The 72,089-nt window shown below is 36.8% G+C and overlaps 2 long non-coding RNA genes across 3 annotated transcripts; both read right to left on the reverse strand.

The window, feature by feature from the left end:
- Nucleotides 1–1,311: 1,311 nt before the first annotated feature.
- On the reverse strand, nt 1,312–28,877 carry LOC147655964 (uncharacterized). The gene is made up of 2 exons (XR_015280652.1): nt 28,546–28,877; nt 1,312–3,285 (listed from the first exon to the last, which is right to left on the reverse strand). It is a non-coding gene; the product is annotated as an uncharacterized LOC147655964 (long non-coding RNA).
- Nucleotides 28,878–62,952: 34,075 nt separating this feature from the next.
- LOC147655965 (uncharacterized) lies at nt 62,953–70,547 on the reverse strand. Of its 2 annotated transcripts, XR_015279473.1 has the most exons (3): nt 70,503–70,547; nt 69,106–69,220; nt 62,953–66,958 (listed from the first exon to the last, which is right to left on the reverse strand). It is a non-coding gene; the product is annotated as an uncharacterized LOC147655965 (long non-coding RNA). The 2 variants fall into 2 exon arrangements; XR_015279472.1 differs by lacking the exon at nt 69,106–69,220.
- Between the last annotated feature and the right edge of the window lie 1,542 nt (nt 70,548–72,089).

Raw genomic sequence — 72,089 nt, forward strand, 5'->3', positions numbered from 1 at the left:
AAGTTCACTGGCTTTTGTTTTGCTCCATGGAGATTATATTCTTCATTTGAGGGGACGTCACAGGGTAACCCTGCTGATTAAAGAAATAAATGCCAATCTCATCCTCTTGACATACACCACAAGATGTACACAAATTAGAAGCCAGAGTAATGAGTTCAAGGTCCCCAGTGTCCTTCTGGTCTTTCTTTCCTCGTTCTCTGTCCTCTCCTACAGTTCAGACAGGTAGAGTCTAAGTTTTCACCCCTCTCTCATCCGCTTCTTTAAAACACAAAAACATTGTCCAAAATAGTGTGTGTTTGTTTCTTCCTAAAGCCAGTGATGGATGGCCTTAAATATATAGAAAGGTTGCCTGCCTCAAATATTTTTTTGGCTTTTCTAACCATTTTCTTGTACACAGAAAGGCACACATAATGCTTTCTGGATGACAGAGTGATCTTGAAGGACACACAGATTTTCAGGAAGAACTTGGTAGTTTCAGACAGACACAATCTACAGCTGTACTCCCTCTATCATCTTTTCTCTGCTTTGCTTGCTATGACTGTATTAGTGTCTTAGTAAATCTAGACAGCTGATGTAACCAATCATAAAAGGAAGCTGTTGTTTTTATTTTTTTCCTGATAAAAATGATTAAAGTCTATGCTTTTTCTGAATGATTTAAAGTCTGAGAGATCTTGTTGGTACGATTACTACAGTCTAAAGACTGTCCCTCCTAACAGACTGGTTTTTGCCTTAAATGTGCTATAATTTTGAAGGCATAAGTACTTGCCTGTTGTCTTGTAGACACATCCCTTTAAATCCAGAAGTGCTTTTCAGCGTCCCAGGAATACATTATTATAGACCTTTTTTTCTATGCATGTTTCAACAGTATATGGCCTGATTGAAACACGTGGAGTTGATATTTCATAGTGGTTGTGAAGGGGCATTTCATAGTGGTTGTGAACAGGCATGTAAACCTCCTGTGAAATACTGTATCATTAAATGCAGTGTGTCAAGATAACGCAATTGTGTATAGCTAGTTATTGGGGGTATGAAAACTGAAAGGTGCAACTGCTGAATTTCCTTCCCGGTTTACTCTGCAACTCTCACTTGCATGATTAATATTTGCTGATGTGAACTCCCTTTCCAGATCTATCAGGAATTTGACATGAAAGTTGTTGTAATGAGCTGTTAATGACAGGCTCAGCATAACAATATGAATTGAAGCTTATACTGAAGTAATTGGATCATCAGCATTTTTTTTATTATTATTGAAAAAGACTGATTAGGAACGTGATTTAAGTTATCCACATACACTATGTACAGAGACAAATATTTATTCTTTTTAATGTATATACTGGGTTGCCTGTCTACAGACACAAACAACAATTCCTTAGCTTTTCTTATAAGAGTAGAAAGGGGCTTTGAGGAAAGAAATATTGAGGGGCCAAAGATGTACCTCATGTTGTCACATATGGGGATTGGTGCTCAATCACTCAATGTTCAGGTGAACAAAAATGATGAGAGGTGTTCTTTGGGGAGTTGTTTTGGGACCAGTACTGTCTAATATGTTCATCAGTGACACAGAGAGTGGGATTGAGTGCACCCTCAACAAGTTTGCAGACACCAAGCTGAGTGGTGTGGCTGATTCACCTGAGGGATGCAAGGCCATCCACAGGGACCTGGGCAAGACCAAGAAGTGGGCACATGTGTACCTGAGGATCAACAAGGTAAAGTGCAAGGCCCTGAACACAGGTCAAGCAACCTCCAGTATGAATATAGGCTGAGGGATAAAGTGAATGAGAGCAGCCCTGCAGAGTAGGACTTGTAGGGACATGCAGATGAAAAACTGGACTTGGGCTGGCAATGTACATTTGCACCTCAGAAAACCAACTGTATCCTGAATGCACCAAAAGAAGTGTATCCATCAGGTTGAGGGAGATGATGTTCCTCCCCCTCCTTCTTCCCAGTGGTTAGTTCCTGGAGTACTGCATCCAGCTCTGGAGTCCTCAGTCCAAGAAAGACATAGACCTGTTGGAGCAGGTCTGGAGTAGGACCATGAGATGATCTCTTGTGATGAAATACTGAGCCGGCTGGGGCTGTCCTGCCTTGAGAAGGGTGGGTTCTGGGGAGAACTTGCAACAGCCTCCCAGTTCCTAAAGGGGATTTATAAGAAATGAGGGCAGACTTTTTAGCATGGCCTGAAGTGATAGGATGAGTTGTAATGGTTTACAAATAAAAGAGGGTATATCAGACTAGATAAAAGAAGGAATTTTTTTTATTAATGAGGATAGTGAAACATTGGAACAGATAGTCCAGAGAGCTGATGGATGCTCCCCCCTTGGAAACATTCAGGGTCAGGTTGGATGGGGCTCTGAGCAACATGATCTAGTTGAAGATGCCTCTGCTCATTGCAGGGGGCTCGGATAAATGACCTTTAAAAGTCCCTTCCAACCCAAACCATTCTATGATCCTAGTTCAAAAAGGTATTTCTGGCTTAGTCACTGCATGTTTACTTTTACCTCTAATGTGACCTTATTAGAAAATATCTGCCAAGGATCCATACCCTGACCATGGGTTTCGTGAATATTGATTTCAAACCAGTTTTAATCTGAACTCATTAATTGAATTTCGTTTAGGTGTTATTAGGTGTGATCTTTGGAACATATCTTCTCCTTTAGTTTTATATTCAAGGAATTCAGATTGCTCTGGCTAATAGGATATCTCACTGAAATTAACCAGTTTGGATAATTTTCAACTATTTGCTTCAGAATCAATCTATTCATCTGAAATAATAAAATTTTTGAACACACCTATGAAGAAATGTATATAATATAATGTAGCAATATATACACATATAATATGTATATATTATCTATGTATGTGTTGTCTATGTGGCAACACAGGGTGTTCACATTAGATATTTGTCATGTGCCTGACCTTGATTTTACATCCTAATGAGCCATTAACCATTAGCCCACAGTGTTTGCATTAGGACACTGTTTTTAACTTGCTGTCTTCTTGCTGAGACTGAATCTTTGTGGAGGACCTGTGCAACCACTGCACCAGTAGAGAAGAATGATATGTAACATATACATTTCAAACAAAGGTTGAAAGATAACTTATCCAACCAGACACCCATTTCTTCTGACAGGCAGCAATTAGCATTGAGTCCTCTTAACAATCAGCTGTTTGCAATTTTTGTGTGCTTCATTGTTGTGCTCCAGTTGGGAGAAAGATCAGGCTTCCTGGTGGGAACAGGTTGCCTTCTAGCTTTCCAGGGATGTCCAAGGAGAGTCAGAGGAGGCACTAGAATAAAACCAAAAGGATTAAGTCAATTACCCAGAAGTGGAGGCTATGCATGTAACCAAAATACAGAACAAATGTACCCAAAAAATAGAAGCTTCTTTGAGATTTCACCCCCCTTTCAAAACTTTTGTTGGCATTGGTTAACCAGTAAAAGTTGGGAAAATGTCAGTAACTAAAAAGAAAGGCATGCCAAATTTAGGATCTATTGGAAACCACTACCTTAGTTTTGATCCTTGACAAATAATCTTAGCTTACTCCTACTACTAGTAGTCTATCTATTAATTTATAATTATACCAAACTTTGCAACTGTCCAGCAGATAATGTTTATGATACTGTCCTGGGGTGACTTTATGATACTAGTATCCCCAATCGTCTGGTTTATGTTATATATTAAGTCCTGCACCTTTAAGACTGTCTTTGAAAGCAAGAGAGGAGAAAGAAGAAGCGCGCAGTGTGTTAAAGAAAACATCACTCCCACGCACCCCGCTCCTGGACTGTGGTGTCTGCAGCACGGACAGACAGCAGGACAGAGCTTCTCTCTGACTTTTAGTTAGTTTTAGCTAGCTGAGACAGAGGAGTTCCCTGGACCCTTGTTTTTTTTTCAATTTTCTTGGATCTGTGCAAGCCTGCTCTGGCCTGAACACCCAGCCAAACCCCGGGAGCTCACGCCTGTGGCCCACCGGGGCCTGAGCCTCGGCACTTTTCCAGCGCCAGAGGGACTGATAAGAACCTGAGCGAGCCGAGCTGCACCACATGAAAAAAGACCTTTCTTCCTAGACTTACCATCCCATCGAACAGCAAGAGGTTTTATTATTTAATAATTTTATTATTTAATATTACTCAATTTTCTGTTAAATAAACAGCTTTTTCCACTTCTCTCCACAGAATTTTTTTTTTTTTCCCTTTTCCCGGACCCGTTGGTAGAGAAGGGCATTTCCCTGTGGAGATCCCCATTTAGAGTTTTCCTTCCTGATTTGCCCTAAACTAAGACAAATACAGTTTTTGGCGCCCAACGTGGGGCAAGAGAAAGTGGAAAAACCTGTACTGATTGTTGGTTGTATTTATTCTGTATTGGGATAAAGCAGTCTGTAGTCATGTTGTTTGGATACATAATGTCTCTTGGGGTGGAGGCCTTCATGTAGACCTGGTCCCTAAAAGTTTTTGAGGTTTTAATACCTGTCTTTGCCCTCTTTCACAGTAGAGGGGAACGAATTAGAATGGTTATTGTGCTGGGCTCGGTGATACTGATTTATAGTAAGTTTATAGAACTACTGAAGTTTCTGTCAGGTATGTTTGGCTCATGGTTTCTTCGCCCGACCCTGCCTCCCAGTCCTAGTGGCACATTTTGAGAGTTTATTGGTAATTGCACCCAGTTTGTTAGAGGAAGACCAGGGGATGAGGCGTTTCAGCCTTTTCTTTCCTTCTTCTCCTTTGAATCTGTTATGTCCCTCTTTGAGAATACCCAGTTTCCCCTGAGTGTTAAGGATACCACTTTCCTGGTAGTACAGCTGGCTCAGCTGTTAAGCTTCCTCTATATAGTCTGCGGCTTCTATAGGATGAGGGCTGAGATATCCAGAAGAGCCAATGAGACCCCTGCCCCAGAAGTAGACTCAGGTGTGGGAAATCCTGAGTAGTGTAGAGAGTGGGAGAGAATTAGCCGAACTCTGAAAGAATTTTCTGATCCCCCAGCCTGGGAATTTTCACGTGAACAAATTCAGAACCCAGATAAAGTAGAGAAATATCTGGAAGAGAATTGCTGTGATAATTCTAAAAAGAAAAATATCATTGCAATAAGCTGGGCCCTAGCGTATGCTTATCGCACGGTGCTAGATACTGTAGGGCAGGCAGATAAATCAGCAGCTACCCCAGTAACTCAAGCTAAACCAGACAGTGAGCCTAAGCCAGCAGCCAAACCAGACAGTGAGCCTAAGCCAGCAGCCAAACCAGACAGTGAGCCTAAACCAGTGTCTGTTGCTCCTGCCACGAGAGGCATAAAATTCAAAACCAAAACCGATCGGCCAGTAGATGATGATAATGGTGATGCGGGGGAAGGACCCTCAAAACCAGCAACTGACACAAAATCAGAAAGCACTGGTGAACCTTTCTCCCTGAAAGACCTTCGTAGCCTGAGAAAAGATTACACTCGACGACCTGATGAATCTATAATTAGTTGGTTAGTCCGTCTGTGAGATGCTGCAAGAGAGGCTACAGTTCTGGATGGCACTGAAGCGAAGCATCTGAGATCCCTGTCACACGATCCGGTTATTGACCAGGAGATGATGAGGAGGGCTGACCCTTATAGTCTCTGAAAACGGGTCCTAAGAAGTGTGGCACAAAGATATCTGTGTGCAGACGATCTCTATATACAGCAAACTCGTTAGAAAACCATAAAACAAAAGATTCAGCGCTTGAGAGAAATAGCAATAGTAGAGATTGTCTTTGTGAGTGACTTAAGTACTAGAAATCCAGACTTGGTGCCATGCACATCTGTGATGTGGCGAAAACTTGTTCGACTTGGGCCACAAGAATACACTTCTGCTTTAACAACAATGAAGCGGGATGACCGAGAAGAGACTGTGCTGGATATGGCGAAGAAGCTTCGAGCATATGCAGATACCGTGCATGGCCCCATGCAGGCAACAATTGCAGCTATAGAAACACGTATGCAAAACTTCCACGACAAAATAGAGAAAACTCTCAAGAAACTCAGAAAAGACCTTCTTCCAGTCTCAGCAGTACAGACCAGGAGCCCTGGTACTCAACGCAGAAGTTCCCCAGATAGAGAGAAAAAGCTACGAGCTGAGCTGTAGTTTTTCCTACGTGACTGTGGAGAAAACATAAAAAGATAAGATAGTAAATCTACTGCTGCTCTGGCAAAACAGATGCTTGAACTGAAAGACAGCAAGACTCAGGGGGAATACTCCACCAAAAAGAAAACCGCTCCAATAGCCTGTAGTCAAACTGACAAGTGTGATGATAACCAAGTTTAGAGGGGCCCTGCCTCTAGCCAGGTAGAGGCTAGAGAAAACCGTGTCTTTTAAACTGTGTGAATTCGTTGGCCTGGCACATCAGAACCACGAAAATATGAAGCCTTGGTTGACACTAGTGCACAGTGTACCCTAATCCCATCAAGATATGTAAGAGCAGAATCTGTTTCTATTGCTGGTGTGACAGGGAGATCACAGGACTTTACTTTAGTGAAAGCTGATGTGAGCCTGACTAGAAATGAGTAGAAGAAGCACCCCATTGTGACTGGCCCAGAGGCCCCCTGCATTTTAGGCATAGACTACCTCCGAAGCGGGTATTTTAAAGACCCAAAGGGGCTTAAGTGGGCATTTGAGATAGCAGCTATAGAGACAGAGAGCATCAAGCAATTAAACACTTTGCTTGGACTGTCAGAGAACCCATCTGTAGTAAGACTCCTGAAAGTAGAAAAACAGCGAGTACCAATTGCCACCTCGACAGTGCACCGCCAGCAGTATAAGACAAATCGAAATGCTGTGATCCCCATCCACAAGATGATCCGAGAACTGGAGAGCCAAGAGGTAGTCAGCAAAACCCACTCACCCTTCAACAGCCCCATCTGGCCTGTGCGTAAATCTGCAAGAGAATGAAGATTGACTGTAGACTATCGTGCATTGAATGAAGTGACTCCACCTCTGAGCGCTGCTGTGCCAGATATGTTAGAGCTCCAGTACGAGCTGGAGTCCAAGGCAGCGAAGTGGTACGCCACTATTAACATTACCAATGCATTTTTCTCCATTCCCCTAGCAACAGAATGCAGGCCTCAGTTTGCCTTCACGTAAAGGGGAGTGCAGTACACCTAGAACCGACTGCCCCAGAAGTGGAAACACAGCCCCACCATTTGCCATAGACTGATCCAGGCTACCCTGGAAAAAGGTGAAGCTCCAGAACATCTGCAGTACATTAATAACATCATTGTTTAGAGAAAAACAGCTGAAAAAGTCTTTGAGAAAAGAAAGAAAATCATCCAGGTTCTCCTGAAAGCCGGTTTTGCCATCAAAAAGAGCAAAGTTAAAAGACCAGCTCGTGAGATTCAGTTCCTGGGGGTAAAGTGGCAAGATAAACGGCGTCAGATTCCCACTGAGGTCGTCAATAAGATCACAGCAATGTCTCCACCCACTAGCAAGAAAGAAACGCAAGCTTTCCTAAGTGCAATAAGTTTTTAGAAGATGCACATTCCTGAGTACAGCCAGATTGTGAACCCTCTTTACCTGGTCACCCGCAAAAAGAACACTTTCCAGTGGGGCCCTGAACAACAACAAGCCTTTACTCAGATCAAACAGGAGATCGCTCATGCAGTAACCCTTAGCCCAGTCAGAACAGAACCAAATGTGAAGAACGTGCTCTACTCTGCAGCCGGGAGCCACGGTCTGTCCTAGAGCCTTTGGCAGAAAGTGCCTGGGGAGACTCGAAGCCGACCACTGAGATTCTAGAGCCGAAGTTACAGAAGGTCTGAAGCCAACTACACTCCCACAGAGAAGGAAATTTTAGCAGCCTATGAAAAAGTTCAAGCCGCCTCAGAAGTGATTGGCACAGAAGCACAACTCCTCCTGGCACCCCGACTGCCAGTACTAGAGTAAATGTTTAAAAGAAAAGTTCCTGCTACCCACCACGCCACTGACGCTACATAAAACAAGTAGATCACCCTCATCACGCAGCGCGCCCGTATTAAAAACCCAAATCGCCCTAAGATTTTAGAGATAATTACAAACTGACCAGAAAGTGAAAACTTTGGTCTCACTGATAAAGAAAAGCAAGAACAAGTGACACGAGCTGAAGAAGCTCCACCGTACAACCAACTACCAGCAGAAGAAACACACTACGCTCTGTTTACTGATAGTTCCTGTCGAGTCGTAGAGATAAACCAAAAGTAAAAAGCAGCCGTATAGAGCCCCACACGACAGATCGCAGAAGCCACTGAAAGAAAAAGTAGATCAAGCCAACTTGCTGAACTCAAAGCTGTTCAACTGGCCCTAGACATTGCTAAAAGAAAGAAGTGACCAAAGCTCTACCTCTACACAAATTCATAGATAGTAGCCAATACTCTGTGAAGATAGCTAGAAAAGTAGAAAAAGGCCAACTAGCAACGTAAAAGAAAACCAATCTAGACTGCTGATGAATAGAAAGACATCGCCACCAGAGTAAAAAAACTGTCTGTGAGAGTCCGTCATGTAAATACCCATGTCCCCAAGAGCAGGGCTAATGAAAAGCACCTAAACAATGAGCAAGTAGATCAAGCTGCAAAGATAGAAGTGTCAAAGATAAACTTAGATTGGCAACACAAGAGAAAGTTGTTCCTAACTCGATGAGCCCATGACGCCTCAAGCCATCAGAGTAGAGATGCCACCTATAAGTGAACACGAGACCGAAGAGTAGATCTAACCATAGACAGTATTTCTCAAGTTATCCATGACTGTAAGACGTGTGCCACAATCAAACAAGCCAAACAGTTAAAACCGCTATAGTACAGTAAGCGTTAGTCCAAATATAAATATGAAGAAGCCTAGCAAATTGACTACATCACACTGCCCCAAACCCGCCAAGGCAAGCGCTACGTGCTCACAATAGTAAAAGCCACCACTGAATAGTTAAAAACCTACCCTGTGCCTCATGCTACAGCACATAACACCATCCTAAGACTTGAAAAGCAGGTCCTTTAAAAGCATAGTACCCCTGAAAAGATTAAGTCAGACAATGAGACTCATTTCAAGAACAGCCTTATAAACAGCTGGGCTAGAAAACATGGCATTGAGTGAGTGTACCATATCCCTTACCATGCACCTGCTGCGAAAAAAGTAGAGAAGTACAATAAACTGTTAAAAACTACCTTGAAAGCGTTAAATAAGAGATCTTTCAAAAATTGAGAGCAACATCTAGCAAAAGCCACCTAGATAGTTAACACCCGAAGTTCCACCAATCGAGCAAGCCCAACCCAATCCAAACCCCTGCATAAAATAAATAAAGACAAAGTCCCAGCAGTACATCTCAAAAGTTTGTTAAGAAAGACAGTTTAAATCAATTCTACTTCAAGTACAGACAAACCCATTCGTAGAGTTATTTTTGCTCAAAAACCGAGTTACACATGATAAATAATGAAGAAAGATAAAACAACACAATGTGTACCTCAAAGAAATCTAATAGTTAAGTAAAAATTATGAATAAATACCCTTGTCTGTATATAATGTATGTATTGTAAAGTTAAAATATATATATATATATATATATATTGATTTTAATAATAAGTTGACGATATGAAGATAAAGGGTGGAATGTCCTGGAGTGACTTTATGATACTAGTATCCCCAATCGTCTAGTTTATGTTATATATTAAGTCCTACACCTTTAAAACTGTCTTTAAAAACAAGAGAAGAGAAAGAAGAAGCGCGCAGTGTGTTAAAGAAAACATCACTCCCACGCACCCCGCTCCTAGACTGTAGTGTCTGCAGCACAGACAGACAGCAAGACAGAGCTTCTCTCTGACTTTTAGTTAGTTTTAGCTAGCTGAGACAGAAGAGTTCCCTGGACCCTTGTTTTTTTTTCAATTTTCTTAGATCTGTACAAACCTGCTCTAACCTGAACACCCAGCCAAACCCCGGGAGCTCACGCCTGTGGCCCACCGAGGCCTAAGCCTCAGCACTTTTCCAGCGCCAGAAGAACTAATAAAAACCTGAGCGAGCCGAGCTACACCACATAAAAAAAAACCTTTCTTCCTAGACTTACCATCCCATCAAACAGCAAAAAGTTTTATTATTTAATAATTTTATTATTTAATATTACTCAATTTTCTGTTAAATAAACAACTTTTTCCACTTCTCTCCACAGAATTTTTTTTTTTTCCCTTTTCCCAGACCCATTAATAAAGAAGAGCATTTCCCTGTAAAGATCCCCATTTAAAATTTTCCTTCCTGATTTACCCTAAACTAAAACAGATACAGACTGTATGATACTAGGTATCATATGCAGATCCAGATCTTTTTGTCTCCTATAGAATTTCCCTCTAAATGATCTGGAAAATGCTCTTCCCAAATACTAACTCTGTAACGGACACAAAAGTTAAACCACCAGTGTAAGTAATTAATTCAACATCCCACTAAACTTCTGAAGCTGTGTCTTATCACAAACATATTAAGAATTTCAATTATGGAAATATTTCTTATAGTAGATTTGTTAATTGTTACAGGAAGCTGTGAGAAAGTTTTGTGGCCTTCTAAATAAAATTACTCCTTTTCTTATTAACTGGGTGCAGTTAATCAATTGGACAAAACTTGGCTGAGTCTAAAAATGAAAGCTGGATTTGACAGAGTTTACATTAACTATGATGAGAGAACTACAGTTACTGATCATTTCTGTTTTAATGAATGATGATCAGCAATTTGGGAATCATCTGATTGATGAAACGGAGATGGAAAAAAACCCATGGACCTATGTCTACTATATGATTACCTTCAAAACTGTCAGTTGAAAACAAAACTTTTGTATAGGTTGTGTTCATTTAAGGTTCAAATTTTTTTGGTGAGGATGGATGATATTGTCAAAAATACTGAAGAATATTATCAAAAGACTGTATATAAACGCTAAGACTCATCCAGATAAGTTTTAATTTCTGCTTTACTTTTTTTTTTTTGCAGGTCTGAGACATTGTATTTTATGTCTTAATTTGATATCAATTTTCTAAGCTAACTGAAAAGTGTTTCTGTAAAAGGACATCTAGTAGAACACTGTTGCCTTCACAGAGACTTGTGCTTCAAAATTGCAACACCTGTAGGATGAAATGCACTCCTCCCATCATATATCTTGATTAACAAAGAATTTTATTTTAAGATCATCCCCAAAGACTGAAGCAATAGGATTTATGAACTTAAGTAGAAGACAAGTGTTATGTGGGGACCACTCCTTTGTGGGTGTTTGTACAAGGCTTGTTCTAGGGACGGTTTTGGTTTCCATAAAAAAAATAGTTGCCCTTTAGATTTGTAGATTTCTAATGGCTCTTTCACTGCTTTTGCAGCATCTTTGCATCACTGTGCTTAGATGTTGATTATGATCCATTATTGCACACATCCCATTAATTACCCCAACTCCAGTTAACTTGGCCAACTTTTTGGTGACAACACCAAGACTGTATCTGTAGTCAGAATATGGAATCAAACCACTGAAATGGGGCAGTGCTTTATTGCAGACTCTGTTTCAGGCTAAGAAACATCTCATTAGTACATTAATGTTAATTAGCAGGAGTGAAATAGAGAGTGTAAATCATGAGTGCTGAGTTAAGGGGCAGTCAATGGTTTATCTGATTGCATGTCAGGAAAGATAGGGTTCACTAAGTGCTGCTTCTGTATACCAAAAGTTTCCTGTAGGAAAAATACTTAGAGAAAAATCAAAATTAACTAGAAAACAATAACAGAAAGTTAATTTTTCTTATTTTCCTATTGGGGAAAATATAATAATTATTGTATAGAAGTCAAAAGCTCTCAAACCAGTAGCAAATGTTAAAATCAGTCCAAATATGGGAAGAAGCCAGTGGACAGATGTGAAAAAAAATTATTGTGTTTACTACAAAGAAAAAAGTAGTCTGGCTTTACCAGGTTCAACAACTGTAGTATATAGAACAAAACTAGTAAAGAAGAAACAGGGAGAATCAGGCCTTTCGCAACCTATATGAAATATTAACCTTACTCCTCTGGTTGCCATTCTGGAGAGTAATGTATTTCTTCAAGTTAAGAAGCAAAACTTTAAAAGTGGTGTAATAGCTCCACACAAAACACAATGTGCACTTTTTTACTTCACAGGAACAAATTATGGAACCTGTGGTGAGCCAGGAAAAGACTCTGAGTAATCAGGACCTTGCATCAATACAAAGCTGTTGTAGGGTTCAGTTAAATCAGAGTGAAAAAGGCAATTGTTTTTCACACACAATACAAAGTATCCAGATAAAGCTTTTCTGGCATCCTCAATTAACTGCATTTTGTGCTTTTAATATTTTGGTTTTCAATATTCCTTTTGTGATCTGAATCACCGACAGGCCTTGGGAAAAGCTAAATGGGACACAAGAACTTTTGGACAGATATTCTATAGTATAATTATATCCCATTTAATCCAAAAATTTCTTTCTCATACTGCAGACTTCCTTTGTAAAAGCAAAGATCTCACCTTGGCTCCTTCTGCCTTAGATTCCCTCCACTGCAACTGGAGGCCCTGTTGCCTTACCAGGCAATTAAATGCATTAGATTGGAAATGCTGAATGCTATAGCAAGGAGGACTTGAGACACAGAGAGTAAACCACACCAGCAAGCTGTTTTGTGCTAGAATGAATGAATTATGAAATCAAATTCATAGCTGCTACTACAAGACTAAATACCTCCCTTGCCTGCTAAGGAAAGACATGCCCTTTTATTGTTGGAGGATGTGACCTACTGTCCACAATGGGATCAGGGATGTATACAGGTCCCATGTGACAGGAAGGGTGAGCAGAAGACATATCCTGTGCAAAATATTTACATCATAGAGGAAGTCTGAGAGCACGTCAGCACTAAAAGCAGTATTGCCTCATGGGTAGAACTTCCACACATTGGCCAGCAATGAACATTTGGTTCCTGTCACCTACCTCAAGAGCCTGTAGTCTAATTGCTGAGCTACTGGGTAGGGGAATCTAGGGAGGAGGAAACCATTTTACATTGCTGATTGGGAAAATGCACTTAAAACCTCATTCTCAGTGAGCCTGGTTGGTATAATTTTGGCAGAAGATCTGACAGGTTCTCAGTGTCCAAGAGCATTACATTTAGTGGTGAACACATTCAGAAATGTTATATATAATGTTAAATAGAATGTCTTATATAATGTCATATATAAGGACATAAATATTTCTACATATAATGTGACTAATAAATAGCAAAAAGCCTTGAAACAGGAAAATGATTATTCTTCTAGTGAAGAAATGAGAGTTGACAATGGTCAATCTACTTTTATAGTCAGACATGGTGGATTATATTACAATAATACTAACATGAAAAAGACAGAAGAATTCTTCATTTCTCTTGCTTTCTTTACCAGAGAGGAAATTAACTATTTTCACAAACTAGCAAAGGGAATACTGGATACTTCATATTTTCATGGTAGAAATGGTAAAAAATTATAATAATAACAATTAAAAAAATAAAAAAAAAATAGGCTGAATCCTTCCTTTTAATCAAAGAGAGAGAAAGAACTGGGTCTAGGACAGGGTAACGTTACACATCAGTCTTGGCATAATGATCCTCCCTGGCCCTAGAAGTACTTGAATTTACCATCTACTGTGGGTTTTTTTTGTCTTGAATTCCCTAATAAGCTAGAACTTCTCATTCTTTAATGAAATGAGAGAAAGCTTGCAAAAAGTGTGGTCTTTTGACATGAAATTAACACACAGACTTATTCCTGCAGTTCCTGTAAGAGATAATTCTTTTATACCCAGAGTTTTGAGGAAAAATACTCTCTTGTCTAATTGCTAGAGCTTTCACCCTGGTTTCTGGTTCAGATTCTCTCATGCAAAATTGAAGATAACCTCAGTGGCACAATGCAAGCAAGTGTGCTGGCTGCTAAGCTAGAGAAATAAGAGAATTCACATTCCCAATTTTTACGAGGAGCACTGACCAGCTATATTAACTCTTGGTGAATCTAGGTGAAGTTGAAATCCTTTCAAATCCAGCCAATAACAATTCTTTTCAAAATATTACCCTTTTTAAAAATAATTAATCTAAGATGATTATTGAATTTTAAATCAACTTCTGTGAATCACATTTTTGGGGCAAATCTCCATGGCTGGGGAAGTACACCAGGTTTGGTGTACAGCTCCTTTCTCACATCCCAATTTGATCAGACATTTTCTAGCTCTAGTATAGGATATGAACAGTCAGAAAGAGACAGAAATGAGAGGCACAGCTGGTATGTCGTCCCTCCTCAGAGTGGCAGGAGGCTGGCTTTTCTCTATCTGTATTTACACATTCATTTGCTTAAATATCCAACAGACCTCATCCATCACATATGGAAAACTTGTGCTTATTTGGCAAATTCTATTCTATTTCTACTAAGGTGGTAGAACTTCTAAATGTTAAATGATCAATTGTTGCAATGTTTTTGCAGAAGGAGCACAGTTTCCTCTCAGAAGCAGGATTCTATGAGTGGTTGTGTTTGAGGTCAAAGGTGAATACTCTTCACAGAATAGTAATGGAAAGCTGTCTGCTACCTCATGAAAAGTTAGGTGTACAGCACAGACTGGAACCGGTTCAGTAAAATTCCAGCCTAGTATATGTCAGAAAAGAGGAAAGGACAGGTCTCAGCATGATTTCTGTAACTGAAGCTGATTTAATTAAATAATTTGTTTCATAATTTCTAAGTGATCAACTAAGTTTGCTAAAATAAATTGATTACCAGCAGATAGCCTATAATGTCAAAATTTTCTACAGAAAATTTAGGTGAAATTCTCTACAATTGTGGGTTCATGCATAAATCAATCTCCATGCAAAGCCCAAACTTGGTTTCAAGAGATGTGTGTGCCAACACAGGGTTTCCAGATGGACATTGAACAGATCATTTCCAGGTGGAGCACAGAAGGGAAAGTGAACAGGTTTGTTTTTTATAATTCTTATCAGGATTCACCTGGGGCTCTATGACTACATGTTATCCTGGGTTCCAGAGTAAGCTTAAAAATTTGTTCCATACACATGCCCTTTTTACTGGAATGCCCAGGCTAACCAGTGTTTTCAAAAGTCTCTCTGCTTTAAATCTTTTTTTTCTGAAATTAGGAACTCAGGAAAGGAAGGTGGTTATGATCAAATAGAATGTAGTTTGCTATTCTGTGGTATTTTTGAAGAAAGAACATAATTTTATAGCTTTGTTCTTGGACATATTGCTCCTCCAAAGGATGTGAATTAGATGAAGGTGTTTGAAAAAGGACTGCTTGTAATGTCCAGTCCTGAACATGTACATTCTCTGTCCTGGTTTCACAGCTGGACTAAAGGGCATTGGACACTTCTTGACTAAAAGGCTTCTAGGAACTGAAATTTGTCAGAGCACAGAAAACTGTTCTTATCACTTAGAACTCCTGAGCTTACCAAGCAAAGAAACCATTTTTTCTTGCCTTCTTTTTCCAGCTTTGAGTATGTATTCCTTCTTAATGTGGACTTGTTCTAGCAAGCAGTGCTTCTTGCCTGAAAGCAATCCTTACTCTGTTTCTAGGATTACCAGAGGAATATTATTAAAAAAAAAAAAAAAAAAAAAAAAGAAGAAGAAGAAATGTAGCAAACAGCAGAACAGACCAGTACTCAGAAGTTTCCAGGTCTGTTTTGCAATACAGAACCCAAGGGGTTTTAATAGGCTCTAAATTTGGCAAAATCAGCTTTCCCATCCCTCCCTAACATTATTTTTCTGGCCTCTAACTATTTTTACTCCAAGTTTTTCTCTGTCTCTGTGGATGTAGAGAAAAGATCTATGGATAGGAGTCTGGGAATAGGATAAGAAAAGTAAAGCTTCCTGGAAAATTTTAATGTTGGTATTCTGAAAGCAAAGCCAAGAATCTAACACTATACATTAATATATATCAGCATAAATATATGGGGACTATATAATCCACTAATTCATGTTAGTGAATAGGTCTACTATATTGTCTAATTCACAGACAAAACAAGAGCCCATCTGTCTTCCATTATCTTAAAGAAAAACTGAGGGTTTAAATCTTTTCACTAAGACGTCAAAATGACATTAGCAAGGATCAGTAGTCCACTTTTCAACTACATTAGTGTTTTGGAGATGTGTTTTTCACTTGGCACTTTGGCTTCCTACAGCACTGCAACATGCAAGCACATATGCAGTAACTCAATTTCTTTAAAAAGGTTTTTATTCATGAAAAAAATAATATTAGCACTTACATTTGACAAATCCATCAAGTCTCATGGGATAATAAAAAAAGGTGATGAAAATTAGAGTAGATGGCCACTTGCATATTTCCTTGTCCAGCTGGTCTATACTTTGACTTGATTGAATATAAATGCACAGAAAAATCCACAAGGCCTTAAACTGCTCAATGTGATTCTAAATGCAAATTAAAACCTTCTTTGTGCATTATGTTATTATTTTTTTAAGGGATACATTTTATATTCATAAAAAAAGAATGATTTTCAGACAAAGCTGGAGAAGTACTTTGTCTCCTCTTAGAAATATGCTGATGTTATATTTTTCACATTATTTCTACCAATGTTTGGAAACATGAATTAGAAGAAATACATGTATTTATTACATGATTTTGTTTTACTATGTGACAGCTTTTAGAGTTCAAAAAAGATGTTATCAACCAATTTTACCTTCAAACACATTTTAAATTAGTTTCAAGTTATGATGTAGACTTATTTTAGAAACTATATTGATCTTATGGCATCTTAAAAAAAATCTTAATTCTTTTCACTGAAAGATATACAGGAAATCCATCACTACTCGATATCTCTATAGGATTCTTGCTTGACTGGAGTCAAGTCTCCAGCTGCTGTGAGATTTAATAACACCCTGGTTATGATATCATCCAATAGCAAAACCTTCTGGACAGCTGGAACAATTTTTACACTAATGCTGTAATTAGATACATAGAATTGTCTTGGTACAGAAAATTACTTAAGGCTTAAACAAAATACAATGTATCACTTACTAGCCAAAGGTCATAGAACTTGTTTCCAAATCTACCAGCCTGTTCTTTAGAAGAATTGTCTGGGAAACCCTGGTCCTTTAGTCAAAACTATAGAAAGACAAAAATACAGTTTCCGACTGAAATTATTTTTCTTATTGTGCCACCATATTTTTCTTAAATCATTAGCTCAATATTTTTCTCCTAGATGTACATCATTAGTTTGAATTCCTTTCATAACAGATGCTTTAATATACATTTTTTTCTTTCTCTGGAAGCAAATATAAATATTTCACAGGAAAGTGCTTGTGATCAGAAAGACTGAAGGCACATCTGCATGTCTGGGCTGATTACACCCGTGTGATTTGCAAACTTGGTCAGTCCATAAGCTCCACAGCAAGTGAGAACTAGATGAGGCCCAGGCAAGTAAGTCATGCTTCTCAAAGATTACCATTTAGACAATTTAGTTGACTAATTGTTAAATTACTGATCTTCAAGTATCTTTCATTATCAATTTAGACTGATGGAAGGTGCTATTTGGAATGTGAATTCTTTTAAGACTGAAAGTTTTACATAGCATTATTATTGGCAAACCTGAATTTGTCCCGCAAGTAAAAGATTAAATGAGAAGTCCTTGAATGATTTGAAAAACTGAAACCTGTAAAACTTTTCAAAGCTGTAAATCTTTAGGAATTAAATCTATAAATGATAGAAAATGGGATCTAAATCTGTTCCTTTAAATTCAGAAGAACAGAGATGTCTATGATAGGATGAGTTTTTAACTGCTGCACTAATCAGAAAGGAAGCTATTCAAGCTTTTTAATGTACTGCAGTATTATTTTTACTTAGTCAATAGCTACTTGAATGAATGTGAAATGAGTTAAAATGATTTGGCTGGGATTCAGTAATGCATGGGAAATACTTAAGATGCAGTCAAGAAGGCTGCAAACAAAATTAATCCAAGTAAAACAAATACCCAACCCCATAGTGGCAGAAAATATAATAGTGAAAAAAAATGAGTGAAAAATATTAACAGGGGAGCCTTGCACCAGCCACCTGGTTTTTGTACAAGGTGGTATACTCATGCTGAGGAATGGAGACTAAAATCTAGCAGCATTTTAAAACTGACCTATGATTCTCTCCACACAGAATAAAAATAACTTCACTCCAGATTAAGAATCAGTTTTCTGGAGGAGAGAGAACAGGGTGATGGAAGTGAAAATGGTTGATTTCACAGAAGATAGTACCAAAATAGATGATTAATTAAATAAATAAGGTAGTTAAGCATATTTCTGAAATACGGCACTGAGGAGCAAAGGGTAACATCAATGTTAGGTGTGTAAAACATAAAGCTTTTGGCAGCAGATAGGCAGCATAACCTGGTGAATTTGTGACATTGTTCATAATATAATGTGAAACTATTGGGGGTCAAGAAGATTCATCAAGATTTTATTAATTTTTCATGGACTTCTTAAATCCACTGTATCTCTCACCTTGTGTCCTATCATTAATATCACGACAGATTCTTGAGTAAAGAATGCCCTGCCTTGTTTGTGCTGCAAGTGTCAGGGAAAATGGCTTCTGAGAGAATGGTGGCTCTTAACATTACAGAGAGACTTTGTATATGGATATGAAGCTGGGTATTCTGTGTGGAAAACTGTGCTATAAAACCAAAATATCATGGTTTGATTTCTGACAGCTGCATAACTACCCAGCAGTTTTGTTTTTTTTTCCAGCTGTGTAACTGGAAATGGAAATGACTTATGTTCCCCAAAACCCAGCTGACTGACAGGCAGTGCAGGAAGGAGTGGTAGAGCCCCACTGTGCTATGGCACCTCTAGAGCATGGGAAGGAAAGTGGGCAGATCACAGGGATACTCCCTCTGCAGGGATCAGGAAGATTTCTCTTACCCAAAAGTTGAGCTCTGCATGCCCAAGCATGGAAGAGAGCTGGCCTGTGATTTTTAGTGAAATTCAAGAAGCAATGCACTACCCCAAAGGGTATTTATTTCCCTGATTTGCACCCAGAGGTAGATGGTATGGTGGATTATATATGTTCGTACAGGAAGAAATCTGATAGCTCTTTGACACAGTGTATATGTACACTAGTTTCAGGAGGGTAAAAATATAAACTCTGGAGTCACTGATTTCCCTAGGTAATAGAGTTATTCAGAGAATATTAGTTGACAGCTACACCCACTTGCAGTCATCAATTCTGCAAGGGCTGGTATGGAAGTTTAAAATGCCAGTATTCATCTCTTTCTCTCCCCTAAGTCTTCATTATAATGTATTTCACTATTTTTTAGAAACTTAGTCTACTTTTTTGGCAGATGTGACAGGCAGCTGTAACATTGATACCATCAGTGCTGTTCATCCTTCTTTTTCTTCTTCTTACAATGATTCTTAGCACATACTAATTAAGAGAAATAGGAAAGGTGCAATCAATTTATTTAATATATTTAATTAAAAAGAACTAGTGAGCTGCTATCAGATAAAATAGGGCTTGGGCAATTGCAATTTGACAAATTTTAATCAATTTTTTTTTTTCCCCCTTTAAACCTAAATGTGCTTCTCAAAGTTTTCTTTCATTAACCACAACATTTTATGGCACATAGGAGGGAAGCTTGAACAAATCTTATTCAGCTTATCAAAATATAAAGACACCCTCTGCATCTAAGATTTACATTTTCCAAAATTCAGTGTTTAGGTAGGGAGAGGAGCAAGGATGGAGAAAAAGCTTTAAATGATTGTAAGAAATAGGTTTTCTTTTCCTTTTATTTGCTTACGTATTAGTAGCTATTAGTAACATTTTTAAATATGGTTTATAGGATAAACATTTTAAATATTATGTGCCATATGTGCAAATATGCCACAAGTTAATTAAATCACATGTGTAATTTTAAATAATTGAGCTAAGTACAGCTGGAGAGTTCAGTGGGACTGGTAATGAAATCCATAGCAGAGTATTTAATTACCTCCTTGTGCGATGCAACAGAAAAATATTTGGCCTTGCAAAATGATCTAAAGGTCAGGAGATTCATCCTGCATTAGATGAAAGACAGTGCCAGGCAGATCAAGAAATACACATAAAATAAGGAGGTAGCCCAGGAAAATGAATGCTTTAGCTGATCTTGTGTGGTAGGGCTGGAAGTAAGAGAGAGATGATTGCTAAAGATATAAGTGACCATTTCAAGACTTTGAAGTTCACCTGCAAACAAATGGAGGTGGAAAAAGGTATACTTATATCCACCTAAAAGGAAAAGCACCTTGAATAGTGTGACATAAGAGCTGCTCAAAATTTCAGCTCATTTCTGTTGGGAAAAATATTTTGAAAAAACTGAGGTCCCACTTAAAACACTTTTGTCTTAAAATTTAAGAGTTTTATCATTGAAATTATGGGAACTGACCCATTACAAAATTTGGAAAAAAAGATCTTTCTTGATGAAGTTAAGAGGAAAAGACATGAACAGCAGGAAATCCCCAAAGAACAGGGATTATCTCAGATTGAAGGAAAATATTGAGTGCTTGCTGCTTTTTAAAGAGACATTATTTTCCTAGGTTCCTTCTCATTTGCAGAGCACCCTATTAATGCATCTTATTGGATCACAGACCAGGTGTGAGAACTTAATTCTGTGAGAGTTACTCCATAAATTCCTCAATGTCAGTTAAGGAGCAGTGTCTTTGCTGAAGACATGAACCATGGAAATTTCTGATCTGGAAGGAACACTGAGTTCAGCTCCTGGTTCTGCACAGGACAATCCCAAAAATCACAGAATTTTCCCAAGGGTGTTGTCCAAATGCTTCTCTAACTCTGTCATGTTTGGTGCTATCACCACCTCCCTGGGGAGCCTGTTCCAGTTCAACCACCCTCTGGATAAAGAATTATGAATTGACAAATTATTTGTTATCCAGTGGAGATTCTGCATAACGATTCAAATAGGAGGACAATACCTTTTTCATCATGGGAATATGTTCTGTATCAGGCCTTTTAATTTGCTCATTATCTCCTTTCTACCAAGATCTTTGTTTTGGGTATTCCAGGTTTCATTGGATGTTTGACTGTAGTGCAGTGGGAGTGGGTAGCAGGGCTGAAAGATGATCCTCACAGAAAAGTTACGAACCAGGATCAGTTATAAAAAGTTATGCATTTCTTAAATTTCATTGTTATAAGCTGGCAAAACTAAGGAAAACAAAATTTTGTCTTCTATGTAATTCCACAGATTCATAGGAGGTGAAAATTCTGTAATTGAAATTGTGCTTGTATTGTCCAATGGAGAAGAACTTATGCATTGTTAAATCTCTGATAGTTTTGCTATCTGCTGATAGCTCAATGAATTTGAAACATGCAGTAGATTTGCAACCATCATAAATAGAATCTCCATATACTTGTATAGTACTTAATTGTAAATACATTTCTTACATATGAATGAAAATACATACATACAATGTTTTTCCTTACATAAAGGAAAAACAATGACTGCCTTATGGCACAACACAGAAATATTCTTCTGTTTATACCAATTAATGGCACTCAGTATGTATAGAGTGTCAGAAGAGTGGTTCAGGAAGGATTTCAGAAACAATTGATTAAAGAGAAAATTGATTTAGATTCCCATAAAATGTACTGTCTATGATAAAGTTGTAGCAGAAAACTGAAAATAAATTATACAATTTTTATGGCAGAAGTAGAACAAAATTATGAACACAGAGGAAGAGTTTGAATTTTTCAGTAAAAAGTATGAGAAATTAATTTCGAAGAAGATGTATGCTACGTTTTTTAGAAGTGAGAAAATACTCTTTTTCTATTGAATAATGCTGGAAAGTGGAAGGCAAGCAAGAAGGTGAAGATGGTGAGGTGGAAATTATGAATTCATAAGTGTAAGGAAAGTGAAAATAAGATTAAATGATAACAGCTTTGTTTCCTTATCTAATTTTCTATATGTGGAATTGCTATTGAAATGGGTTTTTAAAATATATCCTTATTTTTGCTGTGTGCTTATTTCTTATTCTATGGAATGGAAGTTTCTGTAATTAGCAGTGTCACCAGTTTCTTTGGAAATGCCTGGTGTAAGCACGTGTGTCCATGGGCTGTGGCAGGGTTTGCACTGGCAGAACTGAGCTGCTTTAAACCAGCTGCAAACGTGGTCCATTTACCCACTGTACAATTGTGATGTCTGTAATAACATAGTCTGCTTTAGGCAGGTTTTAGCTTAATAAACCAAGCTATGAAAGGAAATGTGAAAATGTATTTCTATCACAGGCTTGGAACTACAGAAAGGCTGTTATATTCCTGTCTTTTATATTCCTTGCATCATAAATATCTCTCATACACTAAGCTAATTCCTTTGGACTGATGCAGTATGGCAAAATAAAAGCACCTTTTTGCATTTAGTTTAAAAACCTTAAATACCATGAAAAACATACAGCATCAATTAATGTTGAATTTTCTGTTTTTAGAGTCAACAAGTGAATTCTGTTTCTTAGAATTTATCCTGCTATTTTATTGCCTTTGGAAGCAATTTGAAAGTGTTGGGTGCATAATAGTCAATAAATCATATGAGGAAAAAAGAAAAGTGCCTTTTCTCTTCAACAAAAATGGTAAAGGCTGCAAAATTATGACATTTTTAAAGGAAAAAAAAAATACACCAGAAAATAAATAAAAAATAAATACAGATGCGAGACCTGATAGAGTCAAATTGCAATAAGGTTAAAGAGAAAAATTATTCAAATCTGACAGTAGTAAACTGCTGATTTCAAAAACAGCTTCAGAAAGGTTATATTCACAACAGGCTTCTTTCCACTCAACTCTTTACATTATGTTATGTCACTGATGAAATACAGCAGCTCATGCAAGTCATCAGGAAAGCAACATTTTAATTGCAAGTAAATGAAAGTATGTTAAATCTAATCTCCAAAGAGCAAATATTTACCAAGAGTTTATGATCACAGATAGACTCATAGAATAAACAAAGTGTACAGTATCAGCTTGTCTACATATGTACTTGGCTATTTTTTATTTAAAAAGCATTAGGCTACTGAATTCAAGGTACAGCACTGGCTCAATACAAACCTTCATTGCTTTCCTGCAATGCTAAAGACCACACACAAACCCACATTCTTATAAGGAAGAAACATTTGGAAAAGAGACTTCGAGATCTGAAGACTTTTTAGGACTTTGTAACATTTTAAATAAACCACGTGTGTATTTTGAGCATTATTTCATTAGCTGTGATCTGTGGTTTGTTGTGTCTATGTAGATGGCAATATGAATTTCATACTACTGAAAGAATTAAACAGTTCTTTTTGTCATTCAAATCAAAAACAAAAATTATCTGCTTTTGAGTTTGTTGAAAATTATTAGTATTTTGAAGATAAATTTCAGTCCTGACTATCATGTATCATACCTCAGATTCTATACAGTACCTAACTTGAGAAAAAATGGACAATAAAAGCAGGCACAAAGAGAATTAAATTGTATATTTGAAAAAGATGGGCTTAAATGTCTTGTACAAGCATAACATCAACACAAATTAAAACATCAGGAATTTGTCTGCATTTAAAATATTTGGAATAGAAGAAACACTTGAGACAGTAGGAACAACTTTTATCCCTAACAAGAATCTCATAGGACGATCATATATTTTGGGAATGAATATTAGTTTTATGAATCCTAGTGATTTAAAGGATATTGAGAATGTGCTGTTAGAGGAAAAAGACTGAGAATTTAAGAACTTAAGGGTAACTGCTGTGATGTAGTTCAGTGCTTTCTCTGAATGCTTTAAGTAAAGTCTTCTTCAAGGATGGAAAATTAATAGAAATGATGGAAATTAAAATGTTGCAGTTTTCTCTTTGGAAAAAAAGGTCTAAATCCTTATTAAGCTTCTATAATTAAGGCTATCACCAGATTGAAATCTTTCTAATGCAATTTGAGGGACAGATAACTCAGGATCCTATTATTGTGTTGTATGGAAATAACTTAAAATACTAAATTAAATAAAAAACAGGTATCTGGTAATTGATGTAAGAAAAACACTCTGTCCTATAACTTGGGAACATAAAATTACATGGCCTCACTTAACTCAGCATGATACTTAGAATAACATTATTTGTGGCCTCTCTGATTCTTAAACCTAAATACCAATCATGGATGAGAATAAGTAAGTTTGAGAAAGAACAAGGTATAATTTACATTTCCTTTTCTCCATCAGCATGTCCATCATTTCTATTTTCTTTCTCATTGGACTGAGATTTTCCTATATGCTAAAAAAGCTAAAATTCAGGTAACAGTGAGTAAAGAACAGCTCTAACAACTTTTAACATCCATTCTCCATATAAAACAATTGCATACTAATTTATATGCTAAGAAAAAAAAAAAAAAAAAGAGTTTTAAAAATAAATTATTCCAACATAACAGCATCCCAAAGTGAATTTCCCACCCCTTTGGATGCATGATATGATAACTATGCTGAACTGTGCTCCTTTCACTCAAAAGAACACAGGACCTTTTAAGTTCAAGCATACCCTTCAATGACACTTCCACTCCTTGGAACAGATTGGTGAGAAGGAAGAATATTTCAAATCTTACTCCTCCATGATAACGGTGGCAGTTCTCCCTTTAGCATGATGCAGCTCCAGCCACCTCTCAAATACTGTCCCCACTACAGGAGCTGGTGCTGTTTTGTAAAACTAAGCCCATAGTCACTGTGTGGTCCAGGGAATGGCAGTGTCCAGAGTCTTTGCTAGAGCATGGGAGGATTCTAACAACAGGACTAGAAGCTCCATAAACAAGGCTATTTCCAATTTGAAAATAAAATGATGTTTGAGATCCATGTCTCTCAAACACAGGCAGTCATACTTCAAAGACCACAGTGTTACATCCACATCTTATGTACAGATCTTGTTAAAAAAGTCAAAAACACCTGCCAGTTTCTTCATGTGTGCCTCATAAGATTACCTCTTCCTAGTGATGAAAAAGGGGGTAATACCCAGCTGAAGTTTGCTAGGAAATAGAGGCAAGACACATGCACTGCCAGTAACGCTGCTGCTACAGATAGTGTGTGTTCTAGAACCATTGTAGTCATTATACAAGACTCCAGGTTGTGCTCACAACCCAGAAAGTGATTTTAGGAAAAAGAAATAAATAATAAATGTGTCAGGATCTCAGGACTTACGGTTTTACTGTGGGGTAATATTTTCATGATGGTGTTCTCACAGTCAAGAAATTATGTTATTACACAATATATAGTTACCATAATTGAGGAGATGTCTTTTGTTACACAATCTGTTGATTGTCCTGACTCAATACCTGCGAGAGGGAGAGTTAATTGTTCACTTTGACTACCTCCACAATGAATTACTGTGAACAGCAAGGAAAAGGACAGTGAGATTTCTGCTTTTGTCTGAATTACTGCAAGCTACAAATTTAAGCTAAAAATCCTGTTTATTCTTAATTTACCTATTCCTAGATAAGATTCCTATTCCCTCTCATTGAAATTGCTGCTGCCTTCAGGAGATTGCTGTACCTTGTCTGTGCAACCAGGCAGTCATGCTGGTCAGCCAGCAAGAACAAACGAATACTAAACAGACACAGGTGCCACCAGTTTTTAGCAAGCTTCATTAGTGCTAGACTGTATTTTCCTGCATCGTTAGTCACTTGAGGCACTTCTGGTGCAGGCAGTGGGTCAGGGGAGCTGGCTCGGAGCTGGTGTCCCGGTGTGGGATGCAGCCAGCGCAGAGGCAGCAGGCAGTCTGCTGGGGCTGCAGGGCAGGGTGGCAGCGCTTGCAGCACGGCATCACTCATCCCTCGCTGGCACTTAAACCACACAAACTCCCAGATGATGGAAACCAGACTGTGTGTCTGTCGCTACTCTTTATCTCCACCTGCTGGGGTTATTCCAAACATTCCCGACTCCAACCTGTTTCCCAGAGATGGAAGTACAAAAGACGTGGAATGATAAGAAAATCCTAGTGATGAGTATAACAACGCTTAACTAAAGATGCAGAGAAAATTGAGGCTACGGGGGAAAAAAATTGAAATTTTAGAATGCTTCAGATGGACTTTTCCTGAGCCAATATGTTGTCTTGCACTTTGAAAGGGGCTTTTATTTATATCTTCATGTTGCTATGTCACAAAGTAATAGAAATTATAAGGATTTTAAAAATGAAGACTCAAATTCAAAGAAACACAATCCCAAAAGGCTTTTTTTTTTTTTTTAAAGTTTGAGAGGGATGTCAGTTTTTGTTACAATTTTAAAGTACACCTTTCTGTTATATTTTAGCACCGTTAATCTTCTCTTTAAATGATAAAAGATAATGTTTGTTTGTAGAGATTTACAACATTTAAAAACAAACAGTAAAATCATAAAGTCATGGAATGGTTTGGGTTGGAACTGACCTTAAAAATCTTCTTTTCCAGCCCTGGTGTTATGGGCAGGGACATCTTCTACTAGATGAGCTCAAAGCTCCCTCCAACCTGGCCTTGAACACTTCCAATTATCCTTGAACATTTAATGGGATGTCAAAAACTTCTCTGGGCAACGATATCTTAAGAAAACTATTGTTTAAAACCAATATTTTCTTAACAATACTTTAAGAAAAACTGAAGTTTTTGACAGATCTCAAGGCTTGACTATCCAGGATAACTGGATGTACAGAAGTGTCAGTATTACTATTTGAAGACAAGTAGGAGAAAGACTTTAATTCATTAATAAAGTATGGTATGTATGGAATATTGTGTGAAGAAAAAGTGAATTGAAAGAATGAAATTTTCACATACTCTGACAGTGAGATATCTGTGGTTTATTTATCTGTTATAGAAAAGTGAGTTATATTGCATAGGCTCAGTGCTTTTGAATTTTCCATTTCCTTTGCTTATACATTTTTTAGAGCACAGTTCTATCATTGCAGCAGAAGATACCTGCTATGAAACATGATGGTCATGAAAGGAGAAGTGATTTAGTATTGATGGCTGGGATGAAGAGAACCCTTTAATCCAAGCTGCATATTTTCAGTTAGTTCACTGGTGTGGGATTAACACCGATAGGTTCAACACTGCTTCTGTCTGGGGAAGTCCAAGTTGTGTACTTCATGGACCCAGGCACTAAGCACTGCACCGTTATCCCTGCAGCCAATATCATCCCTGTTGTGTTTTCACCTTGACTGGATGTGGGAAGTGCACTGAGGACACAAGGAAGGGCTCTCATGACTTGGCACTTGTTGAGTCTACCAGCTGTTGGGGTACTTGGGGTGGCACACTTACACTTATGATCAGGGATGTAGACATCTTCAGAGCTGAAAAAAATTACCAAAGTTTGGAAACATTGCAAAACAAGTATCCTGAATGACCTCTTTTAGTCATGTAAATAGTATTGTGTACCTATGGTCAAAATCCCATTGGAAGTGACCTGAGTTTGGCTCTGAGACTGTTGTAGGGTGTTGACACTATTTGTTTATTTTTATGAGGGAGGAGAGGGTTGGGGTTTTGTTTGTTTGCTTTGTTTGCTTGGGGTTTTTTTTTTTGTCATTTTGCCTTTTTTTTTTTTTAATCTCAATGGATGTCAATGAAGCTGGTTAAATAAAAGCAGATTTCCCAGGATCAGTACTATGTCTTTGATAAGGAAACACAATAAGCAGATACTATCAATGGTTGAGATATCAACATCAACGAAGAGATCATGAATAAAGATTTTTAAGGAAGAAAGAAGGAGAATTTTCTGAACTTTTTCATCTTGTCAAAAAAAGACAAGAAAACTTGGATAATTGAGAGACTAGAGATTAACAGAAAGTGGAAGATACTGTTTTCTCCAGTCACGACTTGGATTAACTCAGAGACTAGAGTTCAGGAGAGGTTATCAAAGTTTTTTGTCTTGCGGTCTGAATCTGTAGTGAATTAAACTCTTTAGAGAACAAGTTCAGGTAATACAGAATAAACTATATCAATCCATTTTCTGTGATCAGGAAATGTATTATATTGTAGCATTCATGTATGAGATATGCATACATGAATGCTACAATACAAAGTGTATTTTTCACGGCACATCATTCATACAGTACAGAACATTTCACTTTGTTATGATGTATCATTTAAAAACCAGAATTTGTAATGTGATGCTACAGAAATTCTATTAACTTAGATGTATTCAAAGCTCTACAATGGCTTGGAATCTTCAGAAAGAAATGCTTAAATAAGTACAAAGTTTTCCATTGAAAGCACTTTATCCTATATGAAATACACACCTAATTATATAAAAATATTTTGGTCTACAGATATTTAAAATTTCTAATAAACCCTGATGTTATAAGCTACTTTATGGAACATTATAAGGTACATACATTGTTTACAAAACTAACAACTACTGTAGGAGTACTAGGAATATTATCAAATATATGGCCTTGGTAGTTTAGAACTTCTTTTTTTACAAAGTCAGACCTTAAATGTGTTAATTTTGTTCATAACTGTCATGGAGCTTACATTTAAGGTAGTTGGAGTTGCTGGGAACTGCCTGGAGTCTTTTCTCCTGACCAATTATCGGCCATTGCTGAGAATTGACAGCAGTTTAGGCCATTGAAAAGTGGGATCAACTTGTGAACCCTACCTTAAAGTGTAAAAGCAGAGCTCTCTTGGTTCTCTCTTTGTTTCCTGGCTGTGAAGGGTGGCAGAGCTCCAGGCCTCCCGTCCCTGCCCAGGCCATGCGGCCGGGTGGGGATGGGGCCGGGCCTGCTGCGTCTCCCGGCCGGGAGATGGGGGGGCCTGGGGAAGGTTTTCCCCGGGCCGGGCCGAGCCGATCTCTGGCTCGGCTGCAGGTTTTGCTGTAACTACATTCACTAGAAACTGCCGAGTGAAGAAGGAGAGAGGCTCTGGACCTGCAGCAAGCAGAGACAGCGACCACACTCTCCAGAGCAGCTATGAAGAACTTTCCATCACAGACGGCTCCAGCTCCTGTTTGGCAGAGATCCCCGAACCATCTACAAAAGCCTGGGCAAGATTTTAACTCTTTCATTACCCAGATGAGACTTGCGGATTAATCTTTTTATCCAGAGAGAGAGAGAGAGAGAGAGATCAACATGAAAAGAGACTTTATAAACTACCAGTGACAGGAAAGAAAAGAAGCTTCAGGAAAGGTAGAGAATTAAGAAGATGCTTTAATTAAGCTGAAATATCTTTCTGTTAAAACTATGGAGATGGACAATGAAGTCCTGAAAAGAACTCCTTTAATTCATGATACAGTATGTAGGGAGGAATAAAGTGTTCAAAGTGTAAATTTGAGTAAAAAGTAGAGTAATTATGGTATAGTGAAGTGCTGGGAGATTTGAAGCCTTGAGAGGCAATGAGAAAACTGTTTTCTGGTGAAGCTCACAGAAACAGATGAAGAAGACTTTTTTTGCCTTTGAATAACATCCTTAAAATGCCATCCCTAGACTCATGGCCCATACACACTTCAGAGTGATGTGAAAATGGGAGGAGTGGGCTCTAATAATAGCAGCTCTGGGCAGCTAACATTAGGGCAATGGAAAACTATAACAAAAATAGTTTTCTTGTTAGAAACTCCATAAATTAACAGGAAGAAACTTCTGTTTCTCTACAAAGACTGGTGAAAGGACTGTAGCAAGAATTGGGACTGTTTTAACCATCAAAATTCCAAGGTTTTTGTCTCTGTTGTCATGTGAACAAGGGAATAGTGGATAGATAGGGGATGAAAAGGTTTTTCTGGAAGTTTATTCTGGTGTTCTTATTATTGTAGTTTGTCAATAAACTTTCTTTTTTTTTCCTTTTAAGTTTTATGCCTGTTTTGCTCTTGTTCTAATCCATATCTCACAGCAAGAAATAAGTAATTTTCTTCGTTATTGGTTTAAAACCACGACAATAACTAAAAATAAGACTAACCAAATCTGCTCTTATGTGAATAAAAATTGGAGGATGGGTGGGGGTTCCTGAACTTAGGCATCCCTTTATTTAAGTTTTCTGGTGTTTCGTGCCTGGTCTCCATTAGACACTCTTGATTCATTATCATGTCCCTGATGTCTTGTTTTCAGCCTATAAGATCAGATTTTACAGACGATGCAGAGACTCTCATATAGCTCTGCTGCTCTAGTTTAGGCAGCTGAAAACACTGCTGTGTGCACTGTTAGGCCATGAACTAAAGAAGGATTCAGTCTAATACAGCTACATTTGGGGGATCATTTGTAATCTGAACTCCTTGTACAGTCCACAGGGACCAGTCATTCAGTTCAGTTGCCTAGAAATAATCACCTAATGTCGGCATGAAATGCTTTAGGATCTCTCACCTGATTTCCCCATTTTGCTCTATAAGAAGACGGGTTTTCCATGAGTCTTATCTGTTGATCCTCCATGGATATCTTGGATTCTCCAGGGCATCTCAAATTACACTAGAAATTTTTGTTTCAGCAAATTCATCCAGGTCTTGGTCGAGTCAGATGATAGAATCTGCAGTCACACAGCTGGCTGGATGTTGGTGTCCACACAGGGCTCTCTATAGCTCTCCAGACACTTGGAGTAGGTACTTACATTTACCTGCCTCCTGCTGTGAGCAGTCTCACTGCCTGTATTTCTTTCAAGGGTAATGGGAGATCAAGAGACAGAAGATCCACATGGTACTTCATCTGGATGGAGCTTGTGTGCTTAAAACTAAGTGAAATTAATCACTCTAAAAGGTTACAGTACTTAAATTCCATTTGCTATTTCCTTTCTAGCAAGAAACAAGAAAGGAAAAGAAGTAGGCAGAAAAGGCAGGAAAGAGAAAGAAAAGAAAAGAAAAGAAAAGAAAAGAAAAGAAAAGAAAAGAAAAGAAAAGAAAAGAAAAGAAAAGAAAAGAAAAGAAAAGAAAAGAAAAGAAAAGAAAAGAAAAGAAAAGAAAAGAAAAGAAAAGAAAAGAAAAGAAAAGAAAAGAAAAGAAAAGAAAAGAAAAGAAAAGAAAAGAAAGAAAAGAAAAAAGAAAAGAAGAGAAAAAGAAAAGAAGAAGGCAGGAAGGCAGGAAAAGAAAGAAAGAAAGAGAGAGAGAGAGAAAGAAAGGTTTCTAATTTGCTAAGCATCTTCCCACACACGACCACTCGTGCACAAGGACATGTGTGAATATGTATGTGTGGGTATGTATGTATGTTTGTGGGAGTGTTTGAAGTCACCAGTAATACAGGAATGCATCTACTGTTTAGAAACAGAGATAAACACTGTCAAGTCATTCAGGATGTGTGAAAGCACTGACCCTGTGTTTGTGCCCTGGAGCTATTTATTTTGTCTTTATCCTAAGCTCATTGTTGAATAAATATCTTCCGCTTCTACAAGGAACTAAAGACCACTTAGCTAACTGAGATCTAAAACATTTATGTTTTTATCTGCACCCTGTTTATTAGAAGTATTTTAGTGACAGAATAAATTTATCATTTGCTACTCATACTGTAGTGGCCATTAATGTTCAGGATTAACATTTTTGTATTTTATTATAAATTAAATGCATTGGTATGGGGAAGAAATGGATATTTGTTTGGGTAATTGTGTAGATCTACAATTAATAAGAACACCTGGGATGTGATGAACATGATAATACTGACTAAAAAGAAGGTTTGCTGTGTTGGAACAAAAACAAGAGTAACTTTACTGAAAAATAATCCAGAAAAGGCAGATGCAGAGAGACATACAGATATATCCTGTCCTTCAACTCTGCACATACGTGAGCGAAGAAGAGGGAGGCTCTGCTGTCCCATCTGTGTACAGGTAATACTGACACAACTGCTTCCATCCTGTAATCCAGACCAAGTAACCTTACAAAAAAATAGAAAAAAATTATGATATTTTGTGTCAATATGTCACACATGGAAATTAGATGAAGCTTATCAACCTTCCTTTCTTTCCTTTATCAGTTACAGGCAATTATTCTTTTCAATTATTATAATATTATCTTCCTCACTTAGCTACAGTGCAATTTTGCTGTAGGTGTCAAAGGTGGCAGGTACATGAGGAAGGTAGTAATGAGGAAGCAGTAAAGCTGGATGGTATCACTTGTTAAAGCACAGCTTTAACTAGTTGTGGGAAAAAAAAAAGAAAAGAAAAAAGAAATGAAACCTAAAACATATGTTTAAGAGACGCTGAGTACTAAAATTTATGTCTTATGATCATCATGGGCTCTGTAGAAAGATACTGATTTCATGGCAGAGTAAATTCTCTATCCCTTTGCCTCTCTTTACCATGTTCTATGGGATGATTTTCTTTCTCTTTTCCCTAGGCTGAAAGAACATCACCATCTCTGCCTCTCTTCTGCCTTCCCCTAATTACATCTCCTCTACTCCACAGTCACCAACTATCTTTTCTTTCAAAGTTGATCTAATTGATACATATCTAACTAAACTCTGAGTCATTGGTCTCTACTAGTATCTAGTTTTTAAAGTTCTTTCAGACCTGAAAAAGGGCCTATGTGCCTGAAAGCCTGTCTAATTTCTCCAGCCACACCAGGTGGTAGAATAAAAGGTACTGTGTCTGCCTGCAGACCTTGCTTTGCTTTGTTAGAGGCCTCCTATGGAGCACCGGTGTGAGTTCAGAATTCCCTCTACTTGAACCTGAAGTGCTGGGGAGCAATTTTTTGACAAAGCATTATGACTCATTAGTGACTCAGAAACTGAGCTGGCTCAGGCAATCCCTGGGGGATTTATATCAAGGCATTCAATATGATTGATTCCTCTAGTACTGAAAGCAAGAAGTTCCTCAAGGTACCTGGCGACCCCAGGAATGACTTAAATTTTCATCCCATGTGGCTCAGTTCTGGCTCTCCTGTTTGAGGAAGTTGGTGTCTCCTTAAATGCCAACTTCTTTCCATTTACAAGTTGCTTTTGAGGTATGGAAACTGCAGAGAGCATAACAAATAGCAAAAATAAAATCTAAGACTGAAATTTCCATCAAAAGTAAACATGTTACAGTTCTTTGGGACCTAATGTAGAATTTCTTAGGAAATAAGTAAGGAAAGTGGTAAGAAATTTATAGGAAAAAAATATAAATAAGGACTGCAGAATACTCTAGGTCTTCTTTCCTTAGCTTTAAAGCACGGAATTGTTGTCAAAGCCTAAATGTTTTTTTATTTTCTTTCAGAAGCCATCAGAACATCAGAACTTATTTAGGAAAGTACTTATTTAGTGAGGAAAGAAAAGTGAAAAACTATCTCTATACCCAGTGGAACAATTATACTTGCCTTAGCAATGGCCCTTTTCAGCTTGTTAGTAAAGAAAAAAAAAAAAAGAGAATATGTGCATTATGTAGAATAGTACTCATCCACTTATACTTAGAGGAACAATTATTAGTCTGGAGGCTTAATCTGCAGGTTTTGAGTTTCCACCATGTTTAGACCACAAATACTGCAGACTGTCTGCAGGTCTAGAGCCCCTTGTGAATCCCCTTAATCCTCATAAACTTGCTGTGGTTTGTCTGCAGAACTGTACTGTGAATCCAGTCTGAGTGTGTTCCTGGAAAATGAAGGAACAGAAATACTGCTAACTCTGTTCTAAGGGACCTGCCAAAAAGAAAGGAAACACAACCATCATTTCACAATTCCATTCCCCCTATAAACTCCACCTTGGTAATATTTAGGCTGACTTTTCTGAAAGACTTCTGTGAAGGGAAAATACAGATAGTAGAAAGGGTTTAAAATATGGAATTTCTTCTCTTGTTTTGACAACAGCAAGTGGAGCAATAGCTAGATTAATTTTAAAATAGATTGTCAGTTTCCTGTATAGATATGCATATTTTATGCATTTGTCCAGAGAAAATAGCAATTAAATGCATAAGCCTCCATAGGGCTTGATGAACAGCCAGTGAATGATGATGAGTTGTACAGATAGATGTGGGTCCTGATGCATGTAGGCACCAAGGTTTCCATCACAGCCCAAGATCAGTCTGAGATCTGGCTGAGACTAAGCTATTGCAGAATAAGACAAAATAAGGATTTGTTGAAATCACTGACAAAACTGACACTCTTTTCCACGTATTACCTATTTTATTTTTGTTTAATTGCTGTTCCTTTTTGAAATAAATTTTAATTTAGAATATTATAATAAAATTATTAGCATTATTTAAAGCAGTAAAAATATACAAATTCTTTTTTTCTCACCCAAGGTTAACTTTATTGTGTTGGCTTTATACCTTCTTGTTAGTAGCCTGTGTTTTTATTCTAAGGTGTTACTTTAAGGAGACTGCCTGTGTTTCTCTTCACTGCATCATTGCCCTAACTCTCCTTGCAAAAATTAAATTGATGTTCCAGGTGCTCAAAGCTCCATTGAAAGCAGACATTTTAATTCCTTGTTGCCTCTGAAAATCAGATCATAAATTTAATTTTGGCAAAGTCAACTAGAAATAAGTAAAACAAAAAAAAAAACAATACTGAAGGATAATGAAGATTCAAACAATATTATTTGAAGATTGAGATGTCTGAAAATGTGGTTCTCCTCCATCCATGCATGCCTGTGTTAATGGACTAAATGAGGTCAGGGCAAGAAACTGAGGATTTTCATGCTACAGAGTGTTTAATTATTCATATTTCTTTGGCATGGTTTTGGTTAGGCTTATTAGTACTATCTCAGACAATGCCTGGGTAAGGATAAGGGGACAGCATTCCCCGAGGACAGAGCAGTGAAATCATCCTGTTCTGGGATGTGTCCCTTTTCCTTTGCCAGCACAGCTACTGCTCAAGAGGCAGAGCCAGCCCAGCCGAGGGGGAGCCGGCAGGAGGGGCTTTATCCACTGGGTGCTTTAGGGCCTGGCAGCCAAAGAGGGTTTCAGTGTAATTTCCTGCCCTTTGGAAAACAGGAATAGGAAACTGCCCAAACCGTTAAGGGGAAGATTTTGAGGTTTGGAATTATTTTTTCCAGTTCAATCCATACCCTTAGTCAGGAATGGGAATTCAATGGCTGTAGAAGAACTGGGATTCCTGCCTGTTGTCTGGGGAAAGTCAAAAGAATACTCTTAGGATTATTTGAGTTTATGGTGGATTTTTTTTCTGTACTAACTATCTAATAGAACATTTCTATATAAAAAACATATGGAGAGGGGTTTAAAATCTAAAGTTTACCACTCAAAGCCTTTCTTTCTAGACTGCGTACCTTGTTCTTGCCCTACTGTTGTTGAATGCATTGCACAGTATATCCTTTCCACCTCTTGAAATTTCCTTATAGCCTTGAAATGAAGTTTGTAAAGGGCTATTTTAATATAGAGTGCAGAAGACAAAATTACATATAAGCAAAATGTACACAGTTGTACTTTTCTGCAAACCCATACATGACCGGCCACTTGAATTTTGCTAAGAGAGCAGCTGGTTTATTTTTTGTATTTTATTATCTTTCCTTGTTTGCTGGGTTGCTATTCTATCTCTCTGCAACACAGGTTACTTTGTCATGTTAATATAATATTGTGTTAAAAATATCCTGAAGATCTGTGTAGTGAGAACTCCTAGGAGGGTGGGAAGGGGAAAAATAAAATCCCACTTTCATATACTTCTGAAATGAAGTCTGCAGCTTCTGGCTCAGAGTTTATATCTTAAACAAATCTGCAATAATAATTTCCATTCTGAATGCACTCCCAAAGCAATGTAATTACTGGCATCATTTCAATTTGCATTGAACACTGATGTTTAATTAATATTTTATTAACTTTTAATACTTTAAAACAGGACCTGGAAGACTATTTTATTGTGCTAGCTGTAGAAAATATGTCTGAGTTTCTGAGGTCATATTATACACACTCAGACACTACCGTGACCTGTAGTTTTGGAAAGTAGAAATGCACAATAATGTGTCATTATTTCACAAGTGGTAAATGGTGGGAAAGTTTGCCAAAGTGATAAAAAAAGATATAATCAACAATACAGATCAACAAATGGAGAGGGGAGGGCACTTACTGAAATCCAATTAATGAACACAGCGGTTCTGTATTGAAGAGAGTTTAGACTGCAGTAAGTGTAAAAGGAGTTGCCATATTATGCCATAGCCTTCTGTAAGAGTGTTTAATTTTGTTCTATGAAATGGAGAACCTTCTTTTTTAAGAATTTAATTTAAGAATTAAATTCATTTCTGATTTTAATATATGTATAGCATCTGTACATTTAATCAGCATAGTTCACCATGTATTGCTGTCTTGTTACTAATAGAGCTAGTATTTTTTCCTATTTTATTAGCCCATGATTTTAATGCTCTTCAGATCAAGGTGAATCATGTAAACTGGATATACATTAATTTATTTATAAATACAGCCAATAATAAAGAGTAAGAGGACCTGCTGAGACTGAAGGAGTTAAATAGGTGTTATTGTCCCTGTGTATCATTTGTTTTGTTATAATACATTGATGATACACAGATCTAAATTTTAATTCAGCAAAAAATTATCTTAGGTGTACAGGCAAAATAGGTTTCTCATTTTTGACTGAAAATTAGACCTTGTATTATAATATCTGATATATGTGAAATTATGAAGAAAGGCCAAAATAAATGCTGCAATGTGACTCTGTCACATTGGAAAAGTAATAAAAGGGCTATCTAATCACTAAAATATTTTTCTGTAAATTAGGAATGAAGTTATAAATAAATAATTTTTTTAAAAAAGGTGCATTTTCAATATGGAATGTTTTTATTCCAAGATCATTCCAGTTTTCAGCAAATTGCAATTTTATTTTCCCATGCTCTCTGCTCCTAGTAAATTTCTGCTTCTCAGATGCTGCATAAATAAATAACACACTACAAACTGCTCTTTTGGTCATATGCAACACACACACTCAAGGAAGTCTTCAGCTTGTTACTTTGTATGTATGTATATAAACGCTACATGCATTTAAATGACTTGCTTTACTCTTGTACGGGTACCCTTTAGATTATTTTACCCAAAAACATAGGTGCAGCTACATTTCAGGGTTTTTTTCCTGCCACTGAAAAGGAGAAAATAATTTTTTGAAGTACTAAAGGTTGTAGATTTTGTCTTATTCAAGTCCACTGAAAAAGGAGAAAGATGAGTTTTATGCATAGGTCTTCACCATAGAAGTGTTTCTTCTTATTCTGCAATCTCTCTGCTGAGTATCTCTGATTTTAAATTCTGAATGCCATTTTACTTTCAATGTGACAAAATTCGAACAGTTGGACTTGATTTTAGTACATACCTCAAGTTTAAAATCAAACATTTGTACGGTGTTATCTTTGCTGTCAACTGTCAGGCAAACTGGCATGAAGTTACACACTGGGCTGTGCTCCACATATTCACTGCAAAAATCACTATTCTCTCTACTTTGTGGAAAAGGGCAGAAATTCATTCTTCTATAAACAAAAGCTGAGTTTTGCAGTTCAAAACCCAGAATTAGCAGAGCCTAGAACACAGCCAGGTTATAAGAATTTATTTTTTTGATAGTTTTTTTAAGCCAATTCAATAAATGTGTTCAGATATTTTCATGAATCTGAGAGATTCTTTACTAACAATTTGTACTCTGATTTTATTAGGAAAGATCCAGATTAAGAAATATATTTTTTCTGCCTGACAAATCTAACAGAGCTGCTGAGCACTGCACTCAGAAGCAAAAATAGTGAGTTCTGCCACTTTATTAAATTGTTCTGCTTCCTACTCCTTCCTTGTTTTAATAAGCAAACCTTGTCCAGCATAATTCAAATTACATAGACTGGGATTATTAAATATTTTCACAGGACTACAGGGAGAAAGAAAAGTCAATTTTTTGATAATGTTTCAGATGCCAGAGAAGATTAGAACATGAGGAGGAATGCTGGAATGGAAAATTAATTTGATGGCATTACAGCAGTTTTCAAGAAGAGGTTAGGGAAAAAATACATTAATTTTGAAAATAAAGCCCTCCTTCATAGGTTGAATAATACCTTGTCCTACTTTTGGCTTGATATATATTACAAATTGACTTTGCTGCATAGTTTTTAGGGTTAGAGGATTTTTTTCTGCTCCCCTTTCTATCACTTTCAAATAAAATATTAAGAAAATTAGACTCATCCCTGTTGCAAATTTGACAGTTTTAATGAGAAAATATTTCTTGCCTTTAAGCTCTAATTGCAGCAAATGGAGTTTTTATATATGGTGAAACACTGAAACAAGTTGCCTGGAGAGCTGGTGGATGCCCCATCCCTGGAAAGCTTCAAGGTCAGGTTGGACTGGGATATGAGCAACAGATCCTGAAATTGCCTGTGGTCATTGCAGAGGGAACTGGACAAACTGACCTTTAAAGGTCCCTTCCAACCCAAACTATTCTGTGATTCTGTCACATGTATTTTTTTATGGTCGTATCTTGCATTTCCTCATGGTAGCCTACTTTGCCTGCCCTCAAAAATTCCCCTTAAAATTTACAGTTGAGGATGATCTGCCAGAAGTAGGTCTTGCTTTAAATGCTGTGCTTTGAAAAATGTGCAGGACGTTTGGTGTGCTGGTCACCACAATTCTTGTTGTAAGGGGGGTTTGTTGAGGGTTTTTATAATGTATTTACAATATATGAACATCAAGAAATTTTTTTAAAGAAAAGAAGATAGATTAATTTACTTGAAAAATAACATTTTTTACAATGTTTAGAAAAATAAATTGCAATGTTAGTTTTGGGGAAAAAAAACATGTTATTTTGCTTATATTTGCTTCCTTTGTGTGTATGGTCAGGACATCTACATGGAACCATGTAGGTGTGTTCTGTGTAAAGCCAAGATACTGCTTTGGTCCAAAGGATTCCTAATTAGAAATTCATAGAGGGGTACTGAGGTCTTGGTATGTGCTCTGAGCCTGGGCCTTAGGGATAAAACCAGCAAAATAATTTTTGCCTAAATCTTCATCAAATTTGGGACCTCTCCCCCCCCCCCCCCCAATTATTATTACTATTGATGCATTCATTTTCTGATGATAAATTGCCTGTCATCATTACTATTAATCCTATACATGTATCTACCTTTGGCTATATCTAAGATCCTATAGGATCTCAACACTTATGTCAATCCTGTCCTTTGAACAAGAATAATTTAAATGTTTTTTTTGCATATTGGTTTGGTCTTCCTGGTATTGAAGTACAGCACTTCCTAGCACAAACAACTTATTGTTGTCTGCCAAAAAAAATAAGCAACAAAAGCAAAATTTTGGCAATTGCAGCAGCAGCTGGAAAGGAGCTAAAAGTAAGTTTATCAGTGTATAACTAAACAGCCTATGCACAGACTGTGCTGACAGTGACAAAAAATCTCTACCCCAGATATTTAATACTTAGTGTTTTACCACTTAACACCCTTTTTGCCCTTATTTGGAGCTTTTCTAGACTAATAAATGTTTCTTTAAGATGTGTATCAGATTCAAGATGTGAGCAAACACATGACCTTCTCTTTAGTTCTCTATCTCTTTTAAAACATTTTTGAATATTTTCTTTTCAGTAATGCATTTATATTTTTGTGGGTTGATCTGTCATACAGACAGGTTTTACTCCTACATTTTAATGATCTGCTCAGAAATAATTTTATCAGCTGCAATTTTTATTTTCTTTATGTGCATTATTTCCTGTTTATCTGAATCACACTTCATCTTTAATGTAAATGCCCAGTCACTGAATTTATTCTAGTCTGTCCTCATTCTTACTATTTGTAGTACCTACTTGGTGTTTTCAACAAATGGCAGTTTTTCTCATTTTTCCAGAACTTCAGAACTTTCAGAAATATGGTCAGTAGCAAAGTGATTGTGGCCTTTCACTTCAAAGGCAGAAAATAGCCATTCATTCCCAGCTTTTGCTTCCTACCTTTAAATAAGTCTGTTGTGATGGTATTGTTTAGTCATTTCCTTGTTTGTTGTTCTTGATGTTTTCTTTTGTCATTCTTTTATGAAAGTGTGCCTGCAGAATATGTTTCAATGCAGTGAAGAGCTTCCTAAACTGTTCTCATTTCTCCTATGGAGCTGAAATAGCACATGTTGAGTTTGAGTTTCATAATGTTAAAACTTTAACATTATCCTGTATTAAGGCTTTCTATTGTCATACAGCAAAAATGCTCTTCACAACAGAAGCTTTCTTTGTGCCTGTGTTTTGTCACAGGGAATCTTAAAAACAACTGAAATGAAAGTGGCAGGATATCCTAATACTGGCTTTTGTTTTCCCCAGTTTAAAGTCATATTTAGTTTAGTATTATTTAATTTCAGTTCCCTACAGTCTCCCATTCTCTCAAAGGCCCAGAATTCTGATGTAGATTGTGTATCAGATGAATCCAACTCCCTTCTCTGTATGACCCCCTCAGGTGCTGGGCCAGGCTGGGTTTGCTCAGCTGGAGTGGTGACAGCAGGGCAAGGACACTTTGTTTTATGGCCACTTGACCTTACCTGTACATATTTAAAAAACTAGAAAAGTGCAGAAGGAAATCAGCTTCTTTCTTTGTAAATTACTGCACAGGATAAGAAACCAGATAAGAAACCAGATAATTCCTTTTTCCACACCTTTTTCTACAATTCCTTGCTGCTTTTCTTCTTTTCCATGTCTCCTCAGCCCAGGCACTTTTATTTCCACAATACCTGTCTTGTGTTTATTTTCCCTCTGCATTCCTATAATTAAACCTTTAAATTAAGCTACCACACATAACTTCTCCAAAGATGCTTTGCTCACTTAATTTCTAAATTTTTTTTGCCTTTTGTGTGTTTATAGATGTCAACACCTCTGCAGCAGTCTGTCTTTTGGCACACTTTTGTGTCTTTTGCTCTATGGAAGAGGGGTGCTGAATGATTCCCCTATCACCAAGACTAATATGATAAATTATCATGTAGGACCAAGTTGGCTGATAATTTGGCTGTCTGGGGAGTTAGAAAGGAAAAAGCCAATTTGACATTATATTAAAGAGAAAATTAATTTCAAGATTCCAGAATAGATTAAAGGCTGGAAAATCAATTTACTTGGATTAGAAGTAATTGTTGTGAAAAACATGTATTTCTAAGAGGAAACCCTTGTTTACTATTGACTAACGAGTTTCAAACTTCATTAAAACTTCATAAAAACTTCATTAAAACTTCATTATGGTTATTTTTTAAGGAGTGATTAGAAATTCCTGGCTAAAGAAAAACATACCAGGCCAGAAAATATCAAGCAATATCTGCTAAGGCACTAAGCTACTATTCCACCCACTTGCTGAAACCAGAGCTGACAATTAGATTTTGCTCAGATAGGAGCCACGTGAAATTAGAGACAGCAGGGGGACATTGCTCTCTCACAGTGTTACTTTTGCAAGATGAGAATTTGGTCTGTAAGTAAATAAAGAATCCTTATGAACATAACTGATATATAATCACCCTGCAAAATTCACTGCTTAGGAGATTCTTATATTTGCACCCTTGCCAAAGTAAGGGAAAAAAGACAAAAGAGGCTCCATTAAGGACCTCTGCAATCGACTGCTGCATTTGCTGAGATCATGCATTCAGCACTTCCCTGATGAAACTTTCTGTGGATGACACTGAAATTTGAGCCCATAACCTCATAGGACATGGAATCAACCAACTGTGAAAGTAATTTTAATTAGTGACTTGCATGGAAAAGAAAGTTGCATATGCAAGCAACAGTCAGGCACAGCAAACTGCATCTCTCCTTTGATGGGAAATTATTGGGAAAAGGTTGCTAGTGGAATAATTATGATCAGCTAAAGACATTTTAGAAGATGGAATAACAGGGCTTGGTGGAAAAAAAAAGGCTGAATATTTAAAGTGGGTTAAATCACTTGATATTTGCATATGAAGGCTTTAGCATATAAATAGGTGTTGATCTTGATCTTGCATATATCTTTGTGTGCCATATCTGAGTAGAATAGCACAGGATAAATGCATGTGGGGGCAGACTTCTACCTCTTTTATTATGAATCAGAGTAACTTGATGGCAAACCCCACATGCACTATGAGGAAACATTATGAAAGAAGGAAGATAAACAACCTTCTCCCCCAGCTTTGATAAAGATATCTATGGCTCGTTCGCTACAGGTGGAATTCACCACTTGCCAAGCCAGAAGGGTGCACATCTGCCCCACAATCTTACACTGTATCTGCCAGCCCTGGGTTTGTGCCTGTGATATCCCATCCATGTCTAAGAGCTGCATATCTGCAGAAAATATCCTGCATATACTGCAAAAAGAGTAGGAATTGTTACAGGCTTGGCAAGGTGACACCATTATTCTGTTGTGAGCTTCCTGATTTCACTATTAGAGTATGAAAGACAAGTGGAGAATTCCTCCATGAAACATGTTAGCATGAGAGGGTATTTGAGTGTCCTCTTGCATTCCAGTTTGAGTTTGGTTTATAGCAGTATTGGTTTATAGAAATTAGAACCCATAGAAATGGGTTAAATATGATGTCATCAACACGAATGTTTGCATTACCATGTCCCTGACATAGACCTAACCCTGGAATACAAGGTTCTCAGTTTACTACTATTAATTTATCCAAGATATTTAAAATTCATTCCCTCCCCCCCAAAATAGTTGATAAGAACAGGTCTTTTTTCTTCTATACTGTATCTGTGTCTATAGAAATATTTTCATCCAAAGTTTAATATATACAACATGCTAGAGACTTTTTGTATCCTTTTTTTTTTATCCCCTCAACACATCAGTGTTCATAGTGGCATTTAGCAATGAACACAAGTACTTTCAATGATTTTCCAACATGGATTCACCCTAAACAGAAAATTTTCTTAAATGAATAATCAATGCTTTCAATTAACTATTCTGACTTTCCAAAAATTTTTAGGAGGAGATTTGGAAGATACTCAGGGTTCAGCATATGATATAAAATCTATACTTTTGCAGTAGTCATTTAAAAACAATGAGCCCTACCCATGTACCCCGAAGTGTGTCACATGTGCTGCTGCAAAAACTGAGCAAAATGAAGCAGCTAGAGCAAAAGAATTCCCAGAAACTGGCTGATATCTTGATAAAGGTGGTACCCAAAGGAGAAAGTGAAAACCAGTGATATTTCTCATTTTGTGAAGAGAGAACAAAAGAAAACAAAAGGAGACTAAGGAGGCATGATGAGTACTAAAAATAAGCCATGTTGTGATGAAGCCCTCAAAAGACTGTGACAAGCAATGGAATGTTAAAAAAGTTAATTCAGCGAAGTACTTGTCAATTTTTTTCCTTTGAAGATGAGAGGCTTGTAGAGCAAATAGGATTTAAAGTGTTCTGCTGCTCACATAGAGCCTTGCCTTGTGGCATCTGTTAACAATGACTTGTTCCAGATTCAAACCCAGCCATTATTAGAATAGAAATTTGTATTAACTACTTTTTCAGTTAGAATAAGGCTGTGACAGAGAAAACAATTGAATGCAACCTTTAATGGGACCGTGTTTCCTCTGAGAACACCATGGGATATGAGGTCTCTTTCTGTAGCTTTGAGTTAATTGCACACAAAAGTCTGCAGGAGATGGTATTTGTTTAAAATTGTTGCTGGCATTGCAATAAGAGCTACCACTCCTAATTAAATTGGAACATGTAATTCTGCATGGAAAAATGGTTATGCCAAGCAGATATTAAAACATCTTGGGATGACAAATATTAGAAAGAAGACACAGGTATAAGTAGCAAATAAATGAAAGAATTCTGGTTCATATCAAATAGATTTCCAAGCATACATTTTCTGAAATAGCTACAATTTTTCTTACCCTTAATTAAAAAGTCAAGTTGTTTGAGATTACATTTAAGCAGATCTGAACATTCTTGGCTATATTCAGCTTTGGTGAAATGACCTAGATTTCACAAAAAAAAAAAAAGGAAATAATTTGTGTCCTTTAGGCATCTGTGAATGAATGCCCAAAATCACTGTCAAAATTTAAATCTGAAAAATGAACAACCAGTGTTGTTATTTTAAGAAAAACTTCTATGTTCTCCAGCCTGTAGAATAAGTAAAGAAGGTTCTTTGGTAACTGATACCAAATCAAAGAACAAAATTCAGAATTAAAGTAGGTTTTACCTAGTCTAAAAATCAACACATAAACTTTCACATCTAAATGTTTTCTTTTGGAAATAAAGGAATTAAAAAGAGGAATAAACAGAATATTTTTTCTTCAGTCAGGACACTCTAAATTTTTAACAGAAATTGTGCTACTTCAGCCAAACAGGAGAAATTACTATCCTCATCCAGAAATTTTAGCAGGCCAGAAGATGTCCTTTTACATTAGTAGATGATGTAAGTGTCTAAAGTGAAGTAAAAAGGAAAGATAAACACAAAAATTATTTCATAACATTTTGTCAACACATCAGTAGAAAATGGTTTTTCTCACAAGAGCTCAGAAAGCAGCCTCCAAATTTCTTGAGGGTCTGATCAAATGCAGAACAGTCATCATTGTCATCAAAAACTTCCATGATTTCCTAAAACTTGCCAGAAAGTTAATTGATGATACAGAAGGGTACTACTACTACTATTACTACTACTACTACTACTACTAATTATAATAATAATAATAATAGTAATAACAACTATGCATAAGAAAAACTATTTAGATGTAAGAAAAGACAATCTCCATCTTGCTGCAGAAGGAAAACAGTTTGGATATACCATCTCAGGATGTCTTCTGTTTCTAGAACCTATTTTTAGCCGCTAATTTAATTTAAATGTACAACAAACATCCATCTAAGCTTTCCACCTGGAACTCAGTCTTTCCTTCACCATCCCTCTGTTCCAGATATTATTTCCTTCTTGCACCTGGTGTAAGCTCCTCAGAAGTTCACTGTGCTCCTGGACTCTAATCTGTTTTGTTTCTATGAAGTGACACTTTCAATAAACTAAAAAATCTTAATTAACATAATCCAAGATGCCATTACTTATTATACTTTGACAATCAACTGCAAGGTTTGGCAAAAGAAAATAAACTGGTGAACTCACATCGACTTTAAAAAATGTTAAATCATTATTTTCTCTGTAGTTTGCAAATGGTGATCTATTTCACCAGTTTCCATATTAATACCACTTTAATTAATATGTATATATATAAATGCTGTCCTAAGCATTGTGAGACCTGCATATGTATTCTTCAAACTGTATGTGCTACACTTCTAAAATTATAATCATGAAGCAGTATTTATTCAGGCTAAATTATTTGATAGAGCAGGCTTTGAACATTAAATCCTGTAGGGTCTTCTCGTCCCCCACATTCCCACCACTAGCCAGTATTAAATACTGTCCCATCTTAAATTCAGGGCAAAATGTGCCTCATTAACTATCTCACTTTAATAAATAACAAATATATTTCAATAATATTCTATTTAGAATCACAGCTTTTCTACCTCCTCCCACGGATGTTTGTCTATTCCTTTTTGCTGCTGCCATCCCTCCCAGTCAAGGCCTGTGTGCTTTGCAGATCCCTTTTTTAATCTTCATTCATTACTATGGTGAACAGACCTTTCTGTGCTGGGATGGGTCTTGCATTTTTTTATCAGTATTATTGTTTTTCCACATCTTGCCTCTAACTACTGAGCATCGAACTTCTAAACACAGGTACTTGATGATAGATCTAAAGATCCTTTATGAAAATACAGAGTTTAACAAATTAGATCTGCAGGCAACTTTGAAAGTTGCAGGCTGGACCTGCCAACAATCCTGAACTTCCACTGCTCCTTCCAAGTTACTTAATTTTGTGGGTCAGTGTCTTACCTCCATCCTTCTCCTTACAAAAATCTGTGAGAACAAATAGATCAGAAAGCATGTTTTTAAAGTATATTTTAAGCATGTTTTTAGTCTGTCTCCTGACCAGCCACACTGAGAAGGGAATCCTGTATCTAACTCCATTTTGAGAGCTCTCTGTGACAAACCTGTTTCAACATCTACCCAGACCTTGGGAGAGTTAAAAAGCATCAACTCTGTAAAGTGTCAAAGAAAGAGTGAGAAAAGCTTCACTGTGATAATGCTCATTATAAAATCAGTGGGACCTTTACAATCTCATGGACCCTGCCAGGGTGCCTTTGCTTCCTTCAGTTCTCATTAGAAATCAGTGATAGCCAAATGAATTCACTCATCACTGCACGTGTAATAGGTGGAAATACACAGTGTATATTTGTCAAAGGCTTTTATAGGACAAATTTGTCAAATTATTTTGTATTTTTTTTCAAAATATTTTCATCAGTTTAACAAAAGAGAGTAGAAATAAAAATTCTTGGACCAACTAGAAAGAAAATTTCTATTTTTACTTGGAAACAGCTTTTTCTTTCAGAAATGTTTTTTATGTAAAAATATTTTCACAATAAACCACTTTCATTAGATAAAAGCTGGTGATAGACATATATGCTGTTTCTTTATAAAGGTTACCTTTTCTTCTTAAAAAAGTTATTTTTCTATCTCCAATACATGGAAAATTCTTTCTTAGACCAGCTGTCATGACCTCAAATTTGATCTTTACCTGTGTTTTCCATTATTAGTTAGATTATTGATTTACATTTATTATTTACTTTTGTTTTTTCTCAACAATTAACAGATGTCTTGATTCAGGCACTGTGAGAAGACAAGTCTCTCTAAGACCCTGTACAGGTATCTCACAATCCATTTTAACTTCAAAGAGTTAAAAGTTTCCAATTAAACTACTGTATGGCTCTCAGAATGCAGTGGCAAAACACAATAATCTCCTTTCTTTGGATGATTTAATATTGTTGAAATAAATAGCTGCAGAGAGCAATCTAACAGTAGTAGAAAAAGAGCAATCAATACAAATTTGTGTGCACATGTGTAATTAATACCTCTGCCAGTTTCATGAGACTTTCACTGTACAAGGTCATCTTGTAAGTAAAAACAACATTTCCCTATGGACAAACACATTTACTCACAATTTAACAGTTTACAAATTAAAGGCTGTTACACAATTGTCTTCTACAGGACACATCACTGTCAAACCTAAAACACAAGTCTGCATTTTATGAGAATATAGTTTCTATCAAAAAAAATACTGTTGTTATTTAATTTATCTTAATTTGAGATTCCTCTTGAAAACAGCTTCTGTAGTTCTCAAGAGCTTATGTGCTTTTACTAAATAAATAAACAAATGGAATCACAAAATGAGTTCTCATGAGCCAAATCACCATCTTTTTAAAAGTGCTCATAGGCAGAGAAACAAATGGGTAGAGTTGAATCACCACACATTAATAGCAGACACACACACACAAAAATTGTGCAAAGAGAAGACTGGTTAAAATGCCCTCTTTGGAGCTTTGCAGAATACATTATGGTCAGCAGAACAGTGGCTTCTGCTTTAGGTATTTTACAGTAGAGCACAATATATACCATTGAGGCAGGAAAATGCTAATGATGGACACATATATACTGGATTAATTTCTCAAGGGACAAGTCTATTGAGCCCAGCACACTCAGGCATCATTCCTTCTAGACTTTGGCTAATTAATGTAGTGCAATTTAAGAAAAGGTGGAAAGGATCATATTGATAAGTGTCAATAGTGTACATTCAAAACATCTATTATTTCTCTTCTGTGTCCTTGGAGGCCTGAAAAAAACCCAAGTCCAGCAATCACTTATAGTTAATTGCTAAGCAGAACACAAAACAAAAATATTAAAACCTCTCTTCTCTTTTGCTATTGTTTTATCTGTGTTCCCTCCCTTCCCCTCCCCCTCAGTCTATCAGAAGCATTTAGAGGACCAGGACATACTATTGTTAATCTATTAATTGCAGAATTGTTTCTTCAGGAGTTGGAGCATCATCTAATCCATTTTGATGCTCAAAGAATTCTTGTTTTTAAGTGTTTTGTGTGTCTGATTGAAAGATGCTGTTGAAAGCAACTGTTTCAAGTAGAAAACACTTTACAAAATTAGGACATCCAGGAACAAAAAACTGCATAGTTGTTCTAAATCTTTCTACAAACTCAGATTCTATGAAAAAAGAAACTTTACTTGGGACCTAACATTTTTTTTTTTTTCCCCAAGGTTAAAGAGTCTCCTTTTGTCCTTTGCTTTTACTGTGGAGATTTGTAATGCTTTTTGTTTAATTAAGTGACAAAATAAATTGACCAAGGCGATCAGGAAGTGTTTTGATCCAGATTATTGGAATGGAAACTGTACTCAGCTTTCCCAGTAACTTGTAAGCCAGCATCTTTCTCCATTAGATCTGACAACTACAATTTGCTCTGGAGCTCCTGATGCAGCTTGTCACTACCAACAGGCCAGAATGTGCATGGCCAGGGGTTACAACATACTGATTCATTAGGCTGCAACCACGAATCTGCCACTTCAGAGAAAAGGCCCATCCATCTCTCTACATTTAGCTGTCATTCCTACCATGAATGTAATGCTATTACTGAGACAGCCAAGTCCATTGCTCATGCCAGATGTTGTTAGGAATTCAATCCATCCTATCTGTGAACACTGGTCCCTTCAAACAACAAGATGTTGAGTGAATTACATATTGAGTGGTGAGTTTTTTTGGCATTTAATTATCCAGCTGAAAGGAACATGCTTAATTGTTACTGCGGTTACTGGTCAGCAGCTAAATAGAGGAATTTTATGGAGCGACGGTGGAGCAATGGCAGCTGAATAAATGTTTCACAGCACTGCAGTGACTATGACAAAAAAATCTGTGTGTCTTTACTGAGCACAGATGCCTCTCTTGTTGGGTAAAAAGAACATGTTTTATTTTGTTTTAAAGTGAGAACACATGCCATTATTTCAATAAGGCAAATGCCTGCTGCTCAGCTCCAATTTTGGCCCTTCAAGCAGGATCTCTGCCAGAATGCACAGTGCCAGTTATTCAACACCTTCAGAAAGCTGTGCTCAGATATGCAGGAAAAAGTCTGTGGGGCTGCTGTGTTCAGCAAAAGGGGTGTGTAATACATTTGGAGATGAGCTGGTCCTACACAAGTCCAGAGGAATGACAGCAGTCATTTCTGCTTAGGTTTGCAAGGCAGGAAAACCCAAGACCACTTCACACAACATTTCTAAGCAGAACTCTGAATCTGGAACATAGATAAACCTCATCCTTTCATTAAACTGATTAAAATTGTCCACATTAGAGGAATATTCTTGTGCTTCTGTACTTGGCTCAAGCTGAAGAAAGAAATATTACAGATACATGTGATATTTTCAGTCCAGGCAAAAAAACTCTATGTAATCTCCATGAATGTTCGGTCTTGTAATATACCCAGCTACATTTCAACAATAAAGCTTTGAGAGAATTGAATCAGGGCTTGGGACTTTCCCAATTTCTCTATGTGAAGATTCATTCTTATTTAGAAATGCAAGAAAGCAAAATAAGCAGCTGAAAAGTTTTATTCTCCTGGATTTTAAATGGGAAATAAGACACATGCACTATGACAGATAAAGAATAAAGCTAAGATTTTGTGAGAGTAAATGTTCACATTGTCTTTGGTTTGTTTTTGTCATTTTTTTCTTTTTTAATCTGGTTTAATGATGCAGTCTGGAATCCAGGAAATACTTGTCCCATTCATTCACTAACAAGTAAGTGATGACTTTTTCATTTACCAACTTTACTTTGTTGCCACATAGAAAGAAATTATTGATGATCTTCACATCCATTTGATAAGGCCAGTTTGTCTAACATTGTTGAAATGACCACATTCAAAGGAGAAAAACAAGTGCTCAAACTGACTACATCTGAATATTTTTCAAAAGTTTTTGAACTAACATTATACTATATTTAGTGATGATTTATCACAGCTTGTCAGAGCTTAGACTGAAGAGGACCAAGGGTCTTGTGGACAATTTTTATATATATATTTGTATATCAGTATCATTACTTCCAAGGAAAATGTCATATAACTTGATCTAGTCCAGGAGAGGACTTTTTCTGCTCCTGCTTTTTATTTGCTGACACTAACAGCCTTCAAAACTCAAGGACTCCAATTAGCAGCAATATGTGGCTCTGTTGGGTTGGCATTCTTGCACGTGCTGACCTAGACTTAAGTGATTTCACAGATTCCAATGGATGTCACTCACACCAGCACAGGGAGTGCTATTCTTTCTTCTACCCCAACACTTCTTTCAGAATCTTTGTACAAACAATAGTGTTGCAGTCAGATGTGTCTCATACTCTTGTAATAATTCTATTTTTCTAATTTTTCTCATCTTAAGCCAAAGCAATAAATGCTTGAGGTTGGCCACATCTAGGGGTTCTGGTTGTTATATGTCAGTTCACTACAGCTTTGTAAATACTTAAGCACTTGACAACTGAACTCACAGGTCCCCTGCTAAGTATTAAGACTTAATCTGTTGACAGCCTGATCCCTGACAAAAGAGTGGGAACAGGTATTAATATAGGTAACTATTTAGGGTTAATAATCCATTTATACAGTGCCTTCTGCAAGACCTGATCTTGCAAGCTGGAAAGCAGCCTTAAACTTCTTTTGCTTTATGAGCTACAGACCCATCAGGTGCTGAACCATGACAGCTTTGTACTCTACACAGCACAGTCCACACTGCTAACTTTGCATTTGTTTCAAAAATACATAACAAGAATCACAACACCCTGAAAGAATTTGTGTACCTCATATAACCACAGCTCCTAAATGAAGTGTATACAAGTGTTTCTACAGATTCCTCAGTGTATGAAGTACAACAGTAATATCCAGTATGATCTGACCTGGAATTTGGCTTCACTGAGGGTCACATACAGATTTTCATATTTTATATTTAAGGTAGAGACAGAGTCACAGTAAGATAGGGCTCCAATTCACAGCCAAAAATTATGAAGGAAATTCATAAGTGTTTCACTTACGCCTCAATGCTTTTTCTGCAGGGTGAGTATTCAAAAATAACCAAACCAAACCGAATTATTATTGAACATTTCTTCAATTTTTTTTTTGTTCTTAGTAACTCTTTCAAGTGTTCAGTTTTCATGTAAAATCTGATTTTTGTCCTGTATTGTATCAGGTATTCTGTTGGCAATTTAGAAACTATTAGAAATAATAATTCCCCCAATAAGCAGAAATATAATTTTCATTTTAATATAATAAGGCAAATATTGACAAAAATGTCCCACAAGTACAACAAACAAAGACAAAAGAAATTGAATGAGACAACTATATAAGAAAATCAGGTAATAAGCCTTAGCTAGAATGATTTATGAAAATGATATCACTGAAGGGAGAGGGGATGTCCTTAAGCTGTGAACTGATTCAGCCAAGCAACTCTAACTTTTCACAGCTACTCAAATTGCTAACTTTCTTAAGTTGCTTTAGTTCTTGCATCAAATAAATTATTTACAAACTATTTACTTTATTCCAATTAATCACCCAAGTATAAGTATAAATTGATAGTAGTATCATTTGAAACTGGTTTTAGGAAGATTGAGATTTAAATTTTAAAATAAGACAGTTGGTTAGTAGCCATACCACTTTTATAGCTGAGATATTTTCTATAAACTTTGAATAGTTTATATAGTTTATATAGTTTAAATATAGTTTATATATAGTATATAGTTCATATAGTTTATATATATAATAGTTTATATAGTTTATATAGTTTTCTATAAGCATTGAATAGTTCTCAGGGAAAATATTAAAGTAAGATTTTTGCAATTCATTCTGTGTTACTTTATTCTGTGCTTATCAAGAAAAATATCTTGAACTTTATCAGTTCTTGAGGATGAGACCATGTATAAATTTATCCTGTCATATATTTAGCTGACATTAAGGAATGATTTCTGAGGGAACTGAGAAACATTTTGGCCTATTTCTTATAACCAGTGTTATTCCTGAGAAATGACCTGAGGCATTGCCTGTTGTGGGGTGTAGGAGCTGTGGGATGGATGGATGCATGCAGGAGCACACAGCAAGCCTGTAGGAGCCCTGCCTGGGAGCAGGAGCACTGGGGGCAGCCCTGGTCCAGCAGAGCTCTGCCACACCTTGAACACTGACCATTCATTAGGTTTAGTGAAATGCTTACACTCTTTCAGGGTCAAATCTGTGGTCTGATACAAAGCTCTGAGGTGAACAGGTGAATTTAACTGACTCTGAAGGTTCAGACTGTGTTTTAAGCATAGTCAGCACTGGTATTATGTGTATTGACTAATTCACTGTTCTTCTCCAGGTACTTTTAGACTGTAGCTTACTACATGAAATCTGTCCCTGTTGACAGCTGCTGGTGTAAGTAGCAGAGGGAAGAGTTATTTTGGGAAAGACTGCTCCATCATAAAGCATTCCTCCTGGCCATCTACCAGGTCTCTGCAACTGCTGGAGATGGAGGACGTATATTTAATGAAGTATTGGAATTGGCACCTCAAGTGGAATGTCAAAAATGGAATGTGTCTGTTCAGTAAACCTGTTTAGCTGTTTAATTCTTAAATATTTGGTTTATTTTCTTTTTACTGCAAAGTGTCGGTGCTAAGGCTCCAGCTATTAGCTAGAAATAGGCCAGTGCATGAAGACATAAATGAGAAAAACCGGTGATTAACCTCAGTCCTACAGTTATGCGTTAAGGTGGGAAAACTGGATTTGTATATTCCATTAATAATAGCACTTGGTGTTAATCATGATGTCAGTTTAACTCTGAGCCATTTGTCACTTCATTAAGGCTGCAGTAGGAATACAGTTATGGTTTTCCATAGCCTGACAGCAGTGGGGCAATTAAAACACGCCTGTGCTGGAAAAAGCCTGTATTTGCTTTTTGTTATAGAGTTCATATTAGCAAGAAATTGTTAAAAAAAGAGCAGGAGGGTGGGTGGGTAGTGAGTGAGTCTGAGGGCACAAAGGAAAGAAACCTTTCTGAGAATCTGCAAGGAGTGAGAAAATATATTCAAATATATTCAAGGTAGCAGTGGCTAAATGGCTACAGCCCAGATGACAGGACTGCAAGTGGTTCCCTTGGAAACATCCTTCTATTCAGAGAAGTAGAAGAGTGTAACTGGCTTTTAGGTCATGCAGACCATCCTTCCACAAATGCAAAAATATAGCTGGAAAACATGAAGAATTTTATATAATCCAATATTAAATTAATAGATAAACACAGTATTTTTCTACTTTAAATCCCAAAGTCTTGCATCATAGGATGAAGTCTTATTCTTCCCTCCCTACTTGGTACTGTATAAATACACATAAAATTAGAACAATAAGGCTGTTTTGAGTGAGGAACTCTTATCTCTCCTTTGGAAATGTGGGGGTTCACATTAACACAGGCTCTGTTCTGCTGATCTGTGGATTGTACCAAATATGTTCTTTTTACTAACTACCAGCTACAGTGTTTAAATAGTCATAATACAGAAATTTAAAATATATCTCAGATGATATGTTTCTGAATTTGGCCCTGTATGTATTATTTAATAGAGGATTCTAGCGCTTAGAGAAAATTGCAAGATGAGATAGGAGAAAAATTGTTGCATTTGCTGAAGTAGGTTTGCTTTGAACAATCTTCCAGCTTTCTCTTCAGGGCTCTGTGAATGTACCTCAGATCTGAATGAAGTGCTACTCATTGAACAGGATATTTATTGAAAATTAATTCTATCCTTTTTAGTAAAAAATTATTAATAATCACAAATATTTCATAAATAAGGTAAACTTCTTCCATTTGTGCATGTGTGTGACAAATCACTGTCAGTGATTTAGTTTTATTGTTTCTGAAAAGATCCATCTTCTGGGTGCAGTGGAGGGGTGGAAAACAAAAAAAAGATTCAACTCTTTCATATCCTGGATGTGTACAATAAGTTTTTCTAGACAGGACGAGGCACCTGAGGACAGGCTAAATTAGCCACTATGGAATTCTTTGTGGATGCAGCTGAGCTGCTGCAACAGAAACTTGAATTAGGTCAGGCACCTTCCCCATCATTTCTGGCTGATATCTTCCTCTTCAGCACCTTTAGAGTCATTATATTTTTCATTTTGAATGTTTAAGTCTCACTATTGTTGTATAGACTGAATGAGGATTGTTTTCCCTTCTATTATATGGCTTCATTGAAGTCTCACATCCCTTATTTATACTTGATTTCCTAATAATTTCTTTTTCATATTTGAATTATCATAAAACTAGACTTCATTTCTGCTGCCTTTACTGTATGTGAGCATGTGAGCAAGAACAGAAAACACCTGTGATTCTTTCAGAATGCTATGCCTTTGCTTTTTCTTGCCTGAGTACATTGACTTGAGTGATTATTTATCTTGGCTCAGCAAAGCTCTCTATTGATACAAAATTCATCCAGAGCATACTGCAAAGCAGATGGATAAATTCCAGTTATTGCACATCCTTCACCATTTTTTTCTCCCCATCACCATTTGACAACCACTATGTTCCAGGTCTAATTTTTTTTTTTCAGGAGGAGTGAATTTGGTATGGGTAGCAAAACACAACACCAACAGAGCCAGGAATACCAGGGAATCAAATTCCAAGGTCTTCTATGAAAGCTGAACTTCCATTTTTTTGTGGATATTTGTGAAGCCAAGATCCATCAAAAGCTAAGCATGGCTTGAGTTGAACATAATGGTTGGTACAAGATACTTCCCACCCTTCAGTAAAAAGTGACAGTTTCATTCGTGTTTCAAACATGTCAAGACAGCAAAGTAGCAGCTCAGAAATGGCAAATAAATGTAAATGTCATATGTGGCAGAAGAGAAGATAGTCAGTGTCTGTCCCAGGGTGAAAAAGAGAGGATTTCACTCTTGCCATTGTCCATGAAAAGTGTGTGCTGGCCACAAAGATCTGAAATTTCCTGGCCTCTCTTCCCTGCAGCTACTTGGCCCCAGCCTTCATTGCAGTTTGCTCAGCTCCTACAGTTGGGGAATCACCTTGTAGACTGGATAAATGATCTGACCTGAGACTGCTCTTTGCGGGACAAAGTACAGGGCAGGAGGAAAGAAAAATAACCAGTGAGAGAAATAATTAAATTTAACCCTGTTATAAAATGGAATTGCATCCTGACACAGAAGCAGAATTCTGTAAGTATATGACAAGTTAAAAAAGCAGAGTTGCTTGTGAGTGAAGTTGCAAGATTGCGCAGCTGAATAATGCTCATGAGCTAGAAATGCCCTTCCAGTGCTGGCAATGAGAAAGGTCAAACGTGGTGCCACTAAAGGTTAAAACGGCTTCACAGTGAAAAAGACATTTTAATACTGAGCCAGTAAAAAGAGAACAGATTTTCTTTTCTCAGGCTGTGACTTAATATAAGCATTTGTAGATTCTTGCTGGGTGAAATCTTAAATTCCATCTAAATGGAACATTCATCTACTTGACAGTTTGTGGTGAATTGCAGCTTCTGTTTTCTGTCAGTATGAATTATGCATGTTTGGAAAAAAGCTTCCAAATTTCAATTAGTGAATCTTAATTTTCTTTCTAAGACCAGATGGACTTTGTTAACAAAAGGATTGTATCTATATCTAATGGAACCTCAAATTGTTTTAATCAATTTCAATTGAGATAAATATTTGAAGCATTAAACCTGTCTCCACTATTTTTTTAACAAAGTCATTCTGGATATCAACAGCACACTGCTCAGTTTATTACTTTTTTATCCAATTAGAAAGCAGAATCCCCATGCACTAATTGGCAAGTGCATAAAAGAATCTACATGTTGCTTAAGTAGCAGAGACGCAAGGAAGTGTAATTAACTTGCAACAGGCAATTTGTTACTAATTACATTTGGTGTTAGATGGTCCTGGTTTGCTGGCTTAGAGGGGGGAAAATTCTTGTACAGCTTATTCCAAGTCCTAAAATAGATAAACCATTTTTCCTACAGTAATTCCATAAGCCTTAATACTGAATATTTCATAGCTTTTTTGACCTGGTTAGTGTCTTTGAAACCCCACAGTACTGGACATATTGAGGACTCTAGGTTTGCATCAATTCTCATTGCATTCAACAGGAGTCAAATATTTATTTTCAAACTGAGCACTTTTATTACAGAGTTCAGTTCAGTTTGTTCAGTAACCTCAACACCTTCAGCAGTTCTCTCTCCTGCTTGTGAAATACCATTTAGAAAATGTGTATGGAGTTGTGAGTAATTTAACATGTATACCGAATTTGCTGACATTTTGTTGAAGCACACAATTTGTTTGATTTTCCAGAATTCATTCAGCAGATACTGGATATTGCGAGGATTTTGCTGCTACTTCAATAGTCAGAATAAAGAAGTGTTCATTTTCACTGCACAAATACTTTTAACATACAGTTTGATTGTACTTAGATTTACACACACACACTCTTAAAATGATATTTTAATGTGAATTTTTAAACTTAGACATTAAAATTCTTCATTCATTCATTCATTGCCCAGAAATATGTATTTTTTGTTATGAACAAATGCAAAAATGAATGTCTTTGTAACAACATTTCTATGTGTAAGTGACCAGATAAACATTTAGTGAATTCTTTTGGTAAGACTGCAGAGTGTTAGCGCTGGCTCAAAGAGGTGAAATGATTCTCATGTTCAGTAGTGGCCTTAGCAAAATGGGTTTACAAATCCAATACATCTCCTTGCATTTCCATTACATAGATAATAAGTCTGTAAAGGACACGAATGGCTAATCAGAGAAATCAGAATAATAAAGGTTACAGACATATGCAGGAAATAAATCAGACCAACTGACAGTTTCTTAAACTGTCAGAGAGGTATTTAGCATCTATAAACCACATGCATGAGATTAAAAAGATTCATTTTTAGATAGTTCCCTTCAGCCCCACTGCAAGAGTGCAGCAGAGGAAGAGGGATATTTACACAGCCAAGGCTGAGCACTTTTAGAGTTAAGAGAGAATGTTCCTTCACTGGGTCTGGGTGAGATGGAGTTCACAGTGCTGTGCTTTGCACTGGCAGCTAGAAAGGTGTTGGTAACACACCAGTTGCTCTCAGAGGTGATTCAGAGAACTGGGAATCCTAATTGCTGCCTAGTTCAGGTGTTCTGAATAGCCCCTTGAAAATATCCACCCTTCACAGATTGTAGGGAGTTGAATCACTGAGGTCAAGCTCCTAAAGTCAAGGGATGTGATCTCTTCCATCTATTCCTAATAACTACACATTGTGACAAATACTGTAGTGAACAGGTGACAGAAGGATTTCTCTGGCTGCACAGCAGATTTTAGAACATTATTTCTCATCAGGTGAAGGAATGGTAAAACCACAATGAAATACTTTTCTGTAAAACATGTAGGTCATCTTCATGGTATATGTTTTATATATGCATGTATAACAAGTCAATAACTGTGTCTCTTTCCCTCAGTTTGTCATGGCTGTATGGTTCACTTTGGTTTCTTAATGGGATTGCTGCCCAGACTAGTGTAATATTTTTGTCTATGGTGAGAAAAACTCTCAAATCCTTTTTGAAGAGTAATAACATCTGTTACAGTTTGGGATTATATGGAAAGATATTAATGGATGCCCAGCATGAATTCCAGTTAAGTATCAGTTTATGTAAACAAAAATGTGACAAAAATAAAAGGAACACCAAGAGCAACACATCTGTTTATAAAGCTAATGCAAACAACAAGTACTTTAGGACAGTAATTTAAGCTATTTTTCAACATTTTCTGCTTGACACAGAACCATATAAGACATGACAGAAGCTCAATCAGTTGATGTGATGTATTCCAGCCCTTTCTTTAGGGACAACAAAACCATGAAGCACAATCTCTCAAGGTCTGGGGGGCAGTGAGAGGCTCAGTATCGGCTGCTAATTGTGATGCATTACTCCTCTCCTCTGTACACAGGTTCTGAATGTCTTACAGTAATAACCACTCTTTTATTTGCTCAGTATACATCACCTCAGAAATAAAAAGTGATCTGAGATGGCTGATGAAGAATACTTCTCCTGCTGACTGGAGTATCAAAAGTTAATCCACCCCAGTGTGTGCTGCTGTAAAAGAAGCAATTACAGTTTGCATGGCCATATCAGGGACAACCCAGTCAGAAATAAGGTACTTGTGTGTGTGGCCAGGCACTCAGTACCTTGTTATTTAAGTTTGCTGAATTAGGCATAATTTTGTGAAGATATGGATCTGCTGCTTCCACACTCCTCAAAGTTACACATGGGAATATGGAGACTCTTAGGTGGAACTCAAGCCCCAGTTCTTTGCTGATTTACACCTTGCTGCAACTGTCTGTGCAACTGTACTTATGCATTTTAAGAAGAAGTTGTTTAAAAAAATGAAGTAAAAAAATGTTAAAAAAACAGGCTTTTGAGAAATAATTTTTAACATTTTTACTCAATAGTTTTATTAATTAAATATATTTCATTATGTTTATTAATTAGATTTTTCTTTTATTATTTTATTTTATTTTTTATTTTATTTTACATTCCTACTAAACAAACTGATCTTTTAATTGTGCATTTCTAAGAGAAAATTTTGTGTGCAGAAATGCTTCTAATCTTATTTTTTCCCCTTTGTATATTAGAACATTTTCTGTATCCAGATCTCTTCAAATGAAAATCTGAAGGGCTTATGATTTGGGTCTCCAAGGTAAATTTACAGTAAATCTAGGGTGAAAGGTGCCATCTATCTTTGGCTTTATTAGTGTTGCTATTATTATGTTATTTTGTTTATTTTGTGCAGCAAATTAGTAAGCATAAGGTAGATAAAAAAAAACATTTACTGGGCAAGTATAATAAATGAAAGTAGTGATATTAAGATACCTTTTATTTCTATGCAGCATGAAGCCAGGCCACTTTATGAACTCACCTACTCAGAGTTCTTCTATGCATATGTAAGTACCAAATGTAGCAAAAAAAAAAATCCCAATTCCTGGTCATTGAAACCCTTGATTATCTGTAACAGTGATGCCAGGTCTCTAGATGAGTCCCTCACCTGTGACAGGAGCATTTATCTCATTTCTCCTGTTGCTGATGGGCAGGACAGAGGTGAGGGCTCCTGTGTGCCTGTCCTGTGCGCAGGTCACCGGTGCAGGAAAAGAGGTGTCTGAGCACCCTGTGCAGAACAAGGACACTGCACCCAACCAGGAAAGCTCCATCCTGGGCAGGCCTGATAGGATATGATGTGCACAGTGATGAAATTAGGGCATTTTGACTGCAGGTTGTACATAACATTAACTGATACCCTACTGATTTAAGAGCACAGCCCTGTTGATAAAACACTACATCAAACTTTCAGACAGAGAGCTTTCTTTTTTTGGCCACAGGTTTTCTTACTTCCTTTTTTCATTTTCAATCTTGCACTTAACTATTGACTCAGTACACAAAATCACTTAACTGAAATATTTCATATAAATCTCTTTTTTAATACAAATCTGCTTATAATTCTCTTTTAATACAAATCTGGTCTTGATTAGAGTTTCTAGACACTACCATAGTATAAATAAACAGTACAAGGAAAAGTTAGGATTTAATTGATTGCAGTTTATAAACCCATTTTTTTGTGACTAAATTTTGCCAGGATCAACATAAGGTAGTGGTGCCAAATCCATCAAAAGTACTGACATTAATTAGAAGCAGATTTTTTTTTTTTTTTTTTTTAATTTCTGGAAAGAGAGAATTGTGGTTTATTACACATTTTGTATCGAATGTACAGCATATCTATTTTCATTATGAAATCATCAGATAAGCACAAGATCTGAGCAAGGTTGAAAAAACACGTTGAATGTATTTAAGCTAACTATTACTGAATAAAATAACAATATCAGAGCTGGAATGGCTGATCAAGTTCTGGCCTCTTGGTAATATAAAAATCAGTCTAGTACAGAATTTAATATTAGCCAGTAGCTTGGGGTATTGGTAATGTTAACTGCTAGGAGTCCTGTTAAATGTTGGCAGTCATCTGAATTTTCACACAGGCTAAACTGGAGAGACCATTTATTTTACCCAAAATTGAGCTAAACAGAAATTCTCTTTTAGGGAAGTTCATCTCCCTGGGAAATGGGAAATGACAAGGAGGGAAACGGTGATGAAGTTTGGTGTGCTTCTCTGCCCTTCTTTGAGAGTGTTCATCATATTGGCTCCTTGGGAAGGAAAACTGTCAAAGGACATGCAGGGTTTACTAGCAAGAATAAAAAGAGTTATGAAAGTTATCACATTAGCATAGAACATGATTATATTCTCCTTAAAACAGGAACAACTTTGAAGGATCAGTCAAACAATGAATCTTGTACACAGCAGAGGTAATATAGAAGTTCACATTTTTACCCAGTCAAGAGCAAATCTTAGTAATTTTTTAGGCAACAGCTGACTGAGACCTTCATTTTGGTGAAAAGCAGGAGATAAAGGACAAGGATAGAGAAAATACCTCTTTGTGAGCTTCCTTGCCCACAGGAGTTTTCTCAAGATATGAACCTTCAGTATCTCAACTTCCACCATTTCCTGAATCAGCTATGGAAAGAGGTAACTTGGAAGGTTTATCCTGCCTGAGGAGAAAGGTTTATCCTATCTGAGATTTCCCTGTCACAAACTCATAACTTCATGGAGCTCCAGAATGCTGCTTTGACAGATGTATTTTAAAAAAGTGCACTTTCTCACAAAGACTGTGACAAATTAAAGAAACCTCCATTCACAGGAGCTTCAGGAAAGACAGCCAGAGTGAGCTGTGTTTTGTTAACCTTTCAACATGTTGGTTACCAGGCTTGCTGTAGCTACTCTGAACAATTACAAAACAGAGCAGAACCACAGTAACACTGTCTGCCAAGCATTGAGAAGTATTGAAATGGAAGAGCCAAACCCACAGAGATCCCTCAGGCAATACAACATCCAGGACAGACAGGTACAGACATCTGGAAATGTTAGGAGTCACACCTTTAAATTTTATGAGTTTATGACCTGCTTTGCAAAAAAGAAAAAAAAAAACAAAACAAAAAAAAACAGAATAATGGAACATTTTCAGAGTAATTGATCTATTTATAGTTTGAACAAATTAAAATGTGTTTCAGCCCAAATTGAAAAGCTGCTAAGTAGCTTCACCCTTAAAAATGAATGAATGAAAATTAAGGCTATTTAGATATGTTGGAAGATTGGAAGTAGTAATATCAATAATAATAATAATAATAATAATAATAATAACAGCAACAACAACATTGCCTTACATTGAATATATTTATATTCTATTGCCATTGAGTGTTGTGTTAGTTGGAAAAAAAAAATCAATCTAGAAGTAATTTTACCCCTAATCTATTGAAAGTTTTATCTCTTCATGGAAGAACCATCCCCATTTGTGAACATAAGTGGACAAAATATTGTAAATGTTTATTCCATGTAAACAAGTTCTTCCTGCAAAGATATTCAGTTTTAACTCTCTATTAGATTGTATGCATTAGATTAGACACTTTAAAAGGGTCAAATTACTTACCAAATTACTTACCCTGAAACACAAGTGATATCAGTAAGGGAAAAGCTGGACTAAACTGACTGCTCTCACTGTGCTGGGCAATGAGGAATGGTAAAAAAAATCTCAGTGATTACTCAGAACTAGTGAATGTAAGAATGAACAAGAAACAAAACCCCAAGCAACTGGTTTTAAGTCAGCTAGTGCATTTTTGTCAACAATAATTTTAAGTAGAACTTTGTACAGATAAATAAATGTGGGTTGTGTTTCAGCAGGCTCCTTGTGGTCAGTCCTAAAGTGGAGAGGTTTCATATCCTTTTCTGGAGTAACCAAGAATTAGTCAACATAAACAAATCTACATCAGAGAAGCTAGTTCAATATCCTACAACAAATGTGATTTTTCTTAGTCTATAAAAGTTTTTCAAAACTGTAGATAATATCCTCTGAAATTAATAAAAAATGTTTTAAGAAAAGCTGAGTGTGGCCCAAATCTTGCCAAAAACTACTCAACTTTTTATGTTAGTGTGCATAAAAAGGTGTAAAACAATGATTTATCCTGTTCTTGGGAAATGTAACATATGCAAGATAATTAAATGTGTTCCTTTTATAACTAAATTTATCAACCTGAAATATCTGTTCTTGAGTTGTTGCTAAAATAGAGCCTATGGAATAAATTGCTTTCTTCAGTTGCCTGCCCTTTTTCTATATGCAGATAAAGATATTCAGCCTGGCTAAATGGAAACACAGTCAACAGGACAACAGTTCTTGATCTCTCCATGAATGAGTTACCTGGAATAATTTCTTCTTTATATCTTACTTGGCAATTTGTAACAAAGACAGCAATAAATGTTAGTTATCTTTCCGTGCTTGCTTACTCCTGCTGGAAGGTTTTACATTCCTTTAGAGAGTCCACAAGCTTTGGCACAGATTTCTGGGTTTATTTATATGAGATTATGAAAATTTGCAACATGTTTGTCAGAAAAAGTGTAAGTTACTATATTTTATCTTATTTAACAGGCTTGCTGTTTCTTCAGATTCACTGTGGGTTATGCCAAAGATGATTAAAGAAATATTTTAATTACAGCTTGAACTCAAGTCACTTCTTCCTTGAGATACACTGCAAAAAATTCATTGCTTAAATGCAAATGCAAAATTTGTGAATGACCTGAAAAAGTCCTTCTCTCTAAGCACAAAGTGCAGTCAGAGACAATGCACACAATTTACTCTGTAAATCCATCAGTTTGGGTATTGAAGAAACACCCTGGTGATTCAGCTAATACCACACACCAAAAATATTACTTGGGGTTGTTCGGTTTCAATTTATTCTGTTGTTTGGATCTGGCACTGCTCTCATTGAATTCTCTGCTGGTTTTGTAGTGATTCCCCTCACCCAGCACTGGGTCCTCATGTAGGACACCATGCCTGTGGGGAGGAGCCTGGCTATAGGGAAATGACGTGTTCAATCAGTTTTTATCAGGATTTTGTCAGCAGCTGGACTCGTGACCCCTCACTGCTGGCATTGTAAAGAAGATGTGGAATCACCAGCAGGCCTATGGCAAGGTTCATTAGAGACTGGGACTTCAGGATAACTGCAGTAAAAGCCTGGTTTAAGAGGAAGAGATTAATATTATTCCACATATATTTGGCTAGGTTATATAAGTGGATATATTTCTTTTTTTTTTTTTTTTTCCTTCCTTAACTGAGGCAGTTCATACAAATTCCATGGAAACTTCTATTTGGTACAGTAGGAAAACGTGCAGAAAAACCCTGTTATTGAGGACTTCTTGAACTCTCTTTTAAGCAGTAAAGTGAGAACTGAAGACTCTCCAAGAATAATTTCTTTCACTTTTGAAGCCTAGTGGATTATTTACTTTTGAAGAAACTGAACAAAATTTTGCAACCAAGTATTTTGTCATAAGAGAGATTTTGTGTCCCCTATTATACATGAAAAATCAGAGTAATTTCTGAATAATCATTACTTTTGTTCCTTGAAGTGTTTATGATCTTGTAAAATTTTATCTATATTTTGGAATTGCCAGTAAAGGGAAGAATTGAGATGATTAGAAATGGATAATAAATTTTGAAAACTGAACCTCCCAAAACCCAATGAATTTTCCAAAATATTTTGAAATTTAATTTGACAGTGAACAAGTAAAATAGGCTGAATTGTAAAGACTAGAAATAATTAATCAAAAAGATTGCAACCATTTGCTCTGGCTCTACTATTCATGACAAGCATCCTGGAATTAACATAAGATCTTCAGGACAGAGCAGAGGAACAGCTGGATAGCACTTAGAACACTGAATTAGTCCTTTTTCATTGCTTAAGGATTGAAATTTTTATGTATTTTTTTTTTGCCATATTATGTCTGGAACTCTACAACTGGGCTCAGCTGATGTTCAAACCTGCTGTAATGTAACAGATAATTTCTTGTATTAGTATGGCTATGGGGAACTTGAATTATAGATGAATATCCATCTGGTCTAGGTGATACAGAGAACTGTATTTTATAACCCACAAAGTGCTAAGAGCTACTAACTTATATTTTCTGTCGCACAAATTATATTTAGTTTTAGATTACCTCATTACTTTAATATGTGTTCTTAGTTTTGTTCACTTGAAACCGGAGCAAAAAAGTTTGTATTCATTTTCATTACCTAACATTTTCTTTAACTTTATTTCTTTATTTAATCTTATAGGCCATATGGCTTTGTTACAAAACAACTCACATTGTTACCTTTTCTTCATGATTTTGCCAACCCTGATTATTCAAAATTCAATTTTTTTTTACTCCTAAGTAATGCTATGTGTTCTTGCATATATGTGTAGTGAAAGACACAAATAGTTTCTTTAGGACTAAAAGACATATCAGTATGTTCAGGATAATGAGGCCGATTCAGTAAGACTAGACCTTCAAGCTACATTTTCCATTCACATTCTCCTTAAAACTACAATGACACATGCATGAGTGAACAGCAATGAAGTGGTTAATTCACTAGGAAAAGAAAGAACAGCTGTGGGCACCTTATGAAAAAACTATGTTTGACCTGTCCATCACCAAGACATTTGTTCTTTAGTGTTGCAGGTGGCAGAGTTACTAAGAAAATCAACTTAATTCAACACAATCTTTGGAATGACTTGTTTTCCTGATAGTTTTCTGAACAGTGCACCTCTATGTCAAGTCATGATCGTTGCTGCAATACTTAAAGATCATGACTGGGAACCGAAAGATCATTGTGAAGCAGACATTATGCTCAGCATCTTTTAGCATATGCAAATACAAACCACAATGTAAGATTAGGACACAAGTGAAAGAGGCATTTCACCATTATAGAATGTAGTACCAATAAACACACCATTGTTACTGCTTCTAAGCTATTATCCATACTTTCTAATAGCTAAATCTACTAAAAAGCTTTTTGCTGACATGTACTTTCAATAAGTTTAAAAATTGCTTACAGATTTAATTTTCTTTATCTTGTATTTCACTGAAAATTAGGTCATTCTTACTATATTTAAACAGTTAATCTGCAGGTCCTCCAGCAGAATTCTTACAAAAATCAGTGATAATGTACCAAAAAATAAGATGGTCAGTTAAATACTGTGGGAAATAAAGCTCCCAGTTATCTATAGATTTGGAAAATGTATGTTTGAGGAGCTTATAGGTTTCAGACATGAGAAGAGCAAATTGTAATTTTACATGACCATGAGGCAGGTAGCAGAGAACAGTATGTTCCTTAGAAATGGCTCCAAAAGGCAGCAGTGACAACTGGTTGATCTTTTATTATTCTTTTGCTGCTTATGGCTGACTATCATTGTCCTTTCTCAATCTGCACAACTGAAAAAACCACTCACAGTGGTAGCAGGAAGAGGCAGAACACACAATGCATCCACTGGAATATGTAGCCAAGACATTGGCTGTGTAGGCTCCTGAATCCCTGTTCTTTTAGACCAATGACACAGTTCTGATATCTTCAGGAACTCCCAAAAAGGGTCCAGGCACCACTGTGTGAGTTACCAGTGTAGTGTGGCCTTAGTGGATGCAGTCATGAGCAGAGGAAATGATTGAGTCAGCTGAAAATGATGGCAAACTGTGAAATTTTTTATGGTAGTGGTACTTTCTTGCCTCTCATACGTGAGAATTTTGTGTTATATTTTGGATTAAAACAAAGAGCAGATAAAAAATGCTCAATTCGTTTGAATACTTTTTCTTTACCAGTTTTGGATGGAACAAACACAAAAAATAATCCTATTTTAAATGGACAGTAATTTAGTGCTCCTTACTCCGTTAAAAAACCATGCCAAGAGAAATATTTTTAGTAGTCCAGGGATATCCAGCTGGTAGACTTATCCTGAAATGACTAGAGAGAGATAAAAAGTATGTTTTGAGCCAAATGAATACATTTCAGTTATTGCTTTGTTTATTATTTTAACACCCAAGGGAAAATCCAGAAGATAATTTCTTACTCCAATGTGAAAATGGATGCTTGTCCTAAAAATATATATAAATTGACCTGACAGATATTACCATTAAGCAATGTCATGATATAACTTGAAGGGGTCTAATTTCTTCCTAGATATAACACACTTGGTATTATGTCTGTCCCTAAAAATTAGAAGTTTTAAATCTTCTTTAAGGAAATTAATTTGTATTTTATGACTTTCTAAGAAAATATTTTTATTTTGCTGCTACTTCTAGGGTTTGTCTGCTGGTATTAAATCATGTTTGTGCACCTTTTGGAACTGAAACTCTAAGAGGAAAGCAGAATAAAACAGCATAAAGTGGACTCATTGTGTATTGTAGTTGCTGACATATATTCAAAGAAAAAAATATATATAAAGCCTAGAAATTATTGCAATTTCATTGTGATCATATGCACAGCACCAATAATGACAGGGTTAAAATAGAAAAAAAATAGACGTAGATAACAGGGGAAACATGCTGCTTTCACACAGGTGATAATGAAATTCTTTAGACCTCTGCAGGTGTAATTTAGTCAATTAGAGCACAAATTGAACAATTTCCTAATTGTAAAAGCAAATAACTAATATTAAATCTATCCCCTGAACCAACAGTTGAAGAAAGAAACATATAATTATCAACTTATCAACCTAAGGGCTATTTACCTAAGCCTAGAATAAACAGGTTGTAATTCTCTGTATTCTAATAGAGACCAAGTTAAAAATAACTTCTTTTGTGTGAGTAATGGGCAGTCATTTGTAAGTAACAGTCCTGGACTGTTACCTTAAACCTTAGGATTACATTTCTTTATTCAAATGGAGACACAAACAAATTGCTTAGAATCTAAGTGAGGATATTAAAAGAGTGTGAGAAGAGCTTTTCCTTTCAACTATAGATGTTAATCACAGGTAAACAAAGATCTTATGAAAATCTGATCTGCTATCTATCAGGTTTAAAGAGACAAAAAGAAGCATTATCAGGTATCTTTTTGTTCTCTCAAGATACCTGTTTACTACTTTTCACTTCAATATTTTCTTCATATGCAGGGAGGGAAGAGTCTTTAACACACAAATACTGTATGGATTTATTTGGTCTCCAGGACCTCTGGTATAACCACACATCCATCTATTAAGTCTGTTGGTTATGCTTCATAGAGGTCACAGCTCTGTGATAAAATGATGTATACCTTTCCCAAACATACCTCTACTGTGTTGGTTATAACTAAGTGTTAAAATTCTCTTGTCATAGTATTGTTTAAGAAAACAGTTGCATAAATATAACACAATATAAAGTAAGATCTGTCATATATTCTAAAAAGTAGGTTTTTTTCTTACCTTATGTTAAATACCTATGGTGCAGAGGCCTTTGCCATCCAGTCATTTTTCATTCCTAGGGGGAAAATAAGCCTCTGTGAACTGTTATGTATCACATCAAGGACAGAGATTTCAAGCTGCAGTGAATGCATGGTATCTATTAGAAACTTCTAAAACTATCTGTTCAACTCTAATACAGCCCTGTTAAAAGCAAGAATACCCACGGCTTCAACATTTTATAAGTTGCAAACATCATTGTCCAGTATTCAGCAGTGAGTACCAAGGTCATTAAGTTACACCAAAGAAAATCCTTTTCTTCACTCCCTGTGCCATGCCATTTCCTTCAGCTGGTGATGCAGAGAAGTATGTTTGCACAGTAATGCAAAAAAAAACCATTATGGGTGGAGAATTCCAAATAGGTATTCATTATATTTTCTTCATTGATTTTTTATACTATTTAAGGAGTTAATGTGTATGCTTTAGACTTAGAGGCCAAAAAATTCTCAGTTATTTTCATGCAGTCTTACATACATCAGTCAGAGTATTCCTAAAATAAAAGAGAAGATAAAAGGATGAAAGGTCTCTACTTTTTCTCAATTCTAGTGAAAAAATGGTATATGCTGCCACATCCTGTAATACAGCTCTTCAATATATTTCAAATCAAGTCAGAACTAAGCTGAAGTCTGACCATAATTAATCCTTATTTCTTTCTGGAACACTGTACTTACAAGTCTCCAAGCATCTTGCCATCTAACAAAGAGAGAAATTGAGGGTGGGGTTTCATAGCCTCATAGAATCAGTGAGCTTGGAAAAGATCTCCAAGATAATCAAGTCAAACATTTGACCAAATCCCACCATGTACAAGTAGATTGTAACACCAACTGACACAGCCAGTCTTTTCTCAAACACTTCCAGGGATGATGACTCTGCTGCCTCCTGAGCAGCCCATTCCAATGCTTAACCACACTTTTGGTGAAAAAATTCTTCCTGGTGTCCAACATGAACCTTCCCTGGTGAAGCTTTAGGTCATTTCCTCTTCTCCTGCTGCAAGCTGCCTGGGAGAAAAGTCTGACCCCCACCTTGTTGGCAGGCATCACAATTCAGGCATTTGTATGTCAGCAAGGTGTCTAAGATATCTATTAAGATATCCAAGAAGGTTTCCAAACTCCTGTTCCTATCAGTGAAGCTCTAGTCAATACAGTCACTGGGATGGTGGAGTTATTCAGATCACCCTGAAAGGGAAACCTGTGCTGGCCTAGACATAAACTCTCCCATCTATTGTACAAAACCACTCTGACATTTTACTGAAAGATATTAAAACTACCACCTGAATCTAAAGCACAATTGGATCTTGAAGCCCAAACCCCTTGCATAAAAATGGGAAAAGCTGCATTTTGCATGTTGAATGATGATGGTGAGTTTTTAAATCACCTAGTTCTATACTAGGATTTTGAAATGGCACACTAATGAAATGAATGAAAGCACAGGTTAGCTGAATGGCACACAGCTTCATTTACACTTCAGTTCTCCTAAAGATATTTTAACTACCTACTCACATTAAGTAACTAATTGCAATTCCCAATCTACCTCATTGGCAATTCATTTGAAATGCAAGCTGGTAGTGCATGCTTTACTATTCACCAGAAAACAAGGAAGCATTAATCTTGCTTTATTTGTACCTGTGAGATCTCATGCCAACATTTTCAAGTGTAAAAACTTGTGGCATATAAATTAAGCTTAGCAGAAATGAAAAGCCACCATTTGATGGAAATTTGACGTTTCCTATGCTGGTCCCCAGGCAGTTTGTATAATTTCTTTGTCTCCATGCATTAAGTAACTGTATTTTCAACCTGAGTTTTCAGATGAATGTATGCTTAAAAAAAAAAAGAATGTTGAGGATGTTGATTACAAATGGCTAAATGTTGAAAAATTATGTTGTCAGGTTTACTACCATTCTGCTGTCAGCTGTTCTCAAGCTGGCAAAGTTGCTTGAATAGACCAAGGAAAAAAGGGGTGGGAGTAATTTAGTGTCATTAGTGTTCTTTACATTTTTTGAAATCAAAAAGTTGCATATTTTAATTTCCTGACCACCAGGAAGATAGGACTTTTTAAAAAATGATATGTTAAATTCTTCCTTTAAGCTACCCATGAATTCACAGAGCAGGTATTGAAATAGACTTATTAAACTATCCTGTAGCATAAAATGGAGGAACATTAACTCACCTTTATTGTAATTCTATTAATACTCTCCATGGCAGTAACAAATTTGGTCATATTGATTTTCCCATAGTTATCCTGCTCTTTCCTCACCTATGACAGTAAAGATGTGTTCTTTACCCTAAAAAGAATGTTGAAAATTTTGCACATTTGATTTTTCACAGTTTATGACAGTAACTGCTGAACCAGATATTTCACACAGGACAGAGAAATAGAGACCTAAGAATAAAAACTTTCTGGATTTTTTTACCTTTTCTTTCTTTTATAATCTTTGCTCTAGTGTCACAATAAATTAGCAATAGGCAGACTAAAGCTGCGTAGAAAAACACTTCAGCCCCAGTAATAGTAATTAATACCTGGAAATGCAAAACAATGCAATAACTAACAAGTCTTGTGTAGCACATTGGCTAATTTATTTAGACTCAATTTCTTTGGTGTGTGACTAACATGGGTAATACAGACTCCTCTGGTCTTGTAGCCTGAAGAGTTAAGAAATCAAGAAATGGAATAGTGACCCATCCACCATTTCTCTCAAACTTTTTTTTTCTTTAATCCATTTTTTAAAATTTTGCTTGCATGCAAATATACAAGGAAAAAGGAGTCCATGAATCTTAGTAATCTTCATCTAAATTTTTTTACTAAAAACTGTTTTTTTCCCAAAATATAGCTTTTTAGGAAGTACTTGATTGCTTTATCACTTTTCATTTCCTTGGTTTATTATTCTAATTTCTTTCTTTGTCTGTCCTATGAGTCTCTACAGCCTAGATCAAAAACATGATCATTTCTCCATTTTGACAGTGATATTGTGACAATGTATACCTTCTAACCTCTGAGCATGTGAACATTCAAACTCTTAAAAAAGGAACTTTAGAAAGCTCAGTGGAACAATGCCAGTAAAGATCTGTAATGTCGACAGTGTATACTGCCAAGAAACTAAATTTTGCTATGAAGTTTTGAACACATTCTACTGGTCATTGAACTTATTCCAGCAGAACTTGTGCTTCAGACAGGTTGCTGAACTATTGATTGGCCTCCAGCTGGTCTTTGTGCCACTGATCACAACCCTTTCAGCTCAGCAGTCCAGCCAGTTTTCAACCCACCCCACCATCCTCACATCCAGCCCACACTTCATCAGCTTGTCAATGAAAATGTTGTGCCAGACAGGGCTGAAAACTGAAACCCTTATCAAAGTCACGGCAAATGATATCCACTGCTCTGCATGCATCTACAAAACTAGTAATTTTGTCCCCAAAGGCTATGATATTGATCAGGCATGACTTCCAGCTTCTAAATCCATGTTAATTGTTTCAAAGAACCCTCATGTGTTGCAGTGCATTGTCGTTCATTATATTTGATTCAATTAAATTCTTTATTGTTAAGTTGTACCCCTCCCATGTTAATACCTCGCTCCCAGCTGTGCCCTCCTACCCCGGATGCCAATCCACCCTGATACCTGCCCCTTGTTCCCGAATGTTCCCTGTTCCCCTCCCATTAAGTTGTCAATCCTGCCTTGTGCCAACCCCCGGCTGGACCGCCCCCTGTGGAATTCCCCTGTTCCTCCGAGCCCCATTGGGCCATGTGCCCCACTCTCCTCCCCTGGTGTTCCCCATTGGTTTGTGAATTGTGTAACCCCACCTTGTGCTGCTCCCCTAAGTCTTCCCTGTTGGGTTATTATTTGTACACTCCCCCTTGCTCCCCCCCCACATAAGCTTTTATACCCCTTGTATCTTTTGTCTTTCTTCCCTGGAACCTTCAAGAGAATAAATCCCTTTTGGAAGCCACATGGAAGACCTCTCCCTTGTCCTTGCTCCTGCCCTCGATGCTGTACAGCCACTGTCCTAGAGCATCAGCCCTAAGCTGCGCTGCTTGCCAGGAGCAGCCCACTCTTGGCTCGGTGCCGGGAGCTGGCACCGCATCACTCATCTACTTAATAAATTTAAAAAGAGTTTTCAGAGCTATGTGTTCCATCCCTTCCCCTGGACAGAGGTGAAGCTAATCAGCCCAATGATCTATAGATTCTTCTTTCCCTTCCTGCAGTAAATAGTTACCTACCTTCCCTCCAGTCCTCAGGAATCTCCCCAAACCATTGTGATCTTTCAAATGTAATTCACAGAACCATGGAATGGGTAAGATTTGAAGGAGCCCCAGTGGGCTGTGTGGTCCAACCCCACTGCTGAAGCAGGATCATCCTAGAGAACCTGGCACAGTGTGGGCCCTTGGGTATCTCCAGTGAGGGAGATTCCTCACCCTCTCTGGGCAATCTGTTCCAGTGCAATCAATCACACAGTACAGAAGTTCTTCCTCATACCCTGATGGAACTTCCTGGGCATCAGTTTCTGCCTGTAAATTGAGAGGGGTTACTCAATGGCATTGTCCAACTCCTCATGGGCTTGTGTATATCCAGTCAAGGTTAGTTCATTGTCCAGGCTTCCAAGAATACTCCAGTTTCTTCTTTGCTCTTTTCTACACAACCAGCTTGGCTGGTCACAGTATTTTGAGTTCCATGCCTTCTTCCTCATTGTTAAAAATTGTATACAGTCTTAAATCTTTTCTGTTTAGGCAGCATATTGTATTGTGTGCATCTTGTTATGAGCTCCAAAGATGAAATCTATTAACTAGAACTAATTGTTTTACATCAGAACTAGCTGTATTTCAGCAGGTATCACAAATGAGTGAGAACCTGAGCTCCACATCAGCATTGTTTAATAAAATCAAGTTATTTAGTATCAACAAATATTTTATTTCATGGCCATTTTCACACACGAAACTAAGTTATTATTGCTATTATTAACTGTGACAGGTCACAAAGCAAGTTAGAAATTCTGAGTTCTCAGATGCTAACAGCACCAGCAAAATATATCATCAAAACTCACAGCCAAGCAGACTTTTCAGACAAGTAACAACCAAAGGACCACCAAATCTGTAACCACAATAGAAGCCTGGAACCAAGACAAAAGCACTTACTCAGATATTCAGACAGCACAGGTAAT

Source organism: Cyanistes caeruleus, chromosome 1 (genome assembly GCF_971803275.1).
Source record: "Cyanistes caeruleus chromosome 1, bCyaCae1.hap1.1, whole genome shotgun sequence".
Classification (NCBI taxonomy): Eukaryota; Metazoa; Chordata; class Aves; order Passeriformes; family Paridae; genus Cyanistes; species Cyanistes caeruleus.